This window comes from Panthera tigris, chromosome X (assembly GCF_018350195.1).
Source record: "Panthera tigris isolate Pti1 chromosome X, P.tigris_Pti1_mat1.1, whole genome shotgun sequence".
NCBI classification, from domain to species: Eukaryota; Metazoa; Chordata; class Mammalia; order Carnivora; family Felidae; genus Panthera; species Panthera tigris.
Window position 1 is genome coordinate 50,346,605 of NC_056677.1, and position 72,089 is coordinate 50,418,693.

Below are 72,089 nucleotides of genomic sequence, written 5' to 3' on the forward strand. Positions count from 1 at the left end.
CTTCCATGTTCCAATCACCCAGCTTCAACAATTATCAATTTATTTTTTTCTTAACCCATTAGCCAACATTAATTATTTTCAGGCAAATTGCAGATACCAAATTATTCTCCATGTCATTATTCTGAATGAATCCCTAAGACAAAGATTCTTTTAAAACATAACCATGTACTATTATCACATACAAAAATAAAAATAGTCTTAATATCATCAAATATTTAGTGTTCAGATATACCCCATTGTCATTATAAAATAATGCTATAATAAATGCATTATATGTGCATGTATGAGTATGTCTTTTTATTTTTATTAGTAATGGTGTTGGATGAATTCCTACAAGAATTTCAAGATCAAGAGTAACAGGTTTCCAAGTTGTTACATAAGCCAAATTGCCTAACAATAAATTGTTTTGCTAATTTACACACTTACCAACGCTGTAATTGAGTGCTAGTTTTCCCAAACCCTGCACAGCATTAGACAGAAACAATCTTTTTCTGCCCTTGTCATTCTTAATATGCCATCTTGTTTTTTATTCCACATGTGTTTATTGGTTAAGTGACTTTTCAAATGTCTACCTGGCCATGTGTGAAAAGGTTCTTCTGATTCCTTGTCCATTTTCCCATATTTTAACACGTTCTTTGTACCTGACAAGAAGGTTAACAGAGAACTGGCTCAGGAGCCAAATTGCTTACATTAGAATTTGGGTTCTGTAGCAACAATAAAGGGAGTGAGAGAGGAACAACAAAATAGGACTAGATTATTGTCTCTGGATCCCCTCACCTGCTGGTCTTGTTCCTTTTACCAATCTTCATTCTCCCACCTCCACTCCCACCCATAGTGACTCCCTGGTCAGGTCAATGTCACTCCGGAAAAAAGTAAACCATAAAGATCTGAGTCTGAGCTTATCTTTCCTTCGTGACTCCCACCAGCTGTTCAAATCCAACTTACCCCGCAGTCGCCTTCATTCCATTGCCTGCCACTCGCCACTTCACCAAGGTCTGCGCACTCCGCCCCAGGATCCAAACCTTACAGCCCATACAGGCAGCCTGTCCAGAGCCTTCACCAGGGCTGTCCACTTCCTGCCATCAGCACTCTGGTTCCCACAGCACCCACGGGTAGCGCAGACCCCAGCTCAAGTCAGGTTACCTGCACCTAGTTTGGGTTCAGAGGTTCCCACGTGACCTCGTTTCCCTGGCAACGGTTCCTTCCTCCTGAAGGTAACCACCTCAAGAAACCAGAGGAGGGCTTCTCTGAAGGAAAGCTTAGCCATGACGAGTGAAATGTAGACTGGCCTGCTGAAAGTTGTGTCTATTGCTATGGCAGTAAGTTGGGAAATATAAAGAATGGAAGGAATTGGAGACTTTACCAATGCACAGCTCTGCATTGTTAGGATTCTTAGAATGAGTATGTGTTATTTTTGTAATTAAATCAATAAAGCAAAAATAAATAATTATGAAATAAATACAAATGGATTATGTATACAGAAAAACCTTATGCTTACAGCAACTTCTGTAGCTTTAGAAATATGTAATGTTTTGGGGCGCCTGGGTGGCTCAGTTGGTTAACCTTCTGACCTCAGCTCAGGTCATGATCTCACGGTCCGTGGGTTCGAGCTCCACATCAGGCTCTGTGCTGACAGTTCAGAGCCTGGAGCCTGCTTCCGCTTCTGTGTCTCCCTCTCTCTCTCTGCCCCTCCCCTGCTCATACTCTGTCTCTCTCCATGTCTGATAAATGAATAAACATTAAAAAAAATTTTAAAAAGAAATATGTAATGTTTTATAAAAAGGGTCATGACAATGAGCAAATGTTAGTTCAGACTTCAAGCAGAAATAATCTTCACATGAGGGATTTTCAAAAGCCCTCTGTTATTATCAGGGGGCCTAGGAGTACCTGATAGTCTGAGCACTTCTGTCAGAAAGAGCTAGTGTATGTTGCACATGTGTCAGAGTTAACAGAGAACCTTTGTGACTGGTCATAAAATAAAATCCCTGAGGGATGAAATACAGAAGAAAAACATGCATATTAGAAATTAGGAGACTTAGACTTTGCAAAAATAGTAAGCTCAGAGACTCTGAAGCCAAGCTACCTTGGTTAGAATCCAGTTCTGCTCTTCACTAGACTATGAGATCTTCAGCAAGTTAGTTAAACTCTGTGTCTCAGTTTCTTTGTTGTAAGGATTAAATTAAAAATGAATATTTATAAGGCATTTAAAATAATGTCTGGCAAGTGGGAAGTCCTATAGTTGTTAAATAGGTAAAATTTGGGACATGAAGAGTCAAAATGTACTGGAACAGAACTGTTAGCCACCCTTAGTAATAGGAACCACATGACGAAGCCTTTTATTGAGTTCATTGCTGTGGCTTCAACAAAGCCTTTTGTCATTCACAGGACTTTATCACTTTTTGTCATAAAGTCCAGATTGACCAATTCCACCAGCACCAGATGGGCCCCATACGGGTATTAAAATCAATATTTGGTACTGAAAGTGGGTAAAATCAGGTAAGCATCCTCACTTACACAAATATGTTTTTATGAGTTCCATTTCTGGTTTTCTCTGTTAAAACCTTAATCAGACACAAAATGTCCAGCCATCTTCATTCCTAAGTTGGGAGGAGTACAAGAAGGCCCTTACATATGATGCAAATATATCATGTCTGGCACATGGTAAGATCACAAATATTTTTAAAAATCAGATCTTTAGAACAGTTTCAGGGATGTTGATACAGCCCATATTTCCCTTCTCAAAAGCTTATGGTGCTCTATAAACACGTATCAGATGTGCCCTGAACATTCTAATATAGGGATATTCCTATATGAAGCAACCCTGACCATTCCTTCATAACGATCTTAAATTTTTCAAACATGGCACCTCTGTCTCCAACTCTCTATTCCCCTCTCTTTGGAGCATAGTGACAATCATTTTATAAGGAAGATCAGGGCAGATAAAGACAAAATGCTCTCCTAAGATAAGAAAGCTCCTGTCATAGGCTCAAAAGAAGTAGGGTCTAAGTTAGTTAATGTGATGATTAGAAAGAGGGATAGGAATTTCTCAGCGACTTTCATAAGAAAATTAGCCCTTGAGGTGGGCAATGTACAGAGGTGACGATTGAGCACTTGAAATGTGACTAGCCCAAATTGAGATGGGCTGTAAATATAAAATATATACCAGATTTCTTAGGCTAAGTACAAAAAGAGACATAAAACATTTCATTTATGAATTCCTTTTATAACAGTGGTTACAGGTTGGAATAATACATTACATATAGTAGATTAAATAAAATATGTTATTAAAATTAATTTTATTTATTTACTTATTCATTTTTTTCATATGACTCCTAGAAAATCTAAAATTGCAAGTGTGGCTCACATGTTTTTATTGGACAGCATGATTCTAGGACTTATGGTGTATTTAATTATTAATACTATAAATCAAATTTATAATTACAAAAGCAGGTAGTACACATATGCTAGAAGATATACATGCACATGCACTTTTTATTTCATTATTTCTTAATGTTTAATTTATTATTTTTGAGAGAGAAAGCATGAGCAGGGGAGGGGTAGAGAGCAAAAGGGAGACACAGGATCTGAAACAGGCTCCAGGCTCTAAGCTGTTAGCACAGAGCCCAACGTGGGGCTTGAACTCGGGAATGGCAAGATCATGACCTGAGCCAAGGTCGGACACTTAACCGAACTGAGACACCCAGGTGCCCCATCATATGCACTTTAAAATATATTTTTATTTAATTTTCATCTCATCACTTTTAGTGTCTGTGTATGTTTTAAAATGTAATAATAATAAAAGTACAGGAATGCACGTTACATATTATATATACATATATATGTATATATAACATTTTATATGTTTATAAACGTATATGTATATGTTTATAAACATATATGTATATATGTTTATATTTTATATGTTATACATTATATTATATTATATATTATATATATTTTGTAAAAAACACTTTATATATTTACACTTTTTTATTGACAAAGGTGAAACAACCTTTTTCAACCACACAAACTAATTCTTGCTTTAGGACTTTTTCACTTATTATTCCCTCTGCCTGAAACATCTGTCTCTAGGGGTGCCTGGGTGTCTCAGTCGGTTAAGCCTCTGACTCTTGATTTTGGCTCAGGTCATGTCTCACAGTTTGTGGCATCAAGCCCCACGTCAGGCTCCATGTTGACAGTACAGAGCCTGCTTGGGATCCTCTCTCTCTCCTTCTCTTTCTGCCCCTTTCCCTTTCCCTTTATCTCAAAATAAATAAACTTAAAAAAAGAAACATCTGTCTCTAGACCTTTGAAAAGTTAACTCCGTTTTGACATTTGTGTCTTGATTGAAATGTCATCTAGTCAGGGTTTCTCCCTAATCTTCTAACCCTATACAATCACTGTAGTCACTCTCAGTCATATTCTCTTAACACCCTATTCTATTTTCTCTTTAACAAAGCTTCTTTCTAAAAGGTTTTTGCTCATTCATTTATTTAAATAAAATCTGGAAATCAAAACCCTTCTTTTTTGTTCAACCAAACACCATTTTAGAAGAAAAAGCATAGCATGTGGAGCCAAACAGATTTGGAGCACATAGTTCAGATTAAGAAAATTTAGAACCATGGGGTGCCTGGGTGGCTCAGTCGGTTGAGTGTCTGACTTCAGCTCAGGTCATGGTCTCACGGTTCATGAGTTTGAGCCCCGCGTTGGGCTCTGTGCTGACACCTCAGAGCCTGGAGCCTGCTTCGGATTCTGTGTCTCCCTCTCTTCTGTTCCTCCCTTGCTCGCACTCTGTCTCTCTCTCTCTCTCTCAAAAAGAAGCATTAAAAAATTTAAAAAAAAGAAAATTTAGAAACTTTAATTTAATTTAATTTAATTTAATTTAATTTAATTTAACCTTGTGAGGGTGAAACTTAACCAGGTCTCTGAATGTCCTCACTAATGTGGCATAAGAGTACTTTAATCAGCAGTCCTAAGCTGTCCAAGAACACTGGTCATGCTAATTTATCTGCACAAGAGGGAAGTGTCTTGTGTGGTTGGCATAAAGATTGCAGGGTTTGGAAAAGAGTTTTTCTCCTTTATTTTTAGTGTGAAAAAACATACTAAGTTTTGAAATACAAAAATGACTTTGGATCCAGGTGGCTTAGATGTGGATCCCAGCTCTACTACTTAGTAGTTGTGCTATTAGATCAAGTTACTTAATCTTTCTGAGCCTCAATTTCCTCATATGTAAGATACAGATTATAATTGTGCCTATTTAATAAGTTTTTTGTGAGTAATTAACATACATAATATACTTATAATAATGCCTTACCCATAAGTACTGTATAAATATTGATTGAAATGAAAAATAAAAGATAGGAAAGATTGAGAAAATTAAAAGCTAAACCAACACATTACTACATCCTCAGCCTAAATGCATGGACACTATCTCATGAAGGTATTTAAGGTAGGGAAATCTTGTGCAATTATTGTATTGTGAAGCTTGTAGGATTGTAATGTCCTTCAAAAACAATGACAGATCCCTTAGTGATCTGGAGCAAGGATATTCACAACAAAAATTAGAATCCAACCTAAGGTTGGGAAATTCTAATGTACTAAGCATATGTCAATAAACATCAGTTCAATGGCCAGATCTGGTGTTCAATCAGTGTATGACCAGAAAGCTAAGAATGATGTTTACATTTTAAGTGATTGAAAAGATTTAAAGAATAATATTTCATAACATATCAAAACTATATGAAATTAAAATTGCGATATCCAAAATTAAATTTTTATTGGAACACAGCCACAATAATTTATTTACATATTGTCTATGGTTGTTTTCACACTACAACTTCAAAGCTGAATACTTAAACATCAGAGCAAGGTAGAAAGAGCTAGGTCCTGTTACTATAGAGTCACCACACAGACCTTGGGTGACTTAGACTATTACATTTTATTTTGGGTATTGTTATGTCAGCTAAGTAATCTGCATTATGACTTATACTGATTACAAGCAAGTTTACACAACTAATTTGGATAACTTTATATATAAACATGTTCAGAAGATATTGGTTTAACATTTGCAAAGTTCTTCTGGATGCAATTTAGCCAAAATTCAGCAAAAACAAATTAGTTGTCTCTATATCATTCTCATGAGCAGCTTTGTTCCAAAGATGATAACAATGATAAGTCATACAGAGAAGGACAGATTCCATATGTTTTCACTCTTATGTGGATCCTGAGAAACTTAACAGAAGACCATGGGGGAGGGGAAGGAAAAAAAATGGTTAGAGAGGGAGGGAGCCAAAACATAAGAGACTCCTAAAAACTGAGAACAAACTGAGGGTTTATGGGGGGAGGGGGGTGGGTGATGGGTATTGAGGAGGGCACCCGTTGGGATGAGCACTGGGTGTTTATGGAAACCAATTTGACAATAAATTTCATATTAAAAAATAAAATAAAATAAGGAAGCTAAAAAAACACAAAGATGATAACAATGACTAATGGTCTCAGATTCCTGATCAATTAATAATTTCCACTTTGTGTTGTTTTATATAAGACTAATATGCAAAATATTACATCAAAATTGTCATGAAGAAACCCAAATGAGTATGAAAATAATGGGAAAGTTACCAAAGTTATTTGCAACAATGACTCAAATAATCCCAAGCTTGCTTAAATTTATACTGGTTACTGCAAAGAAAGGCCCAAAGAGAATCACTAAAGCATGTAGTAGGTATTAAGTAAATACATGATTGACCTGATTTCCCAGGGGAGTAATCCTATATGTAATAAATATAGGTGCTATGTAGTATGGGGTAGTGCCAGAGGGAAATGTTAGTTTACTATACTCACATAGCTAGCTGTGTGTGATTAATGGCTTAATCAGATGGACAGGGACAGAAAACCCATTTCCAATTCTTTATGCACCCTCTTTCCTTATCCCCTTTGGAAAGAGGCATAAGAAAATCAGTAAGCCAGTAATCAGATAAATATCAAATAAAATTAAAACCAGAAAGAAATAATGCATCCATGTATTACTTAGATAAGTTTTAAAATAAAAGTGATCATTAAAAATAACTTCTGTTGTAGGGGAGTGACCTCAGCAAAATGGTAGAGTAGTATCTTAGACCATTTGGGCTTCTATAACAAAAATTTCATAGACTGGGTGGGTTAAACAACAAATATTTATTTTTCACAATTCTAAAGGCTAAATTCAAGGTCAGGGTGTCAGCAGACTCACTGTCTTGTGAGGGCTCACTTTCTTGTTCATAGCAAATTATGTTTACACTCTGTCTTCACATGGTGGAGGAGAGGAAATCTCTGAGGTCTCTTTATAAAGGCACTAATCCATTTATGAGGGCTCACCCCACCTTTATGACCTAATCACCTCCCAAAGGCCACACTTCCCAATACCATCATAGTGGGAATTAGGTTTCAACATATGAATTTTGAGGGACACTGCCTCTCCAAAGTTCATGTCCTTCTCTCATGCAAAATACACTTCTTTCATTTCAATAACCCCAGAAGTCTTAACTCATTCCAGTATTAACCTTAAAGCCTATGTCCAAGGTCTCATCTAAATATCATATTAATCATATATGGGTGAGTCGCAGGGTATAATTCATCTTCAGGCAAATTCCTCTCCAGCTGTGAAACTGTGAAACTAAACATGTTATGTGTTTACAAAATACAACGGTGGGACTGGCATAGGATAGACATCCCAATTACAAAAGAGAGAGATAGGAAAGAAGAAAGAAGTGACTGTTTCCAAGTAGTAGTCCAATGTCTGTCTAATGGGGAAAACCTCATTAGAATTTAATGTTCAAGAATAATTTGGGGCATCTGAGTGGCTCAGTCAGTTAAGTGTCTGACTTTGGCTCAGGTCATGATCTCATGGTTCGTGAGTTGGAGCCCCTCATTGGGTTCTGTACTGACAGCCCAGAGCCTACTTCAGATTCTGTCTCCCTCTCTCTCTGCTGCTCCCCCACTCATGCTCTGTCTCTCTCTGTCTCAAAGATAAACACCAGAAAGAAGGAAAGAAAGAAAGAAAGAAAGAAAGAAAGAAAGAAAGAAAGAAAGAAAGAAAGAAAGAAGCATCTTTGGCTGGATGCTTTGAATTCCAGACCCACTGGGGTGACAGTTTCACCCCCATGGCTTAGAGGAACTGCCATACAGTGGTTTTTTTCTGAGGTCCCATCACTGTGGATGTTCTCTGCTGGCCCTGCCCTCAAGGTGGCTCTCTGACCCAGCCACATGATTCTTCTGGGATGAAGTCCGACATCCACAGATCTCCTGGTTTGGTGTCCTGCACATGAGAGTCTATCAGGCAGTCCCATCCTTTGAAACCTAGGAAGAGGTATCCATGCTCCCTGGGGTTCTGAACCTGGGACCTTATAAGAGTGGCAGCCCTGAAAATCTCTAAATAACCATTGGGATTATTCTTCCATTGTCATGAAGAAGAGCACCTGTATACTGTTGAGATGGATGATCCATACTAATTTCCTACTCTAACAAGTGGGTTGGCCACAACTTAAGTGCTGTCCATTTTTGCAATATGGTTAGACTGACAATTTTTAAAAATCTTAAACTGTTTCCTTTTTGCTTAACAATTCTGTCATTAAGTCATTTCTCTGTTCTTGTGGTTTACTATAAGTAGTAAGGCCAGAGTGTCCTTCAACAATATTCTTAGAGATAAGTTCAGCTAAATATCCAGTATCATCACTTGCAAATTATGCCTTCTACAAACACTAGAATATGCACACAATTTAGCTAAATCCTTTGCCACTTTATAACATGGAAAGCCTTTCCTCCAGTATCTAAAAACCAAGTTCTTCACTTTTGTCTAATACCTCATCAGAATATCCTTTACTTTCCATATTTCATCTAACATTAAAAATTAGGTTTTGACATATAAATGGAGGGGGTACAAGGAGGCAGCTCTAAGCTCATATCTCCCCACAAAAATATTGAAACTGTCAGAAACAACTTTGTTAAAACACTGGAAAATAGTCAAATATTTACAGTAACAAACTGAATGATGAATCAAGACAGATATAAATTCAAAATGGTAAGAAGATGTGGTGAATCCTTTTAACATTTATTCATTTATGAGAAACAGAGAGAGAGACAGAGAGAGAGAGAGTGGGGGAGGGGCAGAGGAAGAGGGAGACACAGAATCTGAAGCAGGTTCCAGGCTCTAAGCTGCGAGCACAGAGCCGGACTTGGGGCTCAAACTCATGGACCACGAGATCATGACCTGAACTGAAGTTGGATGCTTAACTGACTGAGCCACCCAGGCACCAGATTTGGTGAATGTTTACTGGTCCTTACTGCCTACCTCTCATCCTCACACAGTAGTAGTCTTGAAAAGGAAAACCAACACTCCCAGATTGAGATCATGATCTCTGGCTCCAGAAGGAGCAAAGGAGACCTTATGCGCAAATTAATATGTATGTCTGCTCTAACCTGTCTGGAAGCTATTTAAAAGATTGATACAGGGTGCTTGTATCTGTTATTCCTAACTTGTATCTCAGGCCTGCAAAGGAGTGGCCAAATCTCAAAAATAGTGCAAACTGAACTTACAAACCACAAATATCTGGGGAAAAAATTATAATTGAAACATTCACTAGACCACATAAGGCCCATATACAAGAGCTGGAGAGAGTTTCTTTGGAAAAATAAGATATTTGAAAGCAACAGTATATATAGGGGAATTTCAAGTGTTATGTCCAAATCCAGAGCAAAAGATATGCTCAGAAAACACCTGAGAAGACCCTAAGCTTTCACAGCAGTCTGATTTCTACTTTAAAAGTAAGCCTAGTTAAGTGTTGAAGGAGTGCCCAAGTACAATGCCAGTCTACAGACAAGAATAAATGGTGTTATTTGTTTGATTTTTAGCTCCTGACATTTAAGAAATTCTCCATTAATATACTAGCTCAATGCAAGCTAAAGAACAGAGACTGCACTGATGGCACACAACAAGGAATAGTCTTAACAAAAATAAAAATGTGACAAAGCCACTAAATAAAAGTACTAATACAAACTTCACCAAAAAGCAAACTCTAGGAAAGGTAGACAATCTGAATTAAAGATATATCATTTTATAATATTAAAATGCCCAGTTTTCAGTAAAAAATCACAAAGCATACAAAGAAACAGTAAAATGCGGCTCATTCATACATAGATGCATTGTTTTTTTTCCTTTTGAGGAGGACTTTTAGGATATACTATCCTACTAACTTTCAAATATGCAATACAGTATCATTCATTACCATCACGATGCTGTACATTATATCTCTATGATGTATTTACTTTATAACTGGAAGTTTTCACCTTTTGACTCCTTCTTTCATTTTCCCCACCCCATACTTCCTACTTCTGGCAATCAGCAATGTCTTTTATATATATGAGCTATTTTTTTTCTTTAGATTCCTTGTATAAGTGAAACCATACATTATTTGTCTTTCTTCAACTTATTTCATATAGCACAATGTCCTCAAGTTCCAGTCATGTTTTTATAAATGGCAAGATTCCATTCTCTTTTTAAAAAATGCTTATTTAGTGTTGAAAGAGAGAGAGAGCATGAGTGGAGGAGGGGCAGAGAGAGAGGGAGGGGGAAGCAGAGAATCTGAAGCAGGTTCTGTGCTAAAAGCAAAGAGCCCAATGTGGGGCTTGAACCCATGAGACACAAGGTCATGACCTGAGCCGAAGTTGGACACTTAACTGACTGAACCACCCAGGCAAACAAACCTCTATTCTTTTTATGGCTGAAAAAAATTATATATATATATATATATATATATATATATATATATATATATCACATTATATATATATATCACATTATATATATATCACATTATATATATATATCACATTATATATATATCACATTATATATATATATCACATTATATATATATATCATATTATATATATATATATCACATTATATATATATCACATTTTCTTTATCAATGTACAATAAGGTGAAAACAATTCTCAAGCACAAATGCTAGTGGAAATATAAAGAAGTAAAGGAAATAGAGAATTTGTGAACAAAATGAGAATATCAAAATGTGATAATAGTATAAAAGGAATAAAATAGAAACTCTTGAGTTGGAAAGCAAAATAACTAAAAGAAAAAGGTTAGTAAAAATGTTTGGGAAAATATTTGAGCAAGAAGAAAAAATCAGTGGACTTGAAAATATAATGGCTGAAATTATTAAGTCTGAAGGACAGAAATAAAAAAATCAAGAAAATTTAACAGAGCCTGGAGGACCTGTGGATATCATCAAGAGGAAAAGGTATGCATTACAGGGGCCCAAAATGAAAAAGAAGAGAAAGGGGCAAAACAACATTTGGAGAAATAACAACTAAAATTATGCTAAATTTCACTAAAGATTTAAATCTATAAATCTTAGAGTTTATCAAATAGGATAAACTCAAATTGTCCCACACGGCGACATATTATACTCAAACTGTCAAAAGATAAAGACAAAGAAAATCTTAAAAGCAGCAAGAAGAGTAACTCTTCATGTAAAAGGTATCCTCAACAAGATTATCAGCCAATTTCTCAGTAAAAAGCCTAAATATGGGATGACATATTTAAAGTGCTGAAAGAAGAAAAATAGCTGCTAGCCAAGAATTCTATATCCAGCAGAACATCATAAATTAGGTAGATAAATAAAGATATTACCGATATTTTAAAAAAACCTCAGGAGATTATTATCATGTGTTTTCCATATAAGAAATGCCATAAAGTGTCACTTAGGTTAAAATGAAAGGACACTATTGTGGGGAACCATGCCCACAGTTGCAGGCCACGTGGTGGGATGAGGGAGCAATGGGGCTGGAACCTGAGCTGCTGCTGCAGAAGGCCCGTTAGAACATGCAGGTGGCTCAGAGGCAGAGGTACAGTAGGAGCTGGGCCAGATGCTTACAGGGGTTGCAAGAGGCCAGAAACAGATCAAAGAAAGTGCATCACAGACAAGAGATGTCCCCAAACAGCATTTTAATGATTTCAAGGTAACCCTTGGAAGCTCCTGGATAAGTGATTGGTGACCCTTTTGCAAGAGGTGGACACCATTTAACAGGAGACCATTAAACCACTAGATGACTGCTAGAAGTTCAGAAGTTCATAAAGCATGCAGTTAACACTGAGGAAGACTTAGTTCAAGAAGGGGAGATCACCCTTCTAGGTGGTGTAGGAAAAGAGAATGAAAAACTATGAAACTTTACAAAAAGTCCTCACACATTCAGTTGGTCAGCTTAACAGAAGTGCCTTTACTGGTTGATGTGTCTTGTTTATCGGCTCAGTTACATGACTCAATTCTGAACAAAGTGAAAGACCTCATTTTCAAGTACAGAACAGTAGCATCTTGCCCACCAGTACAGATAGAAAAACTAATAGAGAAATGTGGAAGCAACATTTTTCAGTGGTGTAAGGTCGATGATAACTTTGCCACTCAAATTACAGTCTTCAGTTCCACAAATGCACTTCAAATCATTTTGAGGACATATCTGTAGACTCTGAAACTGAGCTCATAGTATTGCACATAGACCCCAACATTGATTATCAGTTCAGAATCTGTTCCTGAAGAGATGGCCAACAGGAGTGGAGTCCTTGGGGCATCCTCCAAATGGGTCACTCTACATTGGTGCCTCATGAGTGCACAGCTGGCTTTGAGAGGTACAGACTGAGGAATTGAAAAAATATAGCCCTCCAGAATGATTGTGAATCCTCAGATATCCTCTGCTCCAGTGCTCCAACTTATTTCTGTGGGCAGACATTGACATTCAGAGTTAAAACTGAGGATAACCAGACAAAGGAGACAGTATAGGAGTGTGTGCAGAAAAATAGAATGGATATGACCCTCTGCAGCATGATCAAGCAGTGTGCATTATACAAATGGTGTAGTTTTCTAAGTGGAAAATAAATGACTGATTAGTTGCTAGCAGTTATTGAAGTTGTGACTCTAGGATCCACCAATAATAATGGAGGAAGAAACATCAATCTTCCGGTACTTACTAGCTCAGATAGCATAGAATCGGTTTTTGATTGGTTGCATAATCAATCTTGTGGTTGTCTTTATTTTGGATGCTCATTTTTCTATCTTGGATGGAAATGTTGGTATTCTATGTTTGGGGATGATTGTCTTTGGTTTGAAGGGCTTTAAATATAGCTGTCCTCAGCTCAATTTTGGTTGAAATTGGTTAAATAATTTTGTTAGATTCAACTCTCAGTTAAAACATTGGAAATGGAAATTGTTTACTGGGTTTATTTTGGAAGATTTCAGAAATAAGAGATCTGACTATTGTGGACAAACTTGTAGTGTTGTCATTTTTTTTTCTTTTAGCACAGTGTTAATTGAAACACAAGCACCAAGATAAAAATCTAAGTAAATTTTCTTATGTGGATCCTGATAAACTTAACAGAAGACCATGGGGGAGGGGAAGGAAAAAAAAAGTTAGAGAGGGAGGGAGCCAAAGTATAAGAGACTCTTAAAAACTGAGAACAGGGGCGCCTGGGTGGCGCAGTCGGTTAAGCGTCCGACTTCAGCCAGGTCACGATCTCGCGGTCTGTGGGTTCGAGCCCCGCGTCAGGCTCTGGGCTGATGGCTCGGAGCCTGGAGCCTGTTTCCGATTCTGTGTCTCCCTCTCTCTCTGCCCCTCCCCCATTCATGCTCTGTCTCTCTCTGTCCCAAAAATAAATTAAAAAAAAAAAAACTGAGAACAAACTGAGGGTTGATAGGAGGTGGGAGGGAGTGGGGGTGGGTGATGGGTATTGAGGAGGGCACCTGTTGCATGAGCACTGGGTGTTGTATGGAAACCAATTTGACAATAAATTTCATATTTAAAAAAATCTAAGTGGATTTTAAAAACAAATTTAATGTTTATTTTTTAGAAAGGTATAGAGTGTGCAAGCAGGGGAGGTGCAGAGAGAGAGGCACAGAATCTGAAGCAAGCTCCAGACTCAGAGCCCAATGTGGGGCCCGAAGCTATGAGCCTTGAGATCATGACCTGACCCAAAGTCAGATGCTTAACCGATGGGGCCACCCAGGCGCCCCCTAATTGGCTTTTAAAGTATGAGGATATATATACAGAGAACTCTATACCCTTCCACTGTACTTCTTTAAAAGTTGGTTATTAGAACAGAAAAGCTTAATGTAACATTATTTTATTAAATTTCTATCTTTTAAGGATCCAAGCCCATGTAAGACTTTAGGATAAAACAACAAGATAGACCAAAGAGAAGCCAGAGTTTGGTAATATACATTCACCTGTGTGCTCTCTACATGAGTGCTGAATATACTCTGTATTCAGGTAATTGTAAGCAGTATTGAATTTTACCTCATGTTCAGTAATATTTAAGCCCCAAAAGTGTAAGCATTTTTTAAAATTACTGAACAAATGTCTACAACAGGTATTTTCTTATTTCTTTCCTTGCAGTTTGATACATGATAGGCTAGAGGATTTTTACAGAGTATAACTACTTACTGACATAGTATACACAGCAGTAACCATTCACCTATTTGTAATATGCACACATACATATCCAGCCTCAGTGATGTGTATGTTACTACTCATAGGGTATGAGCTGCAGTCCAGTTTAATGTCAGTTTTATAAATTGTCTTTAAGTGGATCAAAAAAATATAGGGTAAATACTTAACCTATTTTGGCAGGGGAGGGACTTAAATTTGTTTAAAATATTTACTTGGAGGACTTACTTAGTATGTAAAAATGATTATCTTAACTTGTTATACCAGCCTACAGATTTTTTTAAATGTGAACTTTTTCTTCATTTTTAACAGTAGAAATGTGGAAAAGGAAGTTTGATATTTTTGTAAGATACTTATCTGGGGACTCAAATTCCCTGTTAGACAATTATGACCTTTTCCCCTTGCCTTTTTTTAAAAAAACACATTGGCCTTCATTTGTTTAGCGATTGTTTAGATGTTCTAGAGTATAGATGCCTCGTCCAGCTATCAGAAACAAGCAAACACACAAAAAACCTAGAAGTTAAATGTGAAAAAAAGTAGAATAGTAGGCATTAACTAAAAGATATATTAATATTTTTAAAAAGACAAATGAATTATAAATAAATTTCATGTATGTTATTGCACACACATCATATAAAGATGTGATTGTGGAAACCACAACATAAAAAAATGGGTAAGATATGCTTTATAAGAGCAGAATCTTTATATGCTATTAAGTGGTATCAATGCAAACTAGATTGTTATGAATTTAAGGTATTAAATATAATCTCTATTGTGACCACAATGAAAATACATACAAATGATAAGGAGGGTGCATGTGTGGCTCAGTGGGTTGAGTGGCTGACTCTTGATTTTGGCTCAGGATGTGATCATGCGGTTCATGGGTTCAAGTCCTGCATCAGACTCCATGCTGATGGTGTGTAACTTGCATGGGATTCTCTCTCTCTCTCTCCCTCTCTCTGCCCCTCCTTTGCTCACAATATAAATAAATATTTAAATATATATATAAGAAAAAGAGAATGAGAAATAAATGAAAATGGCTCACTACAAAAAAAAAAGACAAAAGGAGGTAATAATGGTGGAGCTATCAGTTTGGTTGAAGTAAGTTCTTCCTTATCAGTAACTATTTCAAATACAATTGTATTAACTCTCTAATTAAAAAACAAAACCAGAGGTATGGAGAATGGATTTAAATTAAAGTGATACAACTGTGTTCTCTCTACAAAAAACTCACATCAGATCCTATGTAGTCACACCCTAGCAGATCCTAATCATGGGTGATGGTCTGGAGAGGCTGGAATAAATGACCCAGAGACATCAATTGAGACATAGGTTTATTGGGGGGACTTACCTATAGGAAGTCCAGGAGTGGGCAACTGGAAAAAGCATCTGCTGCTGGGATCTACGTGCCACAAACTTTAGGGTGTAGCAACTAGCCTAGCACATATCTGTAGCCCTTCCTCTGTTTGTATGTCCAGAGATCCAAGGAGATAAAGGCCTACCATCTGAACATTCTTTGTTACAACAGAGATGATTCGGATTGGCCACTCCTGGAGCCCCCAACCTTGAATGATGAACAACACATTCTTCTACACATTCTATTTGATAGGAAGACAGAGAAAGGATGGAATCTCTACATTCTCAAGATACTGATTAACAGGACATTTAGGATGTACTTGTACAAACCAGTCTTCCAAGCATATACCATACAAATCCAAAGACACAGATATATTGAAATTAAAAGGATGTAAAAATATATTCCATAAAAATAATAAGCACAAATTTGCTGGGGTGGCTATGCCAATATCAGATTAAATAGAATTCAAGTAAAAAAATGTTACAAGAGACAAAGAATGAATATATATCTATATGTCTATCTATCTATCTATCTATCTATATGTGTGTGTGTATATATATATATATATATAAAGATATATATATATATATAAAGATATATATATATAACAATTATATTCATGTAGATACCAAACAACACATTCCCAAATATATGACACACACACACACTTTGACTGAATTGAGGAGACATAAAGATAGCTCTATGATGATAAGTCAATAAGGGAAGAGAAGTTAAATTACATTATAAATCAGCCACCCCTAACAGACATTCTATTCTAAAACAGCAGAATAAACATTCTTCTCAAGTGCATTTGTAACATTTTTCAGGGTAGATATTATGTTAGGCACAAAACAAGTTTTAATAAATTTAAGATTAAAATGATATCAAGCATTTGTTTTCTGATGACAATGGTATGAATGAAATTATAAACAAGTAACAAGAAAACTAGAAAATGCACAAATATATGGAAAGTAATTAACATGCTGATGAACAACCAATAGATCAAAGAAGAAATTGAGAGATAAATCTAAACATATATTGACACAAATAAAAATAGAAATACAGCATGCTAAAACTTATGAGATGCAACAGATACAGTTCTAAGAAGAAAGTTTATAGTAATAAACTCCTATATTAAGAAAGTGATGTCAGAATCATGACAGTATGTCTTTTTTTTGTTGCCTTTGATTTGCAATTATTCAGACATTAATAACTGAGCAGAGATGCCTCTGCACAGCACATTAGGATACTCAAGGGATCCTTCAATCTGTGTTCAAAAGTGGGTAAAATGGACCTCATAGGAGGCTGGGGAGGCAGGGAAGTAGCAGGATAGACAGTGGCAGAGGTAGTAGAGGGACAGTGATGACCTCACTAGCAGAGGAGGAGGAGGGTAGAGGAGGAGAGTGAGGGTTTACCCGGAGGCACAAGTTGCAGCTGGAGGGATCCATTGCTCTCTTTGAGTAAAGACCACAGTGACTGGTGAATGAGAAAGAAAAAGGAAGAAGGCAGACCTAGATGAATAAAGGAACACTTGCCTGCTATCTGACCCTGGATTACAACAAAGTGGTCCAGCCCAGACATCTGTGACTCCCTTACTTGAGGATATCTGTAGTGGGCCATGGACACACACAAAGCTTCAAGTGCTAAGCACTCAGCCTCCTCCACTCTGCCAACAGTTTTTTGTTTGTTTGTTTTGTTTTGTTTTGTTTTTGCTTTTTTTTAATGTCAGTATTTCTATGAGCATTCTCTCAACTTTGGTGGCAAATTAGCTGTGGTTAAAGAAACCTAAAACTTGTGCTATACCACCACCTTCTGGAAAATAACAAAAAGCTTTCTAATTGTCAATCTGTTGAACTATTAGAATCAAAGTAAACAAAATCTTAACTAAATCAGAAAAGTGTTCACTACTTCAAATGCAGCAGCAGAGGAAAATTTCATTTAACACTATGAAAAATCAAAGTACTACATTATTATAAAAAGAATATGAGAATTTTCCAGCAAAGATGACATGGAACTTTGCAATATAACTGATTAAGAATTCAAATAGCTGTTATTAAGAAATTCACAGAGCTAAAAGAAAACTCAGAAAGGCAACACAATGAACTCAGGAATAAAATCAATGAACAGAGGATTATTTTACCAAAGAGGTTGAAATTATTAAAAAGAACCAAACCGAAATTCTTGAGCTGGAGCAACACAATAAAGGAGATGAAAAATCCATTAGAAAGCATTGGAAATAGAGCAGATGGGATGGAAGAGTGATTAAATGATCCAGAGAATAGGAATTTAGAAAATATACAAGTGAGGGGCGCCTGGGTGGATCAGTTGGTTAAGCGTCTGACTTTGACTCAGGTCATGATCTCATGGCTTGTGACTTTGAGCCCTGAGCCCTGCGTGGGGCTCTGTGCCTGACAGCTCAGAGCGTGGAGCCTGCTTTGGATTCTGTGTTTCCCTCTCTCTTCCTCTTCCCCAATTCACACACTGTCTCTGTCTCTGTCTCTCTCTCCCTCTCTCTCAAAAATAAATAAACATTAAAATTTTTTTAAAAAAAGATATTCTTTGGAGCGTCTGGGTGGCTCAGTCGTTTAAGCGTCTGACTTTGGCTCAGGTCATGATCTCAGGGTTTGTGAGTTTGAGCCCCACATCGGGCTCTGTGTTGACAGCTCAGAGCCTGGAGCCTGATTCAGATTCTGTGTTTTCCTCTTTCTCTTTCCCTTCCTTGATCTCTCTCTCTCTCTTTCTCTCAAAAATAAACATTAAAAAAATTAGAAAGAAAATATACAGGTGGAAGAGGAGAGAAAACTAAGATTTTTTAAAAAGAACAGAAACCTTACAAGAGTTATCAGACTCCATTAGAAAGGCCAATGTAAAAATAATGAGTATACCAGAAAAAGAAGAGAAGAAGAAGGGTACAGAGAGTTTACACAAAGAAATAATAGCTGAGAACTTCCCAAACCTGGGGAAAACAAAACAAAACAAAACTAGACATGCAAATCCATGAAACTAATAAAACATCTCATTATCTCAGTGTCAAAGGGCCTTTTCTAAGACACATTATAATGGAACTGTCAAAAGTCAGTGATGAAGAAACAATTTTAAAGGTAGCCAGGGGGGAAAGGAAAGATCCACAAAAGAACTCATATTAGGCTATCAGCGGATTTATTGGCAAAAAAAAATCTACAGACCAGGATAAAGTGGAATGACATATTAAACATACTGAAAGATATAAAAATTTCCAATGAAAAATACTCCGTTCAGCAAAGGTATCCTTCAGGTATGAAATAAAAATAATGGCTTTCCCAGAAAAACAGAAGCTGAGGGGATTGACACCACTAGAACTGTGTTGAAAGAAATGCAGAAAGGAGTTCTTAAAGCAGAAACAAATGACTGAGTACAAAAACAAAGTACACAAAAGTCAAATTAAGGTAATAAATAGATAGTAAAAATTAGAACACTGCAGCTTTATAATAGTTTATAAACAATTATAGCATACAAGTTAAATAAAATAGTATTAAAAATGACTATGGCCCCATCCTGTGTGCTCACAAAACACAGCCATCCCACCAGAACAACCCCAGTGCAGTATGTCCTAGAACTACTTCTCATATTCCTGATCCAGTTTCAGACATCTTCCCAAGACAACCCCAGTTTGGAGGGCTCAGGAATCCTTTGCAGGGGCCTATTACAGCTCCAAACATCCCACCAAGATGGCCTGAGTGCAGCATGCACCAGGACCCTATGACTATGCATACATCAGCTTCAACCAACCTGCCAAGGTTGCCTCTGTGAGAGGAACCCTAGGAACCACTAGAGTGTACTTATTTAAGCTCTAGCCATTACACAAAGAAAGCCCCAGGGAAGTGCTTCACAGAAATCCCAAACCTGCACCCACCCCAGATCTAGCCATTGTACCAATAAAACTGGCATGCACGCAAAGGTATTTCCTGGATTGTGCTTGCCCCAGTCCCATCCAAGCTGCCAAGTACACATAATCTCTACATGGAAGGATCCTACACAAGGCCACTCCTTCAAGACTAAGAGAGGTAGATGTTTTGCTTCAATTATATAAACAAACACAGGAAGTCATACAAAATGAGGGGACAAAGAGATATGTTCCAAATGAAAGAAAATATAAAATCCAGGGAAAAAACCCTACTGAAACACAGAGAAGTAATTTAGTTGACACAAAGATCAAAGTAATGGTAATAATGATGCTGATCTAAATTGAGAGAAAAATGGAGGAATACAGTGAGAACTTCAACAGAGTTAGAAAATATAAGAAAGAGCCAATGAGAGTTGATAAATACAATAACTAAAATGAAAAATATATTAAAATCAAAAGCAGATTAAATGACACAGAAGAATAGATCAGCAATCTGGAACACAGAATAGTGAAAATCACCCATCAGTAACACATTAAAAAATGATTTTTAAATAAATTTTTAACGTTTATTTTTGAAAGAGAGAGAGAGAGGCAGACAAAGCATGAGCAGGGAAGAGGCAGAGAGAGAGGGAAACACAGAAACCAAAGCAGGCTCCAGGCTCTGAGCTATCAGCACAGAGCCTGATGCGGGGCTTGAGCCCACAAACCGTGAGATTATGACCCGAGCTGAAGTCAGCTGCTTAACCAACTGAGCCACCCAGGCACCCCCCCTCCCAATTTTTTTTTAATTAAAATAGTTTAGAGACCTTTGGGATAATATCAAACATAATAAAATTTGCATAATGGGGGCACCTGAAGGAGAAGAGGAGAAAGAGAAGAGCAGAAAAGTTACTTGAAGAAATAATGGCTAAACACTTTGTTAACTTGGGAAAGGAAACAGACATCCAGGTCCAGTAGGCACCAAAGAAGTCCCAAAGAAGATGAACCAAAAGAGATACACACCAAGAGTTGAAGTTAAGATAACAGAGGAGTAGGAGAACCATAAGTTTGCCTCCTCCTTCAAACACAGCTATATTAATATCAAATCACTCTTAACACCCAAGAAATTGAACATAAGTCTTAGAGAACAAATCCGCATGACTTCAATCCAGAGAAATGACCTGAGGAAGGTTCTCATAGCAAGTAGACCAAAACACACCTAGGATCTAAATAACTTTATCCATTTTATTTTATTTACTTTATTTTCTTCAATTTTTTAAAAATTTTTATTTTGTTTTCATTTGCTTTTTTTTTATTTCCCTGCAAAATGACAAGATGGAGGAATTCAAAGAAGAGCAAGAAATGACAGCCAGAGATTTAATCAATACTGATATAAATAAGATGTCTGAAATAGAATTTAAAACAATGATTATAAAGATATTAGCTGAGTTTGGAAAAAGCATAGAAGACATTAGATAAACCTTACTGCAGAAGATAAAAGAACTAAAATCTAGACAGGCCATAACAACAACAACAAAAAAGTGCTATAGCTGAGATGCAATCCTAAATGAAGGCCATAAAAATGTGGATGGATGAAACAGAAAAACGAATAAGTAATATAGAAGTTAAAATTATGGAAAATAATGAAACTGAAAAGAAGAGGGAAAAAAGGTCATGGTGACAAAGGCAGAATTAGGGAAATCAAGGACTTATTAAAATGGAATACATTTTCTATCATACAAGTCCCCGAAGATGAAGAGAGAGAAAAAGTGGTGGAGAGTTTATTTTAACAAATTATACCTAAAAACTTCTCTAATGTGGCGAATGACATAGACATTAAAATCCAGGAAGCACAGAGAACTCCCAGTAAATTCAACAAAAACTGATTATCACCAAGGTATATCATAATCAAATTCACAAAATACACAGACAAGGAAAGAATCCTGAAAACAAGGGGGGAAAATGTCCTGAACCTACAAGGGAAGACATCTCATGTTTGCAGTAAGTCTGTCCAAAGAAATATGGCAGGCCAGAAAGGAGTGATAGAAAATACTCATCCCACTGAATCAGAAAAATATACAGCCAACAGTGCTTAATTCATCAAGGCTATATTTCAGAATGGAAGGAGAGATAAACAGTTTCCTAAACAAAAACTAAAGGAGTTTGTGACCACTAAATGAGCCCCACAAGATATTTTAAGGGAGACTTTTTGAGTGGAGGGAAAAAAAAAAAGACCAAAGCAACAAAGACTAGAAAGGATTAGAGAATGTCACCAGTAACACCAACTCTATAGGTCACACAATGTAACTAAATTCGTATCTTTCAATAATCACTCTGAAAGTAAATGGATTAAAGGCTCCAATCAAAAGACATAAGATGACATAATGGACAAGAAAAACAAGATCCATTTATATGCTGCCTACAAGAGATTCATATTATACCTAAAGACACCTGCAGGAAGGGAGTTAAGATGGCAGAGTAATAGGGGGACCTGTATTTTCCTCTTCCCTCAAACATGACTCTATTTAGGTCAGATCACTGGAAACACTCAGGAAATAGATCTGCAGAGCGAGCAGAAGATCTCCGCAGCTGGGGGGAGACAAAGGCATGATCCAAGTGCATGTAAATGTGGAGGGGCAGATAAAATGATGGAGCTATGGAGGAGAGGGAACACTTTGTGTGGAGAGACAAAAGGGAGAAAAAGAGAGAGGGGTTGTGAAAGTGCAGCATCGAGTTAACACAAAAGGGAAACCTCTCTGGACCATGGACTTTTGCAAACAGCATTTGGAGCTGAAACTCTGAGCCTTTTGAAGTGTGAGACTTTCTCTGGGAAAGAGCTTTGGTGCACACTCCTGGGAAGGAAGGAGCTGACCTAGGAGGGCATAGCGTGCTGGAGAGATTTCTGGGGGGCACTGGAAAAGAACAGTTCCCTTCCTGGAGTACTTTGTGAAGAAGGCTTATTGCCTCCCTGAGGACAAATACCATGCATGTGACAGTCAAAATCTTTTCATCAGCAGGGTGGAGAGGCTCTACTTGAACAGGGGAGCAAAGTCACACCCTGCCTGGTCTTTTTAGACTTTAGGCTTTGAATCCCATCCTAGAGCCAAAGGGAAGGCTCAGGAGAATTGTGGTCCAGGGTAAGTTGACTGCCATTGCTGTTCTGTGTGGGCTACCTGAAGAGCATGGGTTGAGATCCCTGGTCCAGGGAAGAGAGATTGGGGTGACACATTTTCCCCCCAACACCAACACAGTGGTAATTCACAGAACAGCACAGCGGCCCCCAGTGGAGGCAGGACACAGACCCTTTATGTCTGGCAACTGCTTATTTAGTGGAGTAGGACTGACTGACTCAATGCAGCTGGCCTCTCCTCCAGATGAGCACAACCTCCATCCCCAGGTACCAACAGACAACTTTTTTTTTCTTTTTTTCACCGTCTTCTTTTTTACTTTTGGAATCAGGACATAGTTTCTGATTTTTTTTTTTTTGTCATTTATTATGATAGATAGATAGATAGATAGATCAGGCATTTTTATTCTATTATTTTTCATGCTTTTTTTTCTTCTGCCTTTATCATCTTTCTTTCAATTTCTCATTCTTTGGAATCAGCCTTATAGTTTTCCAATTCACTGTCTGGATTTCTTTTCTCCCCTTTCCTTTTTCTCTTTTTACGGGATCAGGCTTCCCACCTTTTTTTTTCCAGGGTTACTTCAGCAAACACATCTAAAATCACCTAGTAAACAGTCCAAAGACTCCACCACTGCAACCAAGGAGGGGATCTGCAGAGAACTGATCAGTGGGAAAGAGCAGCCAAAACGCAACAGCAGAGTTCACACAACATAGACCAGAAATACTTGCTGGAGCCCCAGGCCCTGGACAGTATATGAACTCTTTTTAATATACTGGTACTCTCAAATGAAGGACATATAACAAGTTTGAAAACACACAAAGGAGAGAAATGTAGCCCAAATGACAAGACAGAGGAATTCTTCACAAATAAAGGTCAAAAGAAATCACAGACAGATAATTGCTCAAAAAAGAACAATAATTTAGAATAACAGTCATAAGACTAATAGCTCGGCTTGAAAAAAGCATAGAAGACACAAGAGAAACCCTTGATGAAGAGATCAAAGACCTAATAACTAGTCAGGATGAATTTGAAAATGCTCTAAGATTCAAAACAATCCAGATACAGTGACAGCAAGAATTGAAGAAGCACAGAATAGAAAAAGTGAAATAGAAGATAAAATTATGGAAAATAATGAGCCTTAAAAAATGAAATTACTAGTTCCGGAAGATGGCGGCGTAGGAGGACGCGGGGCTCACAGCGCGTCCTGCCGATCACTTAGATTCCACCTACACCTGCCTAAAGAACCCAGAAAACCGCCAGAGGATTAGCAGAAGGGAGTCTCCGGAGTCAAGCGCAGACCAGAGGCCCACGGAAGAGGGTAGGAAGGGCGGCGAGGCGGTGCGCGCTCCACGGACTGGCGGGAGGGAGCCGGGGCGGAGGGGCGGCTCGCCGGCCAAGCAGAGCCCCCGAGTCTGGCTGGCAAAAGCGGAGGGGCCGGACAGACTGTGTTCCGACAGCAAGCGCGACTTAGCGTCTGGGAGGTCATAAGTTAACAGCTCTGCGCGGAAAGCGGGAAGGCTGGAGGACAAAGGGAGGGAGAGCTGCTGAGCCCCCGGACGGCAGAGCTCAGCTTGGCGGGGAACAAAGGCGCTCGCCAGTGCCATCTCCCCCGCCCATCCCCCAGCCAAAATCCCAAAGGGAACCAGTTCCTGCCAGGGAACTTGCTCGCTCGGCGCAAACACCCAACTCTGTGCTTCTGCGGAGCCAAACCTCCGGCAGCGGATCTGACTCCCTCCCGCTGCCACAGGGCCCCTCCTGAAGTGGATCACCTAAGGAGAAGCGAGCTAAGCCTGCCCCTCCAGCCCCCGTGCACCTTGCCTACCCACCCCAGCTAATACGCCAGATCCCCAGCAACACAAGCCTGGCAGTGTGCAAGTAGCCCAGACGGGACACGCCACCCCACAGTGAATCCCGCCCCTAGGAGAGGGGAAGAGAAGGCACACACCAGTCTGACTGTGGCCCCAGCAGTGGGCTGGGGGCAGACATCGGGTCGGACTGCGGCCCCGCCCACTAACTCCAGTTATACACCACAGCACAGGGGAAGTGCACTGCAGGTCCTCACCACGCCAGGGACTCTCCAAAATGACCAAACGGAAGAATTCCCCTCAGAAGAATCTCCAGTAAATAACAACAGCTAATGAACTGATCAAAAAGGATTTAAATAATATAACAGAAAGTGAATTTAGAATAATAGTCATAAAATTAATCGCTGGGCTTGAAAACAGTATACAGGACAGCAGAGAATCTCTTGCCACAAAGATCGAGGGACTAAGGAACAGTCACGAGGAGTTGAAAAACGCTTTAAACGAATTGCAAAACAAAATGGAATCCACGATGGCTCGGCTTGAAGAGGCAGAGGAGAGAATAGGTGAACTAGAAGATAAAGTTATGGAGAAAGAGGAAGCTGAAAGAAAGAGAGATAAAAAAATCCAGGAGTATGAGGGGAAAATTAGAGAACAAAGTGATACACTAAAAAAAAATAATATACGCATAATTGGTATCCCAGAGGAGGAAGAGAGAGGGAAGGGTGCTGAAGGGGTACTTGAACAAATTATAGCTGAGAACTTCCCTGAACTGGGGAAGGAAAAAGGCATTGAAATCCAAGAGGCACAGAGAACTCCCTTCAGACGTAACTTGAATCGATCTTCTGCACGACATATCATAGTGAAACTGGCAAAATACAAGGATAAAGAGAAAATTCTGAAAGCAGCAAGGGATAAACGTGCCCTCACATATAAAGGGAGACCTATAAGACTCGTGACTGATCTCTCCTTTGAAACTTGGCAGGCCAGAAAGGCTTGGCACGATATCTACAGTGTGCTAAACAGAAAAAATATGCAGCCGAGAATCCTTTATCCAGCAAGTCTGTCATTTAGAATAGAAGGAGAGATAAAGGTCTTCCCAAACAAACAAAAACTGAAGGAATTTGTCACCACGAAACCAGCCCTACAAGAGATCCTAAGGGGGATCCTGTGAGACAAAGTACCAGAGACATCACTACAAGCATAAAACATACAGACATCACAATGACTCTAAACCCATATCTTTCTATAATAACACTGAATGTAAATGGATTAAATGCGCCAACTAAAAGACATAGGGTATCAGAATGGATAAAAAAACAAGACCCATCTATTTGCTGTCTACAAGAGACTCATTTTAGATCTGAGGACACCTTTAGATTGAGAGTGAGGGGATGGAGAACTATTTATCATGCTCCTGGAAGCCAAAAGAAAGCTGGAGTAGCCATACTTATATCAGACAAACTAGACTTTAAATTAAAGGCTGTAACAAGAGATGAAGAAGGGCATTATATAATAATCACAGGGTCTATCCACCAGGAAGAGCTAACTATTATAAATGTCTATGCGCCAAATACCCGAGCCCCCAGATATATAAAACAATTACTCATAAACATAAGCAACCTTATTGATAAGAATGTGGTCATTGCAGGGGACTTTAACACCCCACTTACAGAAATGGATAGATCATCTAGACACACAGTCAATAAAGAAACAAGGGCCCTGAATGATACATTGGATCAGATGGACTTGACAGATATATTTAGAACTCTGCATCCCAAAGCAACAGAATATACTTTCTTCTCGAGTGCACATGGAACATTCTCCAAGATAGATCATATACTGGGTCACAAAACAGCCCTTCATAAGTTCACAAGAATTGAAATTATACCATGCATACTTTCAGACCACAATGCTATGAAGCTTGAAATCAACCACAGGAAAAAGTCTGGAAAACCTCCAAAAGCATGGAGGTTAAAGAACACCCTACTAACGAATGAGTGGGTCAACCAGGCAATTAGAGAAGAAATTAAAACATATATGGAAACAAACTAAAATGAAAATACAACAATCCAAACGCTTTGGGACGCAGCAAAGGCAGTCCTGAGAGGAAAATACATTGCAATCCAGGCCTATCTCAAGAAACAAGAAAAATCCCAAATACAAAATCTAACAGCACACCTAAAGGAAATAGAAGCAGAACAGCAAAGGCAGCCTAAACCCAGCAGAAGAAGAGAAATAATAAAGATCAGAGCAGAAATAAACAATATAGAATCTAAAAAAACTGTAGAGCAGATCAACGAAACCAAGAGTTGGTTTTTTGAAAAAATAAACAAAATTGACAAACCCCTAGCCAGGCTTCTCAAAAAGAAAAGGGAGATGACCCAAATAGATAAAATCATGAATGAAAATGGAATGATCACAACCAATCCCTCAGAGATACAAACAATTATCAGGGAATACTATGAAAAATTATATGCCAGCAAATTGGACAACCTGGAAGAAATGGACAAATTTCTAAACACCCACACTCTTCCAAAACTCAATCAGGAGGAAATAGAAAGCTTGAACAGACCCATAACCAGCGAAGAAATTGAATCGGTTATCAAAAATCTCCCAACAAATAAGAGTCCAGGACCAGATGGCTTCCCAGGGGAGTTCTACCAGACATTTAAAGCAGAGATAATACCTATCCTTCTCAAGCTATTCCAAGAAATAGAAAGGGAAGGAAAACTTCCAGACTCATTCTATGAAGCCAGTATTACTTTGATTCCTAAACCAGACAGAGACCCAGTAAAAAAAGAGAACTACAGGCCAATATCCCTGATGAATATGGATGCAAAAATTCTTAATAAGATACTAGCAAATCGAATTCAACAGCATATAAAAAGAATTATTCACCATGATCAAGTGGGATTCATTCCTGGGATGCAGGGCTGGTTCAACATTCGCAAATCGATCAACGTGATACATCACATTAACAAAAAAAAAGAGAAGAACCATATGATCCTGTCAATCGATGCAGAAAAGGCCTTTGACAAAATCCAGCACCCTTTCTTAATAAAAACCCTTGAGAAAGTCGGGATAGAAGGAACATACTTAAAGATCATAAAGGCCATTTATGAAAAGCCCACAGCTAACATCATCCTCAACGGGGAAAAACTGAGAGCTTTTTCCCTGAGATCAGGAACACGACAGGGATGCCCACTGTCACCGCTGCTGTTTAATATAGTGCTGGAAGTTCTAGCATCAGCAATCAGACAACAAAAGGAAATCAAAGGCATCAAAATTGGCAAAGATGAAGTCAAGCTTTCGCTTTTTGCAGATGACATGATATTATACATGGAAAATCCGATAGACTCCACCAAAAGTCTGCTAGAACTGATACATGAATTCAGCAAAGTTGCAGGATACAAAATCAATGTGCAGAAATCAGTTGCATTCTTATACACTAACAATGAAGCAACAGAAAGACAAATGAAGAAACTGATCCCATTCACAATTGCACCAAGAAGCATAAAATACCTAGGAATAAATCTAACCAAAGATGTAAAAGATCTGTATGCTGAAAACTATAGAAAGCTTATGCAGGTAATTGAAGAAGATATAAAGAAATGGAAAGACATTCCCTGCTCATGGATTGGAAGAATAAATATTGTCAAAATGTCAATACTACCCAAAGCTATCTACACATTCAATGCAATCCCAATCAAAATTGCACCAGCATTCTTCTCGAAACTAGAACAAGCAATCCTAAAATTCATATGGAACCACAAAAGGCCCCGAATAGCCAAAGTAATTTTGAAGAAGAAGACCAAAGCAGGAGGCATCACAATCCCAGACTTTAGCCTCTACTACAAAGCTGTCATCATCAAGACAGCATGGTATTGGCATAAAAACAGACACATAGACCAATGGAATAGAATAGAAACCCCAGAACTAGACCCACAAACGTATGGCCAACTCATCTTTGACAAAGCAGGAAAGAACATCCAATGGAAAAAAGACAGTCTCTTTAACAAATGGTGCTGGGAGAACTGGACAGCAACATGCAGAAGGTTGAAACTAGACCACTTTCTCACACCATTCACAAAAATAAACTCAAAATGGATAAAGGACCTGAATGTGAGACAGGAAACCATCAAAACCTTAGAGGAGAAAGCAGGAAAAGACCTCTCTGACCTCAGCCGTAGCAATCTCTTACTCGGCACATCCCCAAAGGCAAGGGAATTAAAAGCAAAAGTGAATTACTGGGACCTTATGAAGATAAAAAGCTTCTGCACAGCAAAGGAAACAACCAACAAAACTAAAAGGCAACCAACGGAATGGGAAAAGATATTTGCAAATGACACATTGGACAAAGGGCTAGTATCCAAAATCTATAAAGAGCTCATCAAACTCCACACCCGAAAAACAAATAACCCAGTGAAGAAATGGGCAGAAAACATGAATAGACACTTCTCTAAAGAAGACATCCGGATGGCCAACAGGCACATGAAAAGATGTTCAACGTCGCTCCTTATCAGGGAAATACAAATCAAAACCACACTCAGATACCACCTCACGCCAGTCAGAGTGGCCAAAATGAAGAAATCAGGAGACTATAGATGCTGGAGAGGATGTGGAGAAACAGGAACCCTCTTGCACTGTTGGTGGGAATGCAAATTGGTGCAGCCGCTCTGGAAAACAGTATGGAGGTTCCTCAGAAAATTAAAAATAGACCTACCCTATGACCCAGCAATAGCACTGCTAGGAATTTATCCAAGGGATACAGGAGTACTGATGCATAGGGGCACCTGTACCCCAATGTTTATAGCGGCACTCTCAACAATAGCCAAATTATGGAAAGAGCCTAAATGTCCATCAACTGATGAATGGATAAAGAAATTGTGGTTTATATACACAATGGAATACTACGTGGCAATGAGAAAAAATGAAATATGGCCTTTTGTAGCAACATGGATGGAACTGGAGAGTGTGATGCTAAGTGAAATAAGCCATACAGAGAAAGACAGATACCATATGGTTTCACTCTTATGTGGATCCTGAGAAACATAACAGAAACCCATGGGGGAGGGGAAGGAAAAAAAAAAAAAAGAGGTTAGAGTGGGAGAGAGCCAAAGCATTAGAGACTGTTAAAAACTGAGAACAAACTGAGGGTTGATGGGGGGGGGGAGGGAGGGCAGGGTGGGTGATGGGTATTGAGGAGGGCACCTTTTGGGATGAGCACTGGGTGTTGTATGGAAACCAATTTGACAGTAAATTTCATATATTAAAAAATAAAAAAAAAGAAAAAAAAAAAGAAAAAAAAATGAAATTACTAGATCATGAGGGGAGAATTAGAAAACTAAGCGATTCCATGTAATTGAATAATAGGAGTCCCAGAAGAAGAAGAGTGGGTAAAAGGGGCAGAATGTTTATTTGAAAAAAAAAATTGTAGCTAAGAATGTCCCTAATCTGTGGAAGGAAACAGACATATAAATCCAAGAGGTACAGAGAATTCCCTTCAAAATCAACAAAAACAAGTCAACACCATGGCATATTATAGTTAAACTTTCAAAATACAAAGATAAAGAGATAATTCTGAAAGCAGATAGGGAAAAAAGGTCCTTAACCTACAAGGGTATACACATAAGGTTAGCAGCAGACCTGTCCACTGAAACTTGGCAGGCCAGAAGGGAATGACAAGAAATATTCAATGTGCTTGATAGGAAAAATATGCAGCCAAGAATCCTTTATCCAGAAGGCTGTCATTCAGAATAGAAGGAAAGATAAAGAGTTTCCCAGACAAACAGAAACTAAAGTTTTTTGTGACCACTCAACCATCCCTGCAAGAAATTCTAAGGGAGATGCTGTGCAATGGAAAGCAGCAAGGACTACAAAGGATCAGGGAACATCATCAAAAATACAAAATCTACAAATAACACAATGGCACTAAATTCATAACTTTCAATATGTATGTCTCTCTGAATGTAAATGGACTAAATGTCTCAATCAAAATACATAGGGTGTCAGAATGGATAAAAAAGCAAAACCCATCTATATGATTCCTACAAGATACTCATTTTAGACCTGAGGACACCTGCAGATTGAAAGTGAGGATTAGGAACCATCTAGCAGGCTAACAGAGGTCAAAAGAAAGCCAAGTACTCATATGAAACAAACTAGATTTTAAAGCAAAGACTGTAACAAGACATGAAGAAGGGCATTGTATTATACTCAAGGGGTATATCCATCAAGAAGAGCTAACAATTAGAAACATTTATGGTCCTAACTTGAGAGCACCCAAATGTATATATCGATTAATAACAAACATAAGCAAATTTATTGATAATAATAACATATTTGTAGGAGATTTTAATACTCCACTTACAACAAAGGACAGATCATTTAAGCAGAAAATCCAACAAGGAGACAACAGCTTTGAATGAAACGTTAGATCAGATGGACTTAACAGATATATTCAGAACATTTCACTGAAAAGCAGCAGAATACACATTCTTCTAGAGTGCACAAGGAACATTCTTCAGAATAGATCAAATATTGGGTCACAAATCATGCCTCGACAGGTACAAAAATTTTTAGATAATAAAATGCATATGTTTAGATCACAATGCTTGAAACGTGAAATCATTACAAGAAAAAATTTGGAAAGCCCTCAAATACATGGAGGTTAAAGAATACCCTACTAAAGAATGAATGGGTTAACCAGGAAATTATAGAAGAATTTCAAAAATACATGGAAGCAAATTAAAATAAAAACACGATAGTCTAAACCCATTTGGATGCAGCAATGGTGTTCTAAGAGGAAAACACATTGCAATCCAGGCCTATTTCAAGAGGCAAGAAAGGTCCCAAATACACAACCTAACTTTATACCTAAAGGAGCTAAAGAAGGAGCAGAAAATAAAGCCCAAAGCCAGCAGAAGAAGGAAAATCATAAAGATTAGAGCAGAAATTAATAATAATGAATAAAAAAACAGTAGAAAATATCAATGAAACTAAGAGCTTATTTTTGGAAAGAATAAACAAAGTTCATAAACCCCCAGCCAAACTTCTCAAAAAGAAGAGAGGACTCAAATAGATAAAATCATGAATGAAAGAGGAGACATCACAACCAACACAACAGAAATAGTATTATAAAAGAATACTATAAAAATTATATGCCAACAAACTGGACCATCTGGATCAAATAAACAAATTCCTAGACACACACTACCAAAACACAAACAGAAAGAAAGAAAACTTTAAAAGATCCATAACCAGCAAAAAAATTGAATCAATTGTCAAAAATCCCCAAGAAAATAAGAGTCCTAGGCCAGAATCCCAGGGGAATTCTACCAGACATTTAAAGAAGAGTTAATACCTATTCTCTTTAAACTCTTCCCAAAAAAAGTAAGGAAAGTTACTAAACTCATTCTATGAAGCAAGCATTATGTTGATGCCAAAACCAAAGACCACACTAAAAGGGAGAATTACAGACCAATATCCCTGATGAAACTGGATGCAAAAATACTCAACAAGATACAAATCAATTTCTAAGTACATTAAAATAATTATTCACCATGATCAGGTGGAATTTATTCCTGGGTTGCAGGGCTGGTTCAATATTAGCAAATCAACCAATGTGATATACCACACCAAAAAAAGAAAGGATAAGAACCATATGATCCTTGCAATAAATTCGGAAAAAGCATGTGATGAAATACAACATCCTTTCTTAATAAAAAGTCCCCAAAAAATTGGGATAGAAAGAACATACCTCAGCATCATAAGAGCCATATGTGAAAGGCTTATAGCTAATATTATCCTAAATGGGGAAAAACTGAGAGCTTCCCCCTAAGATCAGAAACATGACAGGGATGTCCACTCTCACCATTATCATTCAACATGGTACTGGAAGTCCTAGCCTCAGCAATCAGACAACAGAAAGAAATAAAAAGCATCTAAGTTGGCAAGAAAGAAGTCAAAATCTCACTCTTCACAGATGACATGATACTCTCCATGGAAATCCTTAGACTCCACCAAAAGATTGCTAGGTCTGATACGTGAATTCAGCAAAGTCATTAGATATAAAATCAACATACAGAAATTGGTTGCATTTCTACATACCAATAGTGAAGCATCAGAAATGGATATCAAGGAATCGATACCATTTACATGTGCATCCAAAACTATAAGACACCTAGGAATAAACCTCACCAAAGAGATAAAAGATCTGTATGCTGAAAACTATAGAAAGCTTATGAAAGAAATTGAAGACTCAAAGAAATGGAAATATATTGCATGCTCATGGATTGGAAGGACAAATATTGTTAAAATGTCAATACTACCCAAAGCAATCTATACAGTCAATGCAATCCCTATCAAAACAACACAGAGTTCTTCACAGAGCTAGAACAAACAATCCTAAAATTTTTACGGAACCTAAAAAGGCTTTGAATAGCCAAAGTGATGTTGAAAAAGAAGACTAAAGCTGGAAGCATCCTAATTCTGAACTATAAGGTATATTGCAAAGCTGTAATCATCAAGATGGTATGGTATTGGCACAAAAACAGACACCTAGATCAATGGATTTCAATAGAGTACCCAGAAATTGACCCACAAAGATATGGCAAACTAATTTTCAACAAGCAGGAAAGAGTATCCAATGGAAGTCTCTTTAGCTAATGGTGCTGGGAAAACTGGACAGTGACATGCAGAAGCATGAAACTGGACTGCTTTCTTACACCATCTACAAAGTAAATTCAAAATGGATCAAAGACTTAAATGTGAGCCTGGAAACTATCAAAACCCTATAGGAGAAAACAGGCAGCAACCTCTTTGACTTTGGCTGCAGCAACTCCTTACTTGATATGTCTCTGGAGGCAAGGGAAATAAAAGCAAAAATGAACTATTTGGACCTCTTCAAGATAAAAAGCTTCTGCACAGCGAAGGAAACAATCAGCAAAAGTAAAAGGCAACTGATGGAATGGGAGAAGATACCTAAAAATAACATATCGGATAAAGGGTTAGTATCCAAAATCTATAAAGAACTTACCAAACTCAACACCCGAAAACAAAACAAAACAAAACAAAACAAAAATCCAGTGGAGCAATAGGTAGAAGACATGAATAGACACTTTTCCAAATAAAACATTCAGATGGCTAACAGACACATGAAAAGATGCTCAACATCACTCATCATCAGGGAAATACAAATCAAAAGTACAATTATATACAACCTCACCCGTGTCAGAATGGCTAAAATTAATAACACAAGAATCAAAGTGTTGACGAAGACGTGGAGAAAGGGGAACCTTATTGCACTGTTGGTGGCAATGCAAACTGTTTAAGCCCCTCTGTAGAACAATATGGATGTTCCTCAAAAACTAATAATAGCATCACCCTATGATCCAGCCATTGCACTATTAGGCATTTGCCTAAAGGATACAAATTTGAAGAGGGTACATGCACCCCAATGTTTATAGCAGCATTATCAAGAATAGCTGAACTATGGAGACAGCCTAAATATCCATCAACTGATGAATGGATAAAGAAGTTGCGGTACACACACACACACACACACACACACACACACACACACTAGAATGTTACTAAGCCATCAAGGAGGACAAATTCTTGCTATTTGTAATGATGTGGATAGAGGTAGAATGTATTATGCTAAGTGAAATATGTCTATCAGAGAATGATTAATATCACATGATTTCACTCATAGGTGGAAATTAAGAAAAAAAGACAGATGAGCATATGGTAAGTGGATAGGGGTAGAGAGGGAGACAAACTACTAGAATGCCTTGCTAATAGAGAATAAACTGAGGATTGATGGAAGGAAATGGCTGGGAGGTGGCCTAGATGGATGATAGGTATTAAAGAGGGCATCTATTGTGATAAGCCTTGGTATTGTATGTAAGTGATGAATAACAAAACCATTATTGCACGTTATGTTGGTTAGCTAAATTTTAAAATTTAAAAAAAGAACATAAAAAAGAGATACACATCTAGTTATATTATAATTAAAAAGGTAAAATTTAAAGATAAAGGATAAGTCTTGAAGGCAGTAAGAGAAATGCAATCGATCACATACAGGGGAAACTCCAGAAAATTAACAGCTTATATTTCACAAGAAGCATTGCAGGCCAGAAGGGAGAAGCAGCATATCTATAAAGTGATGAAAGGGAAAAACATAACCAAGATTACCTTACCTGGCAATATTATCATTCAGAACTGTCAGATAGTTAAATATTTTCCCAGAGAAAGAAACACTTAAGGAGTTCAGCCCCACTAAACCCAACTAACAAGAAATGTCAAAGGGTCTTCATTGAGGGGAAAAGAAAATGCTTCAACTAGAAATAAGAAAATATATGATAAAAAAATCTCACAGGTAAAGGCAAATGTATAGTAAAGGTATTGATCAACCACTTAATAAGCTAGGATAAAACTTAAACATCAGAAATAGTATAATCAACTATTATTACAATAAGTAGTTAAGGCATATAAAAAATGAAAAGCTGCAAAATAAATTTCAAATATAAAACATTGAGGGATAAAGAAAAATGTGACTTTAGAATGTGTTTGAATTTAAGTGATGATCATCTTAAAATAGACTGATATTTATATGTAGGTGAGTTAAATATATATATATATATATATATTATATATATATATATATATAATATATATATATATATATATATATACCTCATGGCAACCACAAAAGAAAAAAAAACCTACAATAGATATACAAAATATAAAGAGAAAAAAACTCAAACATAACATTACAGAAAAACATCAAACCACAAGGGAAGTCACCAAGAAAAGAAAGAAACAAAGAGAACTACAAAAATGAACAGAAAATAATTAACAAAATGGCAACAAGTCCATATTTATCATTACTTTATATGTAAATGGATGAAATGCTCTAATCAGAAGACATAGGGTGGCTCAATGGATTAAAAAAAACACCTGCTTATGAGCTGCCTGTAAAAGACTCACTTCAGATCAAAATACACAGAGAATGAAGGCCAAGAGGTGGAAAAGAATATTCCATGCAAACGAAAACCAAGGAAAGCTAAGGTAGCCATACTCATTTCATACGAAATAGACTTTAAAACAAAGAGAATAGCAAAAGTAAAAAAATAAATAAATAAGGACATGACATAATAATAAAGGGGTTACTTCAAGAAGAGAATTTAACATTTATAAATATTTTTTCACTCAACCTAGAGCACCTGAATATATGCAGCAAATATCAACAGACATAAAGAGAGAAAAAGACAACAATAAAATAGGAGACTTTAATACCCCACTTATATAAAGAAAAAAATCATCTAGGCAGAAAATCAAGAAGGAAACAATAGCTATAAATATCTGGTTTCAGAAGATTCCCCCCCCCAAAAAAAACTGCAGAATATAATTTCTCTTCAATTGTACGTGGAATATGTTCCAGGATATATCATATGTTAAGTCACAAAATAACTCTCAATAAATACAAAAAGAGATAAATCATATAAAGAAAATTTTCGGTGCACAACAGTATGAAACTAGAAAGTAATTGCAAGAAGAAAACTGGAAAAAAAACACAAACAAGAGTAAACAAGATGCCACTAAACAACCAATAAATCAATGAAGAAATCAAAGTGTAAATAAAAAATACCTTGAGACAAATTCAAATGGAAACACATCTTTTCAAAATCATTGGGAGTTCTTTTTTTTTAAATTTTTTAATGTTTATTTATTTTTGAGAGATAGAGACAGAGTACAAGCAGGAGAGAGGCAGAGAAAGAGAGAGAGAGAGAGGGATACACAGAATCAGAGGCAGGATCAAGGCTCTGAGCTGTCAGCACAGAGCCTAACGCAGGGCTCAAACCCACAAACAGTGAGATCATGACCTGAGCCAAAGTCGGACACTTATCCAAATGAGCCACCCAGGCACCCTATCCAAATCAATGGTAGTTCTAAGTGGGATACTTAGTTCTAAGTGATAAAGGCCTATCTCAAGAAACAAGAAAAATCCCAAATAAGCAATCTAACTTCTCACCTAAAAGAAATAGAAAAAAAATCTGAAAGTTAGTAAAATAAAATGATAAACATCAGAGGTGAAATAAAGTAAAAAGAGACTAAAATAAAAATAGAGAGAAAAGAAAAAGATCAATGACCGGTGTCCAAGTGTCTCAGTCAGTTAAGTGTCTGACTTCAGATCAGGTCATGATCTCGTGGTCCATCAGTTCGAGTTTCATGTCTGGCTCTGTGATGATGGCTCAGAGCCTGCTTCAGATTCTGTGTCTCCCTCTCTCTGCCCCTCCCCCATATCAAAAATAAGTAAACATTAAAAAAACTTTAGTTCATCTGTTTCGTATCTTAAATTCCACATGAGTAAAATTGTATGATATATGTCTTTCCCTGACTAACTTATTTTGCTTACCATAATATATTCTAGTTCCAACCACATTGTAGCAAAATTTCATTCTTTTCGATTGCTGAGTAATATTCCATTGTACATATATACCACATTTCTTTATCCGTTCATCAGGCAATGGACATTTGGGCTTTTTGGGGCTTTTTCCATAGTAATGGCACATTGGGGTGCATATGCCCCTTCGAATCAGCACTCCTTTTTCATTTGGATAAATACCAAGTAGTGCAATTGCTGGCTCATAGGGTAGTTCTATTTTTAATTTTTTGAGGAACCTCCATACTGTTTCCCACAGTGGATACACCAATTTTCATTCCCACCAGTGGTGCAAAGGGTACTCCTTTCTCCACATCCTCACCAACATCTGTTGTTGCCTGAGTTGTCAATTTTAGCCATTCTGACTGGTGTGAGATGCTATCTCTTTCTGGTTTTGATAAGCATTTGCCTTATGATGAGTGATGTTGAGCATTTTTTCATGTATCTGTTAGCCATTTTGATGTCTTCTTTTGAAAACTGTTTATTTGTGTCTTTTACCCATTTCTTCCCCAGATTACTTGTTTTTTGGGTTTTGAATTTGATAAATTATTTACAAATTTTGGATACTAACCCTTTATCTGATATATCATTGACAAATATTATCTCCTATTCCTTCGGTTTCCTTTTAGTTTTGCTGATTTTTTCTTTCACTATGCAGAAGATTTTTATCTTAATGAGGTCCCAAAACATCATTTTTGATTTTCTTTACAGTAATAAAAACAGAGAGTGAAACAAACCATAAAAGACTCTTAAATACAGGGAACAAACTGAGGGTTGTTGGAGGGGCATTGGATGGGGTAAGGGCTAAAGCGGTGAAGGTCATTAAGGAGGACGCTTGTTGGGATGAGCACTGGGTGTTGCATGTAATTGATGAAACACTAAAATCTATTCCTTCAATCATTATTACACTTTATGTTAACTAACTTGGATTTAAATTTTAAAAAATAATAGAAAATAAAAACCAACCAACCAACAAACAAAAAAGTAAATGCTAGTTGAGATCCTGTAAGATTCCTGGATTCTGACTTAAATGAGCAGGTGGGGTTCAAAATATGTTTGAATGAATGCATGAAAATCTTTTAAAAACAACAAAGGATCGCATTTAAATGTAGAACAAAAGTAAATTGATTTCTTTGATTTTTTTCATTTTATGTAGAGATTTATAAAGGAAAAACTAATATCTTGTTTTGCAAAGATTTTTAAGACATTCTGTATTTTAAAAATTGTATAATCACTTTTCATAGTATATGATTTTAATTGAGGAGAAAATATTATTTTACATTTGTAATCCTAGAAACAAACTAAAACTTAATATGCAGTTGTCAGAAGCAATAAATACAATTTTCCTTAGTAATTGTTTTAAATGATCAATGAAAGGGAAATGTGGTTCTTTAAAATTTTTTCTTAACTTTATTCATTTTTGAGAGACAGAGACAGAGCATGAGCGGGGAAGGGGTAGAGAGAGAGAGGGAGACACAGAATCTGAAGCAGGCTCCAGGCTCTGAGCTGTCAGCACAGAGCCCAACACAGGGCTCGAACTCACGAACTGTGAGATCATGACCTGAGCCGAAGTCGGACACTCAACCAACTGAGCCACCCAGGCACCCCGGAAATGTGGTTCTTTTAAAATATAAGCATAATCAAAATCTCTAGCCAGACTGATGAAGAAAATAAGAAAGGGCCCAAATAAATAACACTAGAAATTAAACAGAAGCTACAACTAACACGACAGAAATAGAAAAAAATTATAAGAGATTGTGATGAACAATTATAAACCAACAGATTTGAAAACCTGGAACAAGTAGATACATTCCTAGAAACACACAACCTTCCAAGACAAAATCTCAATGAAAGTAGAAAATCTGAAGAGATCTATTACAAGTAATAAAACTGAATCAGTAATTCCAAACTCAAAAACAAAACAAAACAAAACAAAACAAAACAAAACAACAAAACCTAAAATTCCAGGACCAGATGACTCCACAAGTGACTTCAACTAAGCATTTAAAGAAGAACTAGCATATATATTTCTCAAATTATTCAAACAAATAAGAAAAAAATCATACTCCCAGGGCACGTGGGTCATTCAGTTGGTTAAGCGTCCAACATTGGCTTCAGGTCATCATCTCACAGTTCATGGGCTCTAGCTCCATGTCGGTCTTTGTGCTTGTTAACAGCTCACAGCCTGGAGACTGCTTCTGTTTCTGTGTCTCCCTCTCTTTCTGCCCCTCCCCCGCTTGCACTCTGTCTGTTTCTCTCTCTCAAAAATAAATAAACATCTCAAAAAATAAAAAAATCATACCCCTAAGCTCATTTTACAAGGCCAGCATTATCCTGATATCAAAAGCACACAAATAAATTACAAAAAAAGGAAACTATAGGCCAATATCCTTGATGTACATATATGCGAATACCCTCAACAAATTATTAGCAGACAAAATTCAACAAATCACTTGATGTACATATATGTGAATACCCTCAACAAATTATTAGCAGACAAAATTCAACAAATCACTTAAAGCGTCATACACCACAATCAAGAGGGCTTTATTACAGGGATGAAAGTTTGGCTCCACAATCACAAATCAATCAACTTGTTACAACACATTAACAACAACAACAACAAAAGATAAAAAGCATATGATCACCTCAATACATGCAAAAAATGTGAAAAAATTCAATATTCATTTATGATAAGAGCTTTCAAAAAGTGAGTATAGAAGCAGCTTGCCTCAGTATAATAAATGACATAATGACAAACCCACAGCCAACATCATAATCAATGGTGAAAATGTGAAAGATTTTCCTTCAAGATCAGGAACAAGACAAGATGCCCACTTCTGTCACTTTTATTTAACATAATATTGGAAGTTCTAGCCACAACAGTTAAGCAACTAAGAGAAATAATAGTCATACAAATTGGAAAGGAAAAAGGAACATTATCACTATTTGCAGATGACATGACACTATATATGGAAAACTTTAACGATTTCATAAAAAATTATTAGGACTACTAAATGAATTCAATAAGGCTACATGATAAAAATAAATAGACATTAATTGGTTGTGGTTCTATACAGTAATAATTAGCCATCAGAAAGAAAAAATTTAGAAAATAATCCCACTTATAATTCTATCAAAAATAAAATAACTGGAATTTTTACCCATGAGGTGAAAGAATTGTACTCTTTAAACTGTAAAAAACTGATAAAGAAAACTGACACAATTAAATGGAAAAAAATATTCCATGCACATGGCCTGAAAGGATTTATATTGATCAAATGTCTATACTATCCAAAGCAATCTACAAATTCAATATAATCTCTATCACAATACCAACAGAAGTTTTCACAAAGCTAAAACAAAAAAAAAATTCTAAAATTTGTATGGAACAACGAAACACCCCAAATAGCCAGTGTGATCTTGAGAAAGTAGAAAGCTTGAGGAACTAATATCCTCGATTACAATCCAAAGTACAAAACTATGTGAATAAAAACAATGTGTTACTGAAATGAAGGGAGACACTTATATCAATGGAATAGAATAGACAGCACAGAAATAAACCCAGGTGGGGCGCCTGGGTGGCTCAGTCAATTAAATGTCCAACTTCAGCTCAGGTCATGATTTCACAGTTTGTGAGTCCAAGCCTCATGTCAGTCTCTGTGTTGAGAACTGAGAGCCTGAAGACTGCTTCAGATTATGTCTCCCTCCCTCTCTACCCCTCCCCTACTCACTCTGCTCAAAAAATGAATAAATGTTAATTTTAAAAAACTAAAAAAAAAAAGTAAACCCAGGCATACATGGTCAATTAACTCACGATAAACCAGACAAGAACATAGAATAGAAAAAGGACAGTATTTTTAATATATGGTGTGGGGAAAATTGGATAGCTATATACATAAAACTAAAAATAAAACTAGAACACTATCTTACACTACACACACAAAACAAATTCAAACTGGATTACAGACTTGAACGTAAGTACTAAAATCACAAAACAACTGGAAGAAAATGTAAGCAGTAAGCTCTTTGACATCGGTTTCATCAATATTTCTTGGATCAGTCTCCTCAGGCAAGGGCAACAAAAACTAAAATAAACATACTGAATTACATAAAACTAAAAAGCTTTTGCACAGCGAAGGAAACTGTCAACAAAATGAAAAGTCAACCTACTTAATGGAAGAAGATATTTTCAAATTACACATCTGATAAATGGTTAATATCTAAAATACATAAAGAATTTACACAACTTAATGTCAAAAAACTCAAAACAAACTACCAAATTAAAAAATGGACACAGGACTTGAATAGACGCCTCTCCAAAAGGACATACAGATGGCCAACAGAGATTTAAAAAGATGTGAAACATCACTGATCATTGGCGAAACACAAATGCACAATGATGTATCACCTCACATCTTTTAGAATGACTGCTATAAAAACAAACAAACAAACAAACAAACTAACTAACAAAAAACCAAAGAGGGGCGCCTGAGTGCCTCAGTTAGTTGAGCGACTGACTTCGGCTCAGGTTACTATCTCATGGTCTGTGGGTTGGAGCCCCATGTCAGGCTCTGTGCTGACAGCTCAGAGCCTGGAGCCTGCTTCAGATTCTGTGTCTCCCTCTCTCTCTGCCCCTCCCGTGTTTGCGCTCTGTCCCATTCTCTCTCTCAAAAAAATAAATAAACATTTAAAAATTATTTAAAAAAAAACAGAAGAAAGAAACAAAGGAGGGGAGAGGAGGAAAGGAAAGGAAAGGAAAGGAAAGGAAAGGAAAGGAAAGGAAAGGAAAGGAAAGGAAAGGAAAAACAAAAGATAAAAAGAAGAAAGGAAAAGAAAAGAAAAAAAGAAAAGAAAAGAAAAGGAAAGGAAAGAAAACAAGTGCTGGCAAGGATGTAGAGAAAAGAGATGTCTTGTGGACTATTGTTGTAAAGGTAAATTGGGGCAGCCACTATGGGAACCAGTATAGAGCTTCCTCAAATAATTAAAAATAAAACTACCATATATCCAGCAATTATTCTCTTATGTATTTATCTAAAGGAAATGAAAATACTCTCTCCAAAATGTATCTGCACACCCATATTCACTGCAGCATTATTTAAAATACCCAATTATACAAACAAATGTTTATCAATGAATAAGTAAAAACATTATGTAATATATATAAATATAATTCAACCATAAAAAAGGAAATCCCATTTTTGACAACAAAGATTTACCTTGAGGCCATTGCGCTAAGTGAAATAAGTCATATAGAGAAAAGACATATAGCATATCATTTCACTTATAAGTGGAATAAAAAAAACAGATATAAAGAAAATATTGATGGTTGACAGTGGTGGAGGGGAGGTGGGCGAAATTTGTGAAGGTGGTCGAGATGTGTCCTTCCACTTATAAAATCAGTAAGTCCTGGAGATGTAATACACAACATTTAATAATACCTTTTGGTATATTTGAAAGTTGTTAAGAGAGTAGATCTTAAAACTTCTCACCACGGGGCGCCTGGGTGGCTCAGTCGGTTGAGCGGCCGACTTCGGCTCAGGTCATGATCTCGCGGTCCGTGAGTTCGAGCCCCGCGTCGGGCTCTCAGAGCCTGGAGCCTGTTTCAGATTCTGTGTCTCCCTCTCTCTGACCCTCCCCCGTTCATGCTCTGTCTCTCTCTGTCTTAAAAAAAACAAATAAACTTAAAAAAAAAAAAAACTTCTCATCACAAGAAAAAAAATTGTAACTATGTGTGGTGATAGATGTTAACTAGATTATTGTTGTGATGATTTCACAAAATGCACATATATAAAATAATTTTGTTGTACACCTGAAACTAATACAATGCTTTATCTCAATTATAATCTGAATTTTTAAAAGCTACAGTATATATATATAATATATAATTTAATTAATTATAAATTAATTATGTATATAATTAAATATATAATTTAATTAAAATGGATGCTAGACCTACATGTCAGGGCTACAATTATTAAACTATTTTTTTAAGTTTTTATTTTACTTCCAGTTAGTTAACATACAGTGCTGTATTAGTTTCAGGTGTACAATATAGTGATTCAACACATCCAAATATCAAATGTGCTACTCATAACAAGTGCATTCCTTACTCCCCATCACCAATTTAACCTGTCCCTTCACCACAATCCCTTCTGGTAACCATTAATTTGTTCTTATAATTAAGAGTCTGTTTCTTGGATTTCTCTCCATCTCTCTCTTTTCCCTTTGCTAGTTTGTTTTGTTTCTTAAATTCCACATATGAGTGAAATCATATGGTATTTGTCCTCTGATTTATTTTGCTTATATTATACTCTCTACCTCCATCAATGTCACTGCAAAAGGCAACATTTAACTCATTCTTTTATGTTTGAATAGCATTCCATTGTATAAATGGGACTTATACAATTCTTCTTTATCCATTCACTTATGAATGGACACTTGTGCTTCTTCCGTATTTGACTATTATAAATGATGCTGCTTTAAACACTGGGGTGCATATATATCCCTTTGAATTAGTGTTCTTTTACTCTGTGGCTAAATGCCAAAAGTGCAATGGTCAGATCAATAGGTAGTTCTATTTTTCGCTTTTTGACGAACCTCCAAAATTTTTCCATAGTGGCTGCACCATTATGCATACCCACCAACAGTGCATTAGTGTTCTTTTTTTCCATATCCTCGCCAACACCTGTCGCTACCTGTGTTGTTTATTTTTGTCATTCTGACAGGTGTGAGGTGATGTCTCACTGTACTTTTAAATTGCATTTTCCTGATGATAAGTGATATTCAGTATCTTTTCATATGTATGTAGGCCATCTGGAGAAATGTCTGTTCCTGTCATCTGTCCATTTCTTAATTGGATTATTTGGCTTTTGGGTGTTGAGTTTGATAAGTTCTTTATATATTTTGGATACTAACATTTTATCAAATATTTCATTTGCAGATGTGTATTCCCATTCTGTAGGATGCTTTTTAGTTTTGTTGATTGTTTCCCTCACTGTGAAGAAGGCTGTTATTTTGATGAAATCCCAATATTTTATTTTTGCTTTTGTTTCCTTTGCCTCAGGAGACATATCTAGGAAGAAGTTGCTATGGCTGATGTCAAAGAAGATACTGATAGTGTTCTTTTCTAGGATTTTTATGGTTTCCTGTCTCAAATTCAGGTCATTAATCCATTTTGAATTTATATGTGTGTATAATTGTAAGAAAGTGGCCCAGTTTCATTCTTTTGGATGTTGCCATGCAGTTTTCCCAATATCATTTCTTAAAGAGACTGTCCTTTTCCCATTGAATATTCTTTTCTGCTTTGTTGAAGATTAATTAGCCATATAGTTAGGGGTTCATTTCTGGGTTTTCTATTCTGCTCTATTGATCTATGTGTCTATTTTTGTGCCACTACCATACTGTCTTCAATATAACTTGAAGTGATGTAACTTGTAATATAACTTGAAGTCCAGAATGGTGATGTTTCAACCTTTGCTTTTCTTTTTCAAGGTTGCTTTAGCTATTTGGGGACTTTTGTGGATCCATACAAATTTGAGATTGTTTGTTTTGGTTCCATGAAAAATGTTGTTGGTATTTTGATAAGAATTGTATTAAATGTGTAGATTGTTTTGGATAATACAGATATTTTAACAATATTTGGTTTTCCAATCCATGAGCATGGAATGTCTTTCCATTTCTTTATATCATCTTTAATTTATTTCATCCACATTTTATAGTTTTCAGACTGTAGTCTGAAAAAGGTCTTTAACCTTTTTAGTTAGGTTTACTCCTAGGGATTTTATTATTGTTAGTGCAATTGCAAATCGTATTGTTTTCTTAATTTTTCTTTCTGCTGCTTCATTATTGTTGTATAGAAATACAACAGATCTCTATACATTGATTTTGTATCCTGTGACTTTACTGAATTCATTTATCAGTTCTAGTAGCATTTTGGTGGAGTCTTTTGGGGTTTTCTATATAGAGTATCATGTCATCCGCAAAGAGTGAAAATTTTCTAATTCTATACTGGTTTGGATGTCCTTTCTTTCTTTCTATTTTCTGATTGCTGTGTCTGACTTCCAGTGCTATGTTGAGTAAAAGTGATGAGAGTGGACAGACATCCTTGTTTTGTTCTTGACCTTAGGGGAAAAGCTCTCCGTTTTTCCCCATTAAAGATGTTTTTTTTTTTTAATTTTTTTTTCAATTTTTTATTTTTTTATTTTTATTTTTGGGACAGAGAGAGACAGAGCATGAACGGGGGAGGGGCAGAGAGAGAGGGAGACACAGAATCGGAAACAGGCTCCAGGCTCCGAGCCATCAGCCCAGAGCCTGATGCGGGGCTCGAACTCACGGACCGCGAGATCGTGACCTGGCTGAAGTCGGACGCTTAACCGACTGCGCCACCCAGGCGCCCCAAGATGTTCTTGATAAAAGGCCTTTATTATGTTGAGGTATGTTCCCTCTAAACCTACTTTGCTGAATGTTTTTATCATGAATTGATGTTGTACTTTGGAAATTGCTTTTTCTGCATCTATTGAAATGATTATATGGTTCTTATCCTTTCTCCTATTGATGTGATGTATCACATTGATTGATTTGTGAATATTGATCCACTCTTGAAACCCAGGAATAAGTCCCACTTGATCATAGTAAATGATTTTTTAAATGTATTGTTGAATTAGTTTTGCTAGAACTTTTTGAGGATTTTTGCATCTATGTTCTCAGGAATATTGGCCTGCAGTACTCTTTTTCAGTGATGTCTTTTTCTGGCTTCAGTATCAGGATATTGCTGACCTCATAGAATGAATTTGGAAGTTTTCCTTTTGTTTCGATTTTTTAGAGTAGTTTGAGAAGAATAGGAATTAATTCTTTAAATGTTTGGTAGAGTTAGCATATGAAGACATATGATCCTAGACTTTTGTTTGTTGGGAGTTTGTTGATTAGTGAATCAATTTTTGCTGCTTATTGGTTTGTTCAAATTTTTTTTATTTCTTCCTTTTTTAGTTTTGGTAGTTTATATGTTTCTAGACATTTACCCATTTCTTCTAGTTTGTCCAATTATTTGGCATATATTTTTTCATAATATTCTCTTATGATTATTTTTCTGGTGTGTTATTTCTCCTTTCTCATTTGTGATTTTATTTATTTGAGTCCTTTATGTCTCTCTGTCTCTGTCTCTATTTTTTGGTAAGTCTAACTAGAGGATTATTGCATTTATTGATATTTTCAAAAAACTAGTTCTAGGTTTCATGAAACTGTTCTATTGGTTTTTTGTTTGTTTTGTTTTCTTGGTGTTGTTGTTGTTTCTGTTTTTTAGTTTCTGTATCACTTACTGCTGTTCTAATTTGTATTATTTCCTTCCTCTGCTGGCTTTAGGCTTTGATTGTTGTTCTTTTCCTAGCTCCTTCAGGGGTAAGTCTAGGTTGTTTGTCTGAGATTTTTCTTGCTTTTTGAGGTAGTCCTGTATTGCTACAAATTTCCCTATCAGAATTACCTTTGCCACATCCTAGAAGTTTTGAACCATTGTTTTCATTTTCATTTGTTTTCAAGTACTTTTATATTCCTTATTTTGTTTCCTCATTGGCCAATTTATTCTTCAGTAGCATGTTGTTTAATCTCCATGTATTAGTTGTCTTTCCATGTTTTTTTTCCCCTTCTGGTTGACTTCTAGTTTCATAGTGCTGTGTTCAGAAAATATGCATAGTATGATTTTGATCTTCTTTAACTTGTTGAAGTTTGTTTTGTGACTTAATATGTGATCTATTTTGGAGAATGTTCCATGTGCACTTGAAAAGAATGTGTATTCTGCAGTTTTAGGATGGAATATTCTGAATATATCTGTTAAGTTCTTCTAGTCCAGTGTTTCATTCAAAGCCATTGTTTCCTTGTTGATTTTCTGTTTATATGATCTGTCCATTAATGAAGTGGAGTGTTAAAGTCCCAAACTATTATTGTGTTATCAATTTTTCCTATATGTTTGTTATTAACTGTTTTGTGTATTTGGGTCCTTTCATGTTGGATGCATAAATATTTACAATTGTTATATCTTCTTTTCGGATTGTTTCCTTTATCATTATAAAGTTTCCTTCTTTGTCTCCATTACAGTCTTGGTTAAAGTCTATTTTGCCTGCTATAAGTATTGCTACTTAATTGCTTCTTGGCCTTTTGGCTAAGATCAAGTGAAGTATTGCTACTTAGGCTTTCTTTAGACATCCATTTGCATGGTAGATGTCCTCCATTCTCTCACTTTCAATCTGCAGCTGTCTTTAGGTATAAAATGGGTCTCTTGTAGACAGCATATAGACGGGTCATGTTTTTTCTTTCAACCCATTCTGTCATGCTATGTCTTTTGATTGGAGCATTCAGTCCATGTATAGTCAAAGTAATTATTGATAAATGTGTATTTGTTGTCATTTTATTACTTGTTTTGTGATTGGTTCTGAAGATGCTCTTTGATCTTCTCTTATCTTTCTCTCTTTCATGTATTATTGCTTATCTTTAGAGAGATACTTGGATTTCCTTCTCTTTATTTGCATATCTACTAGTGTTTTTTTTTTTAAAACAGGGATACCATTAGGTTTGAATATAATCTCATGTGCATATAGCAATCTTTATTAATTTGGTTATCATTTAAGTTTGAATCCATTCCTTTCTCCTCTCTCCCCACATTTTGGTACATGTTATTATATTTTAGATCATTTTTGTGACTTCCTTGACTCATTTTTTACAGAAATAATCATTTTTACTGCTTTTGTGCTACTTACTTCTGTATTCTCAACTCTATTCTCTCTTTTCCACTCATTGAGAAGCTTTTACTATTTCTTGAAGACTGGTTTAGTGGTCTGGTCATGAACTTATTTAGTTTTTGATTTTATGGGAATCTCTATCTCACCTTCTATTCTGAAAGGTAGCCTTGCTGGATAGATTATTCTTGGCTGCAGATTTTTCCCATTCAGCACTTTGAATATATCATGACACTCCCTTCTTGATTGCCAAATTTCTGCTGACCAATCTCATGATACCCTTATGAATTGTCCCTTGTAGCTTATGGTATTCTTTTGTCTTACTGATTTCCTTTTTTTCTTTATTGCTATATTTTGCAAATTTAATTAAAATATATCTTGGTGTCAGTCTACTTTTGTTGCTTTTATTGGGGAACTATGTTCTCTGGATCTGGATATCTGCTTCTTTCCCCAGAATAGAGTTTTTATCTATTATTTCTTCAAATAAATATCTGCTTTTTTCTCTATCTCTTCTTCTTCTGGGACTCTTATAATATGAATGTTATTATGTTTGATGGAGTCACTGAATTACTTAAATCTATTCTTGTTTTGCATACTTCTTTTATCTTTCTTTTGTTATCCTTGATTACTTTCCATTACTCTGTCTTTGAGGTCACTAATTTGTTCCTGTCCTTCTTCCTTCTTGCCACTCATTTTATCAAGAATGTTTCTTAATTTATTGTGCCTTTTACCTCTGCTGTTATTCCTTATCTTCATGTTAAGGGTCTCACTCATGTTTTCCACTCTTTTCCCAAGTCCAGTGCGCATTCTTATTATCATTGCTTTAAATTCTGTATCAAGTATGTTACTTACATATATTTCTTTTATTATTATTATTTATTTTAGAAAGACAGAGAAAGAAAGGGAGAGCATGAGTAGGATGGAGGGGAAGAGGGAGAGAAAGAGAGAGAGAGAATTTTAAGCAGTCTCAATGCTCAGTACAAAGCCCAATGCAGGGCTCGATACCATGACCCTGGTATGATGACCTGAACTGCAATCAAGAGTCAAATACTCAACTGACTGAGCCACCCAGATGTCCCCATCTACTTCTTCTAGATCTCTGGCTGTAGCTTTTTCCTTGTCATTCATTTGAAATAAATTTCTCTGTCTACTCATTTTGTCTGTCTCTTTGTGTCTATGTCTGTGTATCCAGAAAGTCAGCTGTGTATTCTGCTATTTAAAGTAGTAACTTTAAGAAAAAGAGGTACTGGAGTGTCCTGCATGGCTGTCCCCTTTTCACTAGAACTTGGCACTTCAGGAGATTATCCTACATATGTTGCTTATGCCCTACTGTTGTGTCTGAGTCATTTTTCTTTTCAGTGCAGTTGTTTGCACTGATACTCTGCCTGTTGTGGGTTGTACTTGCTCTCTATGGCATTAGTAAGACACATGCAGGCCATATCTGAGGGGGTACGCTTTTTAGGGAACTTGAGAAAGGGCAGGGATGTTAGGAAAATTTGTGATGAGCCACTAGTCCTATGCCAAATCCCCTGAGATGCTGTGGTGGCTAGTAACTGCATACTGGGGAAGCTGGGACACAAGGCTGGTCATGATGATGTGGTTGTTCCCAGTACAATGGCTTGGCATAGTGCACAATCACTTGGTGGCTGGGTGGGTACACAGCAACAGCTATATACCTGTGGCTGTGAAGTCATGCCATTGGGGCCTGGGCTATGTTTGGAGCACAATGGCAGCTGGTGGTTTGAGGCTGGGTGTGGTACAGTGGATATGTTTTATGGTACAGTGAATATGAGTTGTGAGCAGTAGCAGCTATGCACACATGACTGGGTAAGACATGTGCGTGGTTTTAACAAAATTATCCCTATGCCCAGGACCGAGGCCAGCAGACTTGGAGTGGATGAGACCCCAAGGGTACTCGTGTGCATGGCACACTGCTGACAAGTTAGGTAGCAAGTGTCTGTGTGGCCCTGAACACCACAGTTATTTCCACATTTATGCTGGAAGGAGGGAGAAGAAAATGGCACCTGCCATCTCCCTCATTTTTGGAGAAGTCCCTCTACACACACCAAAATTAGTATGAACCCATCTCTTTTCCATTTACCCCTGGTGTTGTGTAAACTGCCATTTTTATGTTTCCTTTCCACAAAGTCTGTTGTCTCCTTAAGGGTGGTAACCCAGCTACTACTTGCCATCTTACCTTGCCCAGTTCTGAGACAGCCAAGGTTCCGTGGAAAGTTGAGAAAGCTCAGGTTCTATGTGTCACTGGTTTAAAAAATACACACAGATTTCAAAGTATCTGGTTTTTAAAGACAAACATTATTGTAATTAGTCTTTACCATGTGAGCTCCCTGGTAGGAGGGACAATTTCTAGGCACTAGAAAACCTCCCTCCACCTTTCAGACTTTTTAAAATTTCAGATGCAGATACTTCTATTTAGTTGTGGAGTTTCTTTTTCCATTCTTTGAAACTCTCCACTTGATTGACTTGGATGTGGATAATGTCTTGTTGAAAACATAGGATGGGTGAGCTCAGGATTCTCCCACTCCACAATCATTCAAACTGACCAAAATTATAAAACTCTTGAAAGAAAACAAATGCGTAAATTTTATTGAATTTTGATTAGGCAAGGAACACTTAGATAAGACATCAAAAGAAAAGAAGAGTGAAAAATAAAAAAGAAAGAAACAAGAAATGTATTTTGGATTTCATAAAAGTTAATAATGAGAGAGGGAGCTAAGGTGGTGGCATAGTACTAGGACCCTAGGCTCATCTCCTCCCTTGAACACAACTAGATAACTATCAAATCACTCTGAATACCCAAGAAATTGAACTGAGGACAGACAGAACAAATTCTACAACTAGAGGGATAGAGGAAGCCACATTGAGGAACTTAGAAAGTGTGGAGACATTATTTGGAGGAGAAATGGATAGAAGGTGCTGTTGAGGAGAGGGATTCTTGGTCAGTGAGAAAGGCAAGAGAGAGGAGCACACAGGGGAATGCACAAGGACACTTCCCTAAAGCCATAGGCTAAGATGGGTTGATTTTCATTAGTTTTTGCAATCATCAGGGCTTGAAGACTGGATTTTTAAAGGTCAGCGGGCTTGGCTGGGATAGAGGCCTGAAAGCACTGTCCTACTGGTGGAGAAAAGGTAGGCAAACAACCAGGGGACAGCTGGCACAATCTAAAGAAATCCTGGGACCCACAGGTCCCAGGACCCACAGGTGTGGGGATAGCTTTTAGCTTTGTTCAGCAAAGCTGAGGATGGCAGAAAGGATTACTCAGTATTCCATGCAAGTCAAGAGAGGTGAGAGAGTGGTTAAGGGAAGCCAGTCTGACCTGCTCTCAAGCTCTCATATTTATTAAGCATACATTTAGGGAAACAATAAGCAATATGTCAGTGGGCTATGTGCCAGTAAGAACATATAGAAAAAGTGTAGAAAAACAAATTAAGACAGGGTAAAATATTCCATGTGATAACATGGTCTAAGGAATTTATGAGCATAGGCAGGACTTATCCCCATGATATACATTAACTAGATAAGTGAAGTGAGTGCCCCCTAGGTATACATTAACTAGATGAGTAAAGCATGGCCTGCTGTTTTCAGGAAGCCCAGAAAGCAGTGTTCTGCTTTTCAATGTGTTCCCTATAACCTCCTAACCCAGGACATAGCTATTTGATTTCCCACACACAGGTGGAAGACTGTTTGCTCTTCTTAGCATGTTAGTGAGAGGTGGGTTCACAGAAACACTTCTCCAGGTACAAAAGAGCCAGCGGGTGCGATTTCTTTCTCTTGCCTCTCAGCATAGGTTCAGAGTCGATTGCCAAGGGCACCTCAGCCCCAACACTTGAGCCTAACCTATTTGCTCCAATTCTCTTGATGCTGCACTCTGGCAGGACTACCTCCTCAGTCTGACCTATGAAATTCCAAGTGTGGCAAGACCCTGCCCCAAAAGACCAGTGCAGGTACTGACAGACACCTAGAGCCTGGAGTTTTAAAAGTCAGCAGGCTTATCGGGGATAGAGCCTGGATGTCACTGTGCTACTCCTGGAGAGAAGACAGGCAAACAAACTAGAGGGATACAGCATGTAAACACGGATCTAAAAATGTCTGGAATGCACAGTGGGGGCAGATTTTTCACCCTTCTAGAAGTGCTTACCTGAGAGTACCAAGCATGGACACCCCTCTCCAGGGAAAAGGTAGCTGACTGGCACCAATTCCCTCCACTACCCCTCTGCATAAACTCAGAAATACCTTCAGTAAATAGCAAAATGTCCACACTGGCCGCCTAACCTATTTACAACAAGTCCCACCCCACTACCCTCTGCCTGCACTGCCCTTCTCAGTAAAGTGTGCCTAAGTCCCAGCATGATGGTCCCTTATCCTGAAGACGAGCAGAAACCCCACCCACATCATGTCTCCCGACCAGAGTTCTACAAGTCTTCAGTTCTAGTGGAAGGATCATCAGGTCTCATTTAACAGACAGAGCAGAGAACACCTGGTTAAAACTCACCACACTCTGGACAAGGTCAAAATATTGCTCACTGTAGGCAAGGAAAGCCTCTACAGATGACTGGAATGAAGGATAGAAGGGCCAAAACACAACAGCAGAGTGCACACAGCACAAACCAGAGAAATTCCCTGAAACACCAGGCCCTGGACATTATATGACCTCTTATTCATAAAGGTTTTACTCTCGGGAGCAGGAAACACACTTTTATAACACAGAGAAGAAGACAGAAACTTGAATAAAATAATACCATGGAGGAATTCAACCTGAATGAAATAACAAAATAAGGTCATGGCCAGAGATTTAAAATGGACATAAGTATAATGACTGATGGAGAATTTAAATCAACAATCATAATAATGCTCACAGGTCTTGAGAAAAGAATGAAATACTTCAGGGAGGTGCTTTCCACAAAGAAAAGGGCTAAAAAAAATTAAACAGAAATGAAAAAATGCAATAACTGAGATTCAGAAAAGACTGGAAGCAGTGAACACAAGGATGAAATAGTCAGAAGAGAGACTGGGAAGATGGCGGCGTAGGAGGACGCTGGGCTCACCGCCCATCCTGCTGATCACTTAGATTCCACCTACACCTGCCTAAATAACCCAGAAAACCTCCAGAGGATTAGCAGAACAGAGTCTCTGGAGCCAAGCGCAGACGAGAGGCCCACGGAAGAGGGTAGGAAGGGCTGCGAGGTGGTGTGTGCTCCACGGACTGGCGGGAGGGAGCCGGGGCGGAAGGGCAGCCTGCCAGCCAAGCAGAGCCCCCAAGTCTGGCTGGCAAAAGCGGAGGGGCCGGACGGAGTGTGTTCCCACAGCAAGCGCGACTTAGCGACTGGGAGGTCATAAGTTAACAGCTCTGCTCAGAAAGCGGGAAGGCTGGAGGACAAAGGGAGGGAGAGTTGCTGAGCCCCCGGATGACAGAGCTCAGCTTGGTGGGGAACAAAGGTGCTCGCCAGCGCCATCTCCCTCGCCCATCCCCCAGCCAAAATCCCAAAGGGAACCAGTTCCTGCCAGGGAACTTGCTCGCTCCGCGCAAACACCCAACTCTGTGCTTCTGCGGAGCCAAACCTCTGGCATCGGATCTGACTCCCTCCCGCTGCCACAGGGCCCCTCCTGAAGTGGATCACCTAAGGAGAAGTGAGCTAAGCCTGCCCCTCCTGCCCCCGTGCACCTTGCACCCACCCCAGATAATACACCAGATCCCCAGCACCACAAGCCTGGCAGTGTGCAAATAGCCCAGACGGCCACGCCACCCCACAGTGAATCCTGCCCCTAAAAGAGGGGAAGAGAAGGCACACACCAGTCTTACTGTGGCCCCAGCAGTGGGCTGGGGGCAGACATCAGGTCTGACTGCGGCCCCGCCCACCAACTCCTGTTATACACCACAGCACAGGGGAAGTGCCCTGCAGGTCCTCACCACTCCAGGGACTATCCAAAATGACCAAACGGAAGAATTCCCCTCAGAAGAATCTCCAGGAAATAACAACAGCCAATGAACTGATCAAAAAGGATTTAAATAATATAACAGAAAGTGAATTTAGAATAATAGTCATAAAATTAATCGCTGGGCTTGAAAACAGTATAGAGGACAGCAGAGAATCTCTTGCCACAGAGATCAAGGGACTAAGGAACAGTCACGCGGAGCTGAAAAACGCTTTAAATGAAATGCAAAACAAAATGGCAACCACGACGGCTTGGATTGAAGAGGCAGAGGAGAGAATAGGTGAACTAGAAGATAAAGTTATGGAAAAAGAGGAAGCTGAGAGAAAGAGAGATAAAAAAATCCAGGAGTATGAGGGGAAAATTAGAGAACTAAGTGATACACTAAGAAGAAATAATATACGCATAATTGGTATCCCAGAGGAGGAAGAGAGAGGGAAATGTGCTGAAGGGGTACTTGAAGAAATAGTAGCTGAGAACTTCCCTGAACTGGGGAAGGAAAAAGGCATTGAAATCCAAGAGGCACAGAGAACTCCCTTCAGACGTAACTTGAATCGATCTTCTGCACAACATATCATAGTGAAACTGGCAAAATACAAGGATAAAGAGAAAATTCTGAAAGCAGCAAGGGATAAACGTGCCCTCACATATAAAGGGAGACCTATAAGACTCGTGACTGATCTCTCTTTTGAAACTTGGCAGGCCAGAAAGGCTTGGCACGATATCTTCAGTGTGCTAAACAGAAAAAATATGCAGCCGAGAATCCTTTATCCAGCAAGTCTGTCATTTAGAATAGAAGGAGAGATAAAGGTCTTCCCAAACAAACAAAAACTGAAGGAATTTGTCACCACGAAACCAGCCCTACAAGAGATCCTAAGGGGGATCCTGTGAGACAAAGTAACAGAGACATCGCTACAAGCATGAAACATACAGACATCACAAGGACTCTAAACCCGTATCTTTCTATAATAACACTGAATATAAGTGGATTAAATGCGCCAACCAAAAGACATAGGGTATCAGAATGGATAAAAAAACAAGACCCATCTATTTGCTGTCTACGACAGACTCATTTTAGACCTGAGGACACCTTCAGATTGAGAGTGAGGGGATGGAGAACTATTTATCATGCTACTGGAAGTCAAAAGAAAGCTGGAGTAGCCATACTTATATCAGACAAACTAGACTTTAAATTAAAGGCTGTAACAAGAGATGAAGAAGGGCATTATATGATAATTACAGGGTCTATCCATCAGGAAGAGCTAACAATTATAAATGTCTATGCGCCGAATACTGGAGCAAATATATAAATTTATATATATATAAATATATAAATATATATATAAAAATATAAAACAATATATATAAAATATATATATAAATATATATAAATTATGGAATTTATAATTATGGAAAAATTATGGAAATATATATATAAATATATAAATATATAAATATATAAAACAATTACTCACAAACATAAGCAACCTTATTGATAAGAATGTGGTAATTGCAGGGTACTTTAACACCCCACATACAGAAATGGATAGATCATCTAGACACATGGTCAATAAAGAAACAAGGGCCCTGAATGATACATTGGATCAGATGGACTTGACAGATATATTTAGAACTCTGCATCCCAAAGCAACAGAATATACTTTCTTCTCAAGTGCACATGGAACATCCTCCAAGAAAGATCATATACTGGGTCACAAAACAGCCCTTCATAAGTTCACAAGAATTGAAATTATACCATGCATACTTTCAGACCACAATGCTATGAAGCTTGAAATCAACCACAGGAAAAAGTCTGGAAAACCTCCAAAAGCATGGAGGTTAAAGAACACCTTACTAAAGAATGAGTGGATCAACCAGGCAATTAGAGAAGAAATTAAAAAATATATGGAAACAAATGAAAATGAAAATACAACAATCCAAACGCTTTGGGACGCAGCGAAGGCAGTCCTGAGAGGAAAATACATTGCAATCCAGGCCTATCTCAAGAAACAAGAAAAATCCCAAATACAAAATCTAACAGCACACATAAAGGAAATAGAAGCAGAACAGCAAAGGCAGCCTAAACCCAGCAGAAGAAGAGAAATAATAAAGATCAGAGCAGAAATAAACAATATAGAATCTAAAAAAAACTGTAGAGCAGATCAATGAAACCAAGAGTTGGTTTTTTGAAAAAATAAACAAAATTGACAAACCTCTAGCCAGGCTTCTCAAAAAGAAAAGGGAGATGACCCAAATAGATAAAATCATGAATGAAAATGGAATGATTACAACCAATCCCTCAGAGATACAAACAATTATCAGGGAATACTATGAAAAATTATATGCCAACAAATTGGACAACCTGGAAGAAATGGACAAATTCCTAAACACACACACTCTTCCAAAACTCAATCAGGAGGAAATAGAAAGCTTGAGCAGACCCATAACCAGCGAAGAAATTGAATCGGTTATCAAAAATCTCCCAACAAATAAGAGTCCAGGACCAGATGGCTTCCCAGGGGAGTTGTACCAGACGTTTAAAGCAGAGATAATACCTATCCTTCTCAAGCTATTCCAAGAAATAGAAAGGGAAGGAAAACTTCCAGACTCATTCTATGAAGCCAGTATTACTTTGATTCCTAAACCAGACAGACACCCAGTAAAAAAAGAGAACTACAGGCCAATATCCCTGATGAATATGGATGCAAAAATTCTCAATAAGATACTAGCAAATCGAATTCAACAGCATATAAAAAGAATTATTCACCATGATCAAGTGGGATTCATTCCTGGAATGCAGGGCTGGTTCAACATTCGCAAATCAATCAACGTGATACATCACATTAATAAAAAAAAATATATAAGAACCATATGATCCTGTCAATCGATGCAGAAAAGGCCTTTGACAAAATCCAGCACCCTTTCTTAATAAAAACGCTTGAGAAAGTCTGGATAGAAGGAACATACTTAAACATCATCAAATCCATTTATGAAAAGCCCACAGCTAACATCATCCTCAATGGAGAAAAACTGAGAGCTTTTTCCCTGAGATCAGGAACACGACAGGGATGCCCACTCTCACCGCTGTTGTTTAATATAGTGTTGGAAGTTCTAGCATCAGCAATCAGACAACAAAAGGAAATCAAAGGCATCAAAATTGGCAAAGATGAAGTCAAGCTTTCGCTTTTTGCAGATGACATGATATTATATATGGAAAATCCGATAGACTCCACCAAAAGTCTGCTAGAACTGATACATGAATTCAGCAAAGTTGCAGGATACTAAATCATGTACAGAAATCCGTTGCATTCTTATACACTAACAATGAAGCAACAGAAAGACAAATAAAGAAACTGATCCCATTCACAATTGCACCAAGAAGCATAAAATACCTAGGAATAAATCTAACCAAAGATGTAAAAGATCTGTATGCTGAAAACTATAGAAAGCTTATGCAGGTAATTGAAGAAGATATAAAGAAATGGAAAGACATTCCCTGCTCATGGATTGGAAGAATAAATATTGTCAAAATGTTAATACTACCCAAAGCTATCTACACATTCAATGCAATCCCAATCAAAATTGCACCAGTATTCTTCTCGAAACTAGAACAAGCCATCCTAAAATTCATATGGAACCACAAAAGGCCCCGAATAGCCAAAGTAATTTTGAAGAAGAAGACCAAAGCAGGAGGCATCACAATCCCAGACTTCAGCCTCTACTACAAAGCTGTAATCATCAAGACAGCATGGTATTGGCATAAAAACAGACACATAGACCAATGGAATAGAATAGAAACCGCAGAACTAGACCCACAAACGTATGGCCAACTCATCTTTGACAAAGCAGGAAAGAACATCCAATGGAAAAAAAGACAGTCTCTTTAACAAATGGTGCTGGGAGAACTGGACAGCAACATGCAGAAGGTTGAAACTAGACCACTTTCTCACACCATTCACAAAAATAAACTCAAAATGGATAAAGGACCTGCATGTGAGACAGCAAACCATCAAAACCCTAGAGGAGAAAGCAGGAAAAGACCTCCCTGACCTCAGCCGTAGCAATATCTTACTCGACACATCCCCAAAGGCAAGGGAATTAAAAACAAAAGTGAATTACTGGGACCTTATGAAGACAAAAAGCTTCTGCACAGCAAAGGAAACAACCAACAAAACTAAAAGGCAACCAACGGAATGGGAAAAGATATTTGCAAATGACATATCAGACAAAGGGCTAGTATCCAAAATCTATAAAGAGCTCACCAAACTCCACACCTGAAAAACAAATAACCCAGTGAAGAAATGGGCAGAAAACATGAATAGACACTTCTCTAAAGAAGACATCCGGATGGCCAACAAGCACATGAAAATATGTTCAACGTCGCTCCTTATCAGGGAAATACCAATCAAAACTACACTCAGATATCACCTCACGCCAGTCAGAGTGGCCAAAATGAACAAATCAGGAGACTATAGATGTGGCGAGGATGTGGAGAAACAGGAACTCTCTTGCACTGTTGGTGGGAATGCAAATTGGTGCAGCCGCTCTGGAAACCAGTGTGGAGGTTCCTCAGAAAATTAAAAATAGACCTACCCTATGACCCAGCAATAGCACTGCTAGGAATTTACCCAAGGGATACAGGAGTACTGATGCATAGGGGCACTTGTACCCCAATGTTTATAGCAGCACTCTCAACAATAGCCAAATTATGGAAAGAGCCTAAATGTCCATCAACTGATGAATGGATAAAGAAATTGTGGTTTATATACACAATGGAATACTATGTGGCAATGAGAAAGAATGAAATATGGCCTTTTGTAGCAACGTGGATTGAACTGGAGAGTGTGATGCTAAGTGAAATAAGCCATACAGAGAAAGACAGATACCATATGGTTTCACTCTTATGTGGATCCTGAGAAACTTAAGAGAAACCCATGGGGGAGGGGAAGGAAAAAAAAAAGAGTTTAGAGTGGGAGAGAGCCAAAGCATAAGAGACTGTTAAAAAGTGAGAACAAACTGAGGGTTGATGGGGGGTGGAAGGGAGGGGGGAAGGTGGGTGATGGGTATTGAGGAGGGCACCTTTTGGGATGAGCACTGGGTGTTGTATGGAAACCAATTTGACAATAAATTTCATATATTGGGAAAAAAAAGAAATAGAAGAATGAATAAGTCATATAGAATATAATATAATAGATATAATGAAGCTGAACAAAAGAAAAAAAAGAGAATTAGAAATATGAGAATAGCCAGAGAACTCCATGAATCCACCAAATATAATAACATTCATTTTATAGGACTCCCAGGAGAAGAAGAAGGAGAAAACGGTGAAGAAATTTTATGTGAGGAAATAACAGCAGAAAGCTTGTCTAAACTGGGAAAAGAAACAGATATCCAAATCCAGGAGGTAGAGGGAATTTCCATGAAAATCAATAAAAAGAAGACCAACAACAGGACATATCGTGATTAAATTTGCAAAATCCAGCAATAAAAAAAAATATCCTAAAAAGATGAAAGCAAGTCTATAATTTACAAGGGAAGAACTGCAAGTATAGTTGCAGATCTCTCAACAGAAACTTGGCAATCCAGAAGAAACTGGCATGATATATTCAATATCCTGAATGGGAAAAATCTGCACCCAAAAATATTCTACTCAGCAAGGCTATCGTTCAGAAGAGAGTTCCTAGACAAACAAAAACTAAAGGAATTGGTGACTACTAAACCATCCCTTTAATAAATATTAAAGGAGACTCTTTGAGCAGAAAGGAAAGACCAAAAGTTACCAAGACAAGAAAGGAACACAGAAAATCAAAGAAACAATGATTTAACAGGTAATACAATGGCACTAAATTGATCTATCAATAATTACTCTGAATGTAAATGCACTAAATGCTGTAATCAAAAGACATAAGATGTCAGAATGGATAAAAAAAGAGAGACACATGTATATGCTGTCTACAAGAAGCTCATTTTTTTAACTTTATTTTTTATTTTTTAAAATTTACATCCAAATTAGTATATAGTGAAGCAATGATTTCCGGAGTAGATTCCTTAATGTCCCTTTCCCATTTAGCCCATCCCCCCTCCCACAACCCCTCCAGAAACCTTCAGTTTATTCTCCATATTTATGAGTCTCTTTTGTTTTGTCCCCCTCCATGTTTTTATATTATTTTTGTTTCCCTTCCCTTATGTTCCTCTGTTTTGTCTCTTAAAGTCCTCATATGAGTGAAGTCATATGATTTTTGTCTTTCTCTGCTGATTTCACTTAGCATAATACCCTCCAGTTCCATCCTCATAGTTGCAAATGGCAGGATTTCATTCTTTTTGATTGCTGAGTAATACTCCATTGTGTGTGTGTGTGTGTGTGTGTGTGTGTGTGTATGTGTTTGTGTGTGTGTGTATGTATATATATATATATATATATATATATATATATATATATATATACCAAATTATTTTTATCCATTCATCCATCGATGGACATTTGGGCTCTTTCCATACTTTGGCTATTGTTGATAGTTCTGCGATAAACATGGGGGTGCATGTGTCCCTTCGAAACAGCACACCTGTATCCCTTGGATAAATGCCTAGTAGTGCAATTGCTGGGTCATAGGGTAGTTCTATTTTTAGTTTTTTGAGAAACCTCCATACTGTTTTCCCGAGTGACTGCACCAGCTTTGTCCACAGCAATTTCTTACTGAACATGTCTCCAGAGGCAAGGGAAACAAAAGCAAAAATGAACTACTGGGACATCATCAAAATAAAAAGCTTCTGCACAGTGAAGGAAACAATCAGCAAAACTAAAAGGCAATCGACAGAATGGGAGAAGATATTTGCAAATGATATATCAGATAAAGGGTTAGTATCCAATATCTACAAAGAACTTATCAAACTCAACACCCCCCAAAAAACAACTAATCCAGTGGGCAAAAGACATGAATAGACACTTCTCCAAAGAAGACATCCAGATGGCCAACTGACACATGAAAAAATGCTCAACATCACTCATCATCAGGGAAATACAAATCAAAACCACAATGAGATACCACCTTACACCTGTCAGAATGGCTAACATTAACAACACAAGCAACAACAGATGTTGGCAAAGATGCGGAGAAAGAGTATCTCTTTTGCATTGTTGGTGGGAATACAAGAAGCTTATTTTAACCTAATGACACCTGCAGATTTAAAGTTTGGAGATGGAGAAACATTTATCATACAAATGGATGTCAAAAGAAAGTAGAGTAGCAATACTTACATCAGAAAAACTAGATTTTAAACCAAACAAACAAGAGATAAAAAATGGCACTATATCATAACAAATGGGAAATTGAACAAGATCTAACAATTGTAAATCTTTATGCACCCAACATGTGAGCACCCAAATATATATAACAATAACAAATATAAAGGAACCAATTAATAATAATACAATAATAGTATGTGACTTACATCAATGGACAGATCATATAAGCAAAAAAATCAACAGGGAAACAGTAGCATTCAGTGACACATGGGACCAGATGGTCTTAACAGATATATTCACAAAACTCCATCCTAGGGGTGCCTGGGTGTCTGTCAGTTGAGGGTCCAACTATTGATTTCAGCTCAGGTCATGATATCACAGTCTTAATATTGAGCCCTGCATTAGGCTCCATTCTAACCATGGAGTCTACTTGGAATTTTCTCTCTCCTTCTCTCTCTCTCTCTGCCCCTCCCCCACTCACACTCTCTTTCAAAATATATAAATAAACAAAAAATAAATCTTTTTTAAAAAAGAAAAAGTAATCAAATTCCACCTTGAAACAGAATAGACATTCTTTTCCAGTGCACATGTGACGTTCTCCAGGATAGATCACATACTACGTAAAACATCAGGCCTCAACAAGTATGATTAGACTGAGATTGTGCCATACATATTTTGTGACCATGACGTTATGAATCCTGAAATCAAGTATAATACAAAATTGGAAAGAGCACAAATATATGGAGGTTAAAGAACATCAGGAAATCAAAGAAGAAATAAAAATATTCATGGAAACAAATGAAAATGAAAACATGGTATTGCAAAAACTTTGGGATGCAGCAAAAGCAGTCCTAAAAGGGAAGTGTATAGCAATATGGGCCTATCTCAAGAATCAAGGAAAATCTGAAATATAAAAACTAACCTTAAATATGGCATAGTAGGAGGACCCTATACTTACCTCATCCATCAAACACACCTAGATAAATATCAAATAATTCTGAACACCCAATAAATCAATAAGAGGTCTAGAAGGAGCAAAGAGGCCACATTGTGGAAGGTGGAAGTGTGTATATGTAATTTGGGGGAGAAAGGGATCATGGGTGCTGTGGAAGGGAATGAGTCCTGATCATGGAGAGGGGGGAAGAGAGGGAGGGAGAGGGAGAGGGAGAGGGAGAGGGAGAGGGAGAGGCAGAGAGAGAGAGAGAGAGAGAGAGAGAGAGAGAGCTGTACTGCCCACAAGTCATCGCATAAGGAAAACACTTCCCTAAAGTCATTGACTGAGAAAAGGAGAGGGGTGATTATCATGAGGTTTTACAACCAGTGGACATCAAAGACTGGAGTTTTAGACATCCATGCTATAGGTGGTATTAAGCCTGGTGGGTTCTGCAGTTCTCCTGTGGAGAAAGAGAGCAGAGGCCTGGAAGCATACCATGCGATCTGAGGATCCCTTGAGACACACTGGTAGACAGTTCCTCCTGGGAGTACATCTGGGAGAGGTGGCATTGTCTTTCAGGTACAAAAGAGCTGGTGGGCACCATTACACTCCCCCACCACTTAGCATAGGGTCATAGACACCTGTTGAGGACAGATAACCTGAAAATAGGCTTTTTGCTGCACTTTAAGTTTCAAGCTCTCATGCATTGGTGGGATTGCCCTTCTGGGACAAAATTGCACCTGCCCCAGTGACATGAGACCCTTCTCCAGATGACCAGCACAAGTCCATGCCATGCTGTGACCCTGAAGTTTGGATTTTTGACACCCAGCCAGTGTGCCTGTGATAAAACACAGGTGCAGTACGCTGTCTGGTGGGCAGACAGTGTGGACATAGAGTGGAGGCAGGGATCTGAGGGATGCCTGGGACACTTGAAGGGAGATTGTTCACTCTTATCTGAGGAGTTACTGGAAAGTGCAGGGTGCGAACTCCTCTCTCAAGGTATGAAAAAGAGGGCTGGCACCATTTTTCTCCACAGTCCATTAACAAGGATGGACCTCAGGTTGCAGCACAACACCAACAATGGAGGCCTGAGCCACTTGCACCAAGCCCTCCCCACTTCATTCTGCTGGTTCTCCTTTACTAGGGCAAGTGTGAATGAGAAAGAGCAGCAGGCCCCTTCCTTACAAGACCAGCAACCTCCCCGCACAAAGCACCAGGTCTACTGACCATAGAGTGCTGCAAAACTTCTGTTCTAGTGGAAATAGAATCTGGTTTCTTTTAACAAAAAGACTAGACTACACCCAGTTAAAACTCATGACATTTTGACCAAGGTCCAAACACTTACCACTTCGGGCCAGGAAAAACTGTGAAGGACTGACTGGAGGGAAAGGATAGCCAAAACAGAGCAGCAGAGTGTACACAGTATACATCAGAGACACTTCCTGAAGCTCCAGGCTCTGAAAAGTATATTACCTCTTCTTCATAGAGCCATTACTCTCAGGAGCAGGAATATAAAAGGCTTTCTTAACACAGAAGGAGACAGAAACCTAGACAAAATGCCAAGATGGAGGAATTCATCCCCAAAAGAGAGCAATAAAAGTTCATGGCCAGGGATCAAATTGAAACAGATATAAGTAATATGCCTTGCCCAAAAATTTAAAACAATCATCATAAGGATATTCACTGGCCTTGAGAAAAGCAAAGAAGACACCATGGAATCCCTTACTGCAGAGATAAATGACCTAAAACCAGTAAGGCTAAAATAAAAATGCTATAACTGAGATGTGAAAGCAACTGGATGTAATGGCAATTAAGTGTGGAAGAAGCAGAGGAATGAATAAGTGATATAGAATATCAAATTATGGAAAATAATGAAGCTGAAAAGAAGAGGGAAAGACAAATCTTGTTTGAGGATAGTAGACTTAGGGGACTCAGAGATATATCATATGGGTCCCAGAAGAGGAAGAGAGGGAAAAGGGGGAAAGGTTTATTTGAGCAAATTATAGCTGAAAACTGCCCTAATCTGGGGAAGGAAACAGACATTCAAATCTAGGAGCCACAAAGATCTCACATCAAAATCAAAAAAGCAGGCCAACACCAAGACATATCATAGTAAAATTTGCAAAACACAGATAAGGAAAAGGTCCTAAGAGCAGCAAGGGAGAAAATATCCCAAATTCTAAAGGAAGACAAATAAGGTTAGTAGCAGACACATCCATGAAAACATGAAAGGCCAGAAGGGAGTGGCATGATATAATCAACCTGGTGAATGGGAAAAATATGTAGCCAAGAATATTTTATCCAGCAGACCCATCTATATGCTGTCTACAAGAAACTCAGTTTCACCTAAAAAAAAATCTTCAGATTAAAAGTGATGGGATGGATACTCATTTATCATGCTAATGGTCACCAAAAGAAAGCCAGAGTAGCCCTACTTATATCAAACAAACTATATTGTAAACTAAAACCTTTAAAGAGAGATGAAGAAAGGCACTATATCATAATAAAGGGGTCTGTCCAACAAGAAGGTTTAACAATTTAAGTATTTATATCCCTAACATGGAAACACCCCAATATATAAAGCAATTAATAACAAACAAAGAGGAAGTCATTGAAAATAGTATAATAATTTTAGGTGACTTTAACACCTGACTTATAGCAATGGACATATCATCTAAGAGAAAATAAACAAGGAAACACTGGTTTTGAATGACACGCAGGATCAGACGGACTTAACAGATATATCAGAACGTTTCACCCTAAAGCAGCAGAATACACATTCTTTTCAAGTACACATGGGAACTTCTACAGAATAGATCACATACAGAGTCACAAATCAGGCCTCAACAAATACAACAAGATTGGGATCATACTGTGCATATTTTTAAACCACAATATTATGAAACTTGAAGTCAACCACAGTAAAAAATTTGGAAAGTCCACAAATACATGTATGTTAAGAACATCCTACTAAAGAATGAACAGGTTAATGTGGAAATTAAAGAAGTTAAAATAAAATACATGGAAATAAATGAAAATGAGAACATGACAGTCCACAGCTTTTGGGATACAGCAAAAGTGTTCATAAGAGGGAAGTATATAGTCTTACAGGACTACCTCAAGAAACAAGAAAAATATCAAATTCACAACCTAGCCTTGCACCTAAGGGGCTATAAAAGAAGCCTAAATCCAGCAGAAAAAAGGAAATATTAAAGAAATAAACAAAATAGAAACAAAAAAAGTAGAACAGATCATGAAAAAGGGAGCTGTTTGTTTAAAAGAATCAATAAAATCAAAACCCTAGCCAGTCTTATCAAAAATAAAAGAGAAAGTACCCACATTTAGTAAATAAAATCATGAATGAGAGGAGAGATCACAACCAAAACCACAGAAATACAAACAACTATAAGAGAATACTGTGAAAAAGTATATGCCAACAAATTGTGCTACCTGGAAGACACATATAAATTTCTAGAAACATATAAACTACCAAAACTATAAGTCTGTTAATATTTTCTATGAAATTGAAAAGAAATTGAATCAGTAATCAAAATCTCCCAACAAACAAAAGCCTAGGGGAAGATGGTTTCCCTGGGGAATTCTACCAAACATTGAAAGAATAATTAATGCCTATTCTTCTCAAACTATTTAAAAAATAGAAAAGGAAGCAAAATTTCCAAACCCATTCTACAAGGCCAGCATTACCTTGGTTCCAAAACCAGAGAGAGAATCCACTAAAAAAGAGAATTACGTTCCATTATCCTTGATGAACATGAATGCAAAAATTCTCAACAAATTAGCCAATTAAATCCAACAGTGCATTAAAGGAATCATTCACCACAATCAAGGAGGATTTATTCTTGGGCTGAAAGAGTGGTTCAATATTCATAAATTAATGTGGTAAACCACATTAATAAAAGAAAGAGTAAGAATCACATCATCCCCTCAATAGATTCAGAAAAAGCATTTGACAAAGGACAGCATCCATTCTTCAACATTTTTTATTTTTTTATTTTTGGGACAGAGAGAGACAGAGCATGAACGGGGGAGGGGCAGAGAGAGAGGGAGACACAGAATCGGAAACAGGCTCCAGGCTCCGAGCCATCAGACCAGAGCCTGACGCGGGGCTCGAACTCACGGACCGCGAGATCGTGACCTGGCTGAAGTCGGACGCTTAACCGACTGCGCCACCCAGGCGCCCCTACATCCATTCTTGATTAAAAAGAAAACCCTCAACAAAATAGGGATAGAGGGAATATATCTCAATAACATAAAGGTCATAGATGAAAACACAAAGCTAATATCCTCAATTGGGAATATCTGAGAGATTTCTTATGGTTAGGAATAAGACAGGGATGTCCACTCTTGCCATTGTTATTTGACATAGCACTGGACATACTAGCCTCAACAATCAGACAACTAAAAGAAAAAAAAGGTATTCAAATTGGCAAGGAAGAAGTCAAACGTTCACTATTACCAGATGACATGATACTCTATGTAGAAACCAGTAAAGGCTCTATCAAAACATTGCTAGAACTGATATACCAGTTCAGTGAAGTCACAGGATATGAAATCAGTGTACAGAAATCTGTTGCAGTCCTATACACCAATAATGAAGCAGCAGAAAGAGAAATCAAGGAATTTTCAATTGCACCAAAAACCATTAGATATCTAGGAATAAACCTAATGAAAAAGGTAAAATATCTGTACTCTGAAAACTATACAACTCTGATGAAAGATTTTAACGAAGACACAAACAAATGGAAAGATTTCCATGCTCATGGATTTGGAACAACAAATATGTAAAAATGTCTATACTACCCAAAGTCATCTACACATTTATTGCAATCCCTATAAAAAAAAATCACCGGCATTTTTCACAAAGCTAGAACAAACAATACTAAAATTTGTATGGAACTGCAAAATTAGCCAAAATTAGCCAAAATAATCTTGAAAAATAAAAGCAAGCCTGGAGGCATCACAATCCTGGACTTCAAGCTGTATTACAAAGATGTAGTTATCAAGACAGTATGATACTGGCACAAAAACAGACACTCAAATCAATGGAATAGAATATTCTCAGAATATGGGACCTACAACTATATGGTCAACTAATCTTTGACAAAGCAGGAATATATAATGGAAAAAAGACAGTATTTTCAACCAATTGTAATGGGAAAACTGGACAGGAAGAATGAAACTGGATTACTTTCTTACACCATACACAAAAATAAACTCAAAATGGGTGAAAGACCTAAATGTGAGACTAGAAACAGTTAAAATCCTAGAGAAGAACATAGGCAGCAACCCTTTGATATTGACTAGAACAACTTCTAACTAGTAACATCTCTGGATGAAATGGAAACAGAAGTCAAAATTAACTATTGAAACTTCATCAAGAAAAACTATCTGCACAACTAAGAAAACCATCGACAAAACTAAAAGGCAGCTGACAGAATGAGAGAAGATATTTGCAAATGACATATCTGATAAAGAGCTAGTATCCAAAATCTATAAAGAACTTATCAAACACAGCACCTAAAATGCAAATAATCCAGTGAAGAAATGGGCAGAAAAGCAGTACTGGGTGTCTCAGTTGGTTAAGCCTCTGACTTCAGCTCAGGTCATGATCTCGTGCTTCATGAGTTCGAGCCCTGTGTCAGGCTCTGTGCTATTGGCTCAGAGCCTGGAGCCTGCTTTGGATTCTATGTCTCCCTCTCTCTGCTCCTCTACCACTTGTGCTCTGTCTATATGTCTCAAAAATAAATAAATATTTAATTTTTTTAAATTAAAAAAAGAAATGGGCAGAAGACATGAATAGACATTTTTCCAAAGAAGACATAGAGATGGCTAACAGACACATGGAAAGATGCTCCACATCCCTCATTAACGGGAAAATACAAGTGAAAACTACAGTGAGGCACTACCTGTCAGAATGGGTGAAATTTACAACACAGGAAACAACAGATGTTGGCGAGGATGTGGAGAAAGAGAAACTTTCTAGCACTGTTGGTGGGAATGCAAATTGGTGAAGCCACTCTAGAAAACACTATGTAGGATCTTCAAAAAGTTAAAAATGGAACTATCTTATGACATGGCAATAACCCGAATAGCTCTTTACCTACAGGATACAAAAATAGTAATTTGAAGGTGCACATGCAGCCCAATGTTTATAACAGCATTATCAACTATAGCCAAATTATGGAAAGAGCCTAAATATCCATAATGGATAAAGAAGACATCACACACACACACACACACACACACACACACACACACACATTTTTTTTAAATTAAAAGTTAAAAAAAATTTTAAGAGTGCACTTGTCATGATGAGCAATGATTAATGTGTATCATTGTTGAGTCATTATATTGTACATCTGAAACTAATATAACACTATAGGTTAACTATACTTTAATTAAAATAAAAAACTAATAAAAAATAAATAGGAAGAAAATGAATTAAATCTTGTTATCTGCAACAACATGGATGGAGCTAGAAAGTATAATGCTTAGTGAAATAAGTCTTTCTGTAAAAGACAAATACCATATGATTTCACTCATTTGTGGAATTTAAAAACAAAACAAAGGAAAGAACAGAGACAAAGCAAAGAACAGGTTTTGAACTAGATAGAGCAAATTGATGGTTACCAGAAGGAAGTTGGGTGGGGGATGGGTGAAATAGGTGAAAGGGATTAAGAGAATGCTTAGCATGATGAGCACTGAGTAATTAATAGAATCGTTGAATCACTATATTCTACACTGAAACTAATACTACACTGTATGTTAACTATACTGGAATTAAAATTAAAAAATAAAAACTCTATTAAATACAGAGAACAAACTGGTATTTGCCAGAGCAGAGGTGGGTCGGGATACAGGTGAAATGCATAATGAGGATTAAGAATACACCTCCTTTGATGAGCACTGAGTAATGTATACAATTTTTGAATCATTATATTGTCTACTTGAAACTAATAAAACACTGTATGTTAATTATACTTCAATAAAAATTAATTGTTGGTTAAGATGGACTTCTGACATATTTATATTTGTTTTCTGCATGTCTTATCTTTTTTTTTTGGTCCCCTGTCACTAGTTGTGTTTAGTTGATTTGTTTTTAGTGACATTTTTATTCTATTCTCTTTTCCTTTTGTATATATTTTATTGGTTCTTTTAGTTTTCTTGAAGGTTAAATTAAGTGTCCTAAAATTATAACAATGTAATTTGAACAGAACCAAACTAACTTCAATTGCATCTGAAATCTTTACTTCTAATGAGTTGCATTCCACCTTTTACGTTATTGATATCAGGAATTGCATTTTTATGTGTTGATACTCAGTACCATAGGTTTATAATTATTTTTATATATTTGGCCTTTAAATCATGTAGGAATTAAAAATGGAGTTACAATGAAAAATTACAATAACACTGGCTTTTATATTTTCCCACTTATTTACATTTAGAATGGAACTTTTAGGTCTTTATACAACTTCAAGTTATTGTCTACTGTCCTTTCATTTTAAGCTGAAGAACTCTTTGCAACATATAATGTAGGGCTTGTCTAGTAATGAAGATCATCAGCTTTTGTTTACCTGGGGATGTCTTGATTATTCCCTCATTTTTGATGGACAGTTTTGCCAGATAGAATTTTCATGTGGCAGAATACAAGATTTTTTTTTCTTTCAGCACATTAAACATACTATCCCACTGCCTGAAGTCCTGTTAATTTTTGCTGAAAAATTCACGGATATTCTAATTGAAATTCCTTTGTATATAGCATACATACTTCTTCTTTCTTCTACTATTTTCAAGATTCTCTCTTTATCTTTGAATTTGTTCAGTTTTATTATATGCCTCAGTGTGCATCTCTTTGGGCTTGTACTACTTGTAATATGTTCAGAATTAATGTTTGTATATTCATGACTCTTCAAATTTCGGAGATTTTTTGCCATTCTTTTGAAAAACATTTCTATTCCTTTATTTCTCTTTTCCTTCAAGGACATTATTAATGTGTATATTGGTTTGACAGGCAGTGTGCCATAGGTCCGTTAGGCTCTTTTCATTTTTCTTTATTCTTTTCATTTTTTGTTAAAGTCTATCATACTAAATGACTTGTTTTCAAATTCACTGATTCTTTGTTCTATTAGTCTGCTGTTAAATTCATCTAGTGAATTACTAAATTTGGTTTCTATGTTTTTCAACTCCAAAATTTCTGTTTGGTTCATTTGTATATTTTATAACTCTTGATATTCTCATTTTGTTCATATATAATATTCCTGATTTTATTTAGTTGCCTGTTTGTTATCCTTTGGCTTATTTAGTATATATAAGGCAGTTGATTAAAATCCTTTGTTGAGTAAGTCTAAGTCTGAGTTTCTTTTGGGTTAATTTTTTAAAACTTATTTTATGTTTGAATGACATAGGTTACCATGTATCTTTCTATGTCTTGCAAGATTTAGTTGAAAATTGGGTTTTTGAAAAAATTCACCTTTTCCAGGATTTGCAGACAGGTTCCATACAGGAGAAGACCTTCATCAATCACCCTAGCATGAAAGCTAAAGGTTTTTTCAGGACTTTTCTGAAATTGTGTCTTTCCTGAGAAAATTTTATGTGGTTTCATAAAATTCCTCAGCATATGAAGATGCACTTAAATGCCTTAATTCCCCTAAGAATCTCACCCCTGCTTCTTGTTAGAGATTTGTCTGTTCTATTGTATTCCTGTGCCTTTTATCTCTTGATCCTGGACACCTGTACTACTTCATATCCCCTACATATTACTGTTTTCAGAAGCCTCTAACCTAACATGCAATCTAAGCCACTATCACTGTCAGTGCTCCTTAGCAGGCAAAACAGAAAACAGTTCCTCAGGCTACAATAACAGACAAGCCAGACATTACAACTACATTTTATTCATTTATTTCTGTCCTGAGGAAGAAACTGGAAATTGGGCAGCTCACTCTCAACTGCATGTACAATGTGCTAAGAAGGAGGTAATGTAGAAGGGAGCAAAAGTGCCAGAAAACTTCTTATAGTGTGTTTTTCTTAGTTAAATGTTTGCTTGATTGTTGCAGTTCCTTAAATGGATTCTATGTTTCCCACAAAGCAAATTTTGGCTGCTTATTGTTATTTGGTGTTTCCATGAGCAAACAAGGGCCTTCAAGCTTTCTATTTTGTCATCTTGTTGACTTCACTCTTTCAGGCAGTTTTTCTTTTCTAGTAAGTCTGATGTCTGAGTTCTCTGGGTATGGTTTCTATCAGTTTATTTTGTTCCTTTAAATGGACCATGCTTTCCTGTTTCTTTATATACCTCGTATTTTTTTAGTGTGTGTGTTAAAATTGGACATTTCACTATTAAAATGCAGTAACACTGGAAATCATATTTTCTCACTTCCTCAAGTTTTGTTAAGATTCTTGACTGTTGTGTTACAGAACCAGGCTGGAACGCTGACAGAAAAACCAAGTGGCACTCAGAGATCTTGGTGGATCTGAGATTTATTTAACACCAGTGGGCTCAGAGGAGACCATTTCTCTGAAGATCTGAGCCCTGGGAACAAGCATGTTTCCTCCCCCCAGAAAGACACAAGTCCCTCCTTTTTCTGAAGTGAGGAGGTCAAGGGCTTGCCTATTTTGGAGGGACACTGATGCCAGGGAGATTATTTGGCTTTGTAAAGTTACCAGGGAGTCTGCCATCCATTCCATATCCAGCTTGTTGGTGCTATCACTCTTTATTAGCCCAACAAGAAGTAAGATCAGAGCTATGACAGCAGTAAGGGGCAAAGGCTGGCAGAGTTGCATCCGAACCCCTGGGCTCAGTCCACATGTTGATTCCTCAAGCTTCTGCCATGCACAGACCAGCCAGCTTCCAGGGTGTGGCTGGATCAGGGCTGGAGATCTCAGAGGCCAGTGTCTTTTGGAGGGTCAGTTTAAGCAGGTTGACTGGATCTGGATCACTTTGCCAGGTTGAAGTTTCCTCTGAGTTGGCCTTCTGAACTCTGGAGTGATGGACTAATAAAGTGATACCTGAAACTGAATCCTCTATTTGGTTGTATGTCTGTAAAGTCCACCTCCAAGTCTTCGAAAGGGGTGGGTTTCTGGTAACTGTCAGATCAGGTTTAGGGAAGATATGGTTTGCATATTTA

At 37.3% G+C, this 72,089-nt stretch overlaps 1 pseudogene; it reads left to right on the plus strand.

Moving 5' to 3' along the window:
- Positions 1–11,833: 11,833 nt before the first annotated feature.
- On the plus strand, positions 11,834–23,550 carry LOC102961249 (annotated as a pseudogene).
- The last annotated feature ends 48,539 nt before the right edge of the window (positions 23,551–72,089 follow it).